Genomic DNA, 72,089 nt, shown 5'->3' on the forward strand with positions numbered 1-72,089 from the left:
CAAATTATCCATTATGATCAAGTAGGCTTCATTCCAGAGATTCAGGGCTGGTTCAACATACGAAAATCAGGTGTTCGAAGATGTGTGGATTGATATCCGGGTCTTCTATTTCGTTCCATTGGTCCTTCTGGTCTGTTCTCATGCCAGTACCAGGCTGTTTTCAGTACTGTAGCCCTGTAGCAGAGTTTGAAGTCAGGGATTGTGATGCCTCCAGAAGTTCTTTTATTGTACAGGATTGTTTTGGCTATCCTGGGTTTTTTTGCTTTTCCATATGAAGTTGAGTATGGTTCTTTCGAGGTCTGTTAAGTATTTTGCTGGGAATTATGTTGAATCTGTAGATAGCTTTTGGTAAAATTGCAATTTTTACTATGTTAATTCTGCCTACACAAGATCATGGGAGATATTTCCACTTTCTGGTGTCTTCTTCAATTTCTTTCTTCTAAGATTTAAAGTTCTTGTCATACAAGTGTTCCACTTGTTTAGTTAGAGTTACTCCGACATATTTTATGCTATTTGTAGCTATTGTGAAGGATGTTGATTCTCTGATTTCTTCCCCATCCCTTTTATCATATGTGTACAGGAGGGCTTCTGATTTTTTTTTGAGTTAATCTTGTATCCTGTTACATTACTGAAAGTGTTTATGAGTTGTAGAAGATCCTTGGTAAAATTTTTGGGATCGCTTATCTAAAATATCATATCATCGGCAAACAGTGAGAAATTGACTTCTTCTTTTCCAATCTGTATCCCCTTGGTCTCCCTTTGTTGTCTTATTGCTCTAGCTAAGACCTCAAGAACTATATTGAACAGATATGGAGAGAGTGGACAACCTTATCTTGTTTCTGATTTCAGTGGAATAGTTGGGAGTTTCTCTCCATTTAGTTTGATGTTAGCTGTTGGCTTGCTGTATACTGACTTTATTATGTTTAGGTATGTTCCTTGTATTCCTGCTCTCTCCAAGACCTTTATCATAAAGGGATGTTGTATTTTGTCAAAAGCTTTTTCGGCATCTAATGAGATGATCATGTGGCTTTTATTTTTCAGTTTGTTTATATGGTGGATTATATTGACAGATTTTTGTATGGTGAACTATCCCTGCATCTCTGGGATGAAGCCAACTTGATCATGGTGGATGATGGTTCTGATGTGTTCTTGGATTCAATTTTTCAGTGAGGCATTCTCATCTTGCTTCCTCTGCATCTGATTGATGACTGTTTCTCTGCCTTTTCTCTTTCCAGAATTCTCTTAGTCTGGTTGCCCCGCCCATACTTCCTGCCTGGCTTCTGGCCAATCAGCATTTTACTAAAGCAAAATGAGTGACAAATCCTTATAGTGTCCAAAAGCATTATCCCACAGCACTTACTGACTGAACCATGGTTGCAGGTAACTTTGGTTCTCCTCATCATTGATTTGCCCTATAGTGACCTAACAAGCCCTTATTATATAGTTGGCTGTGTCTCTGTCTTGAAGGGTGTCTGCAATCATAGTGAAGGAAATGACTGAGAAAGAGTGCTATCCCATAAATAGGTGCAGAAATTCGTGAGAGGGTCCTGATGAAATGATGAGACTCACTTAGGACACTAAACTCTCAGATTATGATGGATCTATTCTGCCTGAGGAACTGCCTTTTCACTGTTAGTGGCAGATGCATTCCCAGCCTGACTGGAGTCCTACTGTGCCCTCTACCCCTGTGTTAAAGCATTAGACAACCATCGTTTGCAGAAGTAGCAACAGTAAATGTTCCTGAAGGAGATCCAAGGAAGACAATGCCGATTATCCATAGGTCCACCCTCAAAACCTGGCTTTGTTCATAGGTTTATAACCAGACTCGTGAGTGTGTCTGTGCATGGACCTGGTGGTTATTTCCCCAATTGCTATGCACAACTAGAATAAACAGACTGAGGAGTCCGTAGAATCTCCACATTGATTCCTTGACCCATGGAGTGAGGTATACTGTAGTTATAAGTCCTGTAGAAGCTATTATATGTGTGTCTCCTCGGGAAAATCATGAGTTGATGTCAGTAATCATATCCTTGGAATAGTTACAGAGAGAGCACACCGCTAATGTGAAAGATGTAAGGTGATGGTTTTAACCACATGTTTGCCTTTCCTGTTTGACCTGTGCAGAGGACGGACAGGCCTTAGAGGATGACAGTTAGTATCATTCCATGGTGGGTGGGTCAAATTGCTGCTGCTGCTGCAGTACAATGTAATTTCTTTTGTGTTTTTCAGATTATTTATCTCCTGGTAGTGCATGTAGCAACTGATGAGGTAAGTGCTTTTTTCTCCATACCTGTGAGGTCCATCGGAACCAATTTGTTTTCTGATGGCAAACCCAGCAGTATAACTTCACTGTTCAGTCTCTAAAGCATATTAACTGTTCCAGAACCTATTTCTCTTTGCACTTTGTGTTTTCTTAGATATGGCCACTTCTGCCCTTTTGACACTAGGTGTCAGTCTATATTAAGGTTTGCATTAATTTTACTGCATTCTTAGCGTCATCTAAAATAACAGCTTAGTAAGTGAGGTGTTGGAGACTTCCAGTGAATGCACCCCTCATACATTCAAGTACTTGTCAAGCTTGACTTGTTCAGTCATTTTCTAGGGACCTTGGTACAATTCCAAATGGGGTCCATGTGTGTGTGCGCATGTACACACACACACACACACACACACACACCACACCACACCACACCGCATCACATCTGTCCTCAGAACTCATTTAACACCCATAGTATCCTGGGGACACACCCTGTCCTGTGGTGGAGTACATTTTAGAACATATACAGGTCTGGGTAAACACATACACACACATGCACGAGTGCAAACACACACACACACTATAAAATGTAGTTAAACACTTTAGTTATATATGTTCTCTCCTCCAAAAATAGAAAAATATTCTACACATTTCTAAGAGACATTAAAAAAAGAGAAAAAGAAAGAAGTTACTGTTTTTTCTTGTACTGGAGGGATTTTTATATGTTATTTTTCTCAGAATTTTAGTATTGCATTCATTTGTATACTTGAGTTGAAGTCACATAGTTTTGAAAGAAAACTACAGATAATGAGTAGATATTTCATAGATATATGTAGCTAGATATCAGGTATTAACTAATGTGTAAACTCTAAATACATAAGTTAGAACACAGGGATGGACAATATGACAGCAGGATAAAATTTAATTTTACAGAAAAGGCATAGCACAATACTTGACGGAAAATGTTTAAATTTTAATTTGTACAAAAATTTTTACAGCTTGGCTTAAACCTGAGACTATTTATAAATGAGAAAATTTAGTTAAACCCAACACTAAAGAGATTATTGGCAGTCCTGAGTTCCATGCTCGTGCTCTCTCTCCTTCTGCTCCTGATTTGGACCTTGAGATTTCAGTCCTGTGCTCCAATGTGGGTCTCTGTCTCTGTCTCCTTTCATCGCTTGCTGAAGGTTAATATTCAGGAGGATGCCTATAAGTTTTTCTTTGGGTTCTCCTTATTTAGCTTCTCTAGGATCACTAATTATAAGCTCAATGTCCTTGGTTTATGGCTAGAAACCAAATATGAGTGAGTACATCCCATGTTCCTCTTTTTGGGTCTGGCTTACCTCACTCAGGATAGTGTTTTCTATTTCCATCCATTTGTATGCAAAATTCATGAAGTCCTTGTTTTTTATTGCTGAGTAATACTCTAATATGTATAAATTCCATACTTTCTTCATCCATTCTTCCCACACATTGAGACAATGGGGATGTTCTATTGGGAACTCACCAAGGCCAGCTGGCCTGGGACTGGAAAAGCCTGGGATAAAACCAGACTCTCTGAACATAGCGGACAATGAGGACTACTGAGAACTCAAGAACAATGGCAATGGGTTTCTGATCCTACTGCACGCACTGGCTTTGTGGGAGCCTAGGCAGTTTGGATGCTCAACTTACTAGACCTGGATGGAGGTGGGGGTTCCTTGGACTTCCCACAGGACAGGGAACCCTGATTGCTTTTCGGGCTGGGGGGAGACTTAATTGGGGGAGGGGGAGGAAAATGGGAGGTGGTGGCGGGGAAGAGACAGAAATCTTTAATAAATAAATAAATTAAAAATAAATAAATAAAAAAATTAATAATAAAAAAAAAGCTGAGAGCGAAAAAAAAAAAGAGATTATTGGCAGCGCTATAAAAGAAGTACTAATTCAAAAACATAGACTGTGATGCTCAAAGCCTACTGATGCCACAGGAATGCGGCCAATGCCAGTATAAGCTGGCTGTAAGAAGGCAGAGAGGAGGTCCCGCATGGTGAGATCTGTGCCCAGGTTGTGATTGTCACTGTGACAAGAGCGGGACCACAGAATGGATGTAAGCACTAGAAGTGAATTCTTCCATATCTATCATTTCACCTAATGTTTCTGCCTTTGATATCAGAATACTAAAGCCACAGAAAAATATGGAAATGCCATATACTCTCTTTAAAAAATTCATTTGCAAATGATTGGTTTGTTTATCCTTAAATATCGAAATTAATTCACCTGTGAAGCACTCTGGGCCTGAGATTTTCTTGTGACTATTGCTCTCATCCTTCACTTCTTATATGAGCATTTATATTTTAAATTCTTTTATGGTAATTATTCTTGGGTTGCTTTCATTATTTTTATCTTACTACTATTCTCATTTCATTTATTTGTATAAACTGTTTGCACAACTGTGTTCACTATGTGACCTTAAGTCCTTTTAGTTTCTGCAGAGTTGGTAATGAGTTTTCCTTGTTCAGAAGAGGTTTGGAAATTCTGATGCTAACAGTGACAACTGAGCTATGTAACGATGCAATGATGAAAACACCAACTTTGACTTCTAGGTGGTCATCCTTCCTTCCTTTCCTGAAACAAGATGAGTCACATGACTGGCAGGAGGCAAGGATTGGGGGACATGCCTCAAAGAAAAACTATCTTCTTCTACAAATGCTTTTAGGCAGAAAACAAGAATAAGAATCCTTAGTGTGGACTCAAATAGACCCTAATGGCTTATACAATATGATCCTTATTTTATTCTCATTCTCCACTTTCCATATTTTATTACAAATTTCTTTTTTAATAAGTTTTTATGTTGCATGCGTATTTTACATGGATGTATGTTTGTGTACCACATGCGTGTCTAGTGCCCACAAATGTCAGGAGAGGATGTCAAATAACCTGAAACTTAAGCTACATATGTTTCTGAGCTGACATGTGGGCGTTGGGAATGGTGTCAGGTTTTCTACAGGACTAACCAATACACTTAACTTCTCAGACATCTGTCAAGCCTCCTATAAGAAGTGAAGAAATGTCTCTGATTTGCCTTGGTTATCCTAGAAATAAGTATGTTATCTGTCACCTCAAAAATAAATCACTCAACTTTGAATGTTCATTCACATTCAGTAAAATACACACACACACACACACACACACACACACACACACACACACACACACACACCAGAGATTTATTTCTAGTTGCCTTTCCCATGACTTTTTTGATTGATAGATAACAAAGAAATATCAAAATAATTTGTTTATGTATCACAGGGGTCTTGATCTGTGCTTAAAGACAAAACAACAAAAACCCTTACAAATAGATCATAAAATCAGAAAAAGTAGTTTATTTTGAAAGAAATAACATGTACAGTTCTTAAGACTTCATTGCAGGTCGCTTGTTTTTATGTACCAATGAATAAAATTTTTTATGATGAAAGACCCACGCCACCACTGGGATTCTGAACACAAGGATCATATAGTAGCTACTGTTGTTAATTGAAGGAGGCAAGAAAAATTGGCCCCTTTGCTCCACCAGATCTCCTGAAACAGTCTGCTAGTTTCCAAGAAATAGCTGGGGCTCTGTGGCCACTATTTGCAGGTCTGAGCTTTGGCTGAAGCCAAAGCCATGAAAATCAAGAGGGTGCCACTGAACACACCTTTTCAACACATTACTGATATTCAACTTTTAATCAGCTATATTTTAGGAACCTTAAACATTGCTGCCCTGTGATGGTTTGATTGTCTGCATTATCTTGAAAATCGACTCTCTGCTATATATTTCCAAATTTGTTTTTATTCTTAAGAAACTAATTATTGCTCATATGGAGGGTTACAAAGTGACTTTGATTCCATGCTGGATTCATTATTTGAGTTACGAGACAGGAATATCACATTCTAGAATAAAGAGAACATTCAGTTTCAGACTACAAATGAATATATATGTATACATATATACTTCCTGAGTCAACTCCATGAGGAATGAGTTGACTGATGGCTAGGTGAATCTTTACATATCTCAAAGGCTTCTTCCTTATAGTCCATCTTTCTTCTCCCAGTGACTTCAGTATTCCCTTGGAATAAGTTACAAGTAGGTATAGCTGAATTCTTAGCCAAAACAAATAACTACTGAGACTTTCAGGATTCAAATATTCTAATTCTTGGTTCAACCTGCTTACTCAAGCCCAACAAAAGCATTACCTTTACAGAGATATAGATGAAAGATGATTCTCATGTGAACATCTTGTCTGGGCTTTTTCATGCATTTGAAGTGGTGAGATTATATCGTATACACACAACAAATACAACTTCTTAAAAACAAGGACATTAACTTTACTACTGAAGAGTAAAATTTAAAAGTTTCTGTGTTAGATTTTTCATTGTTATGACAAAATACCTCACATAAACAACTTAAGCAAAAAATATATTTGGCTCACATTTTCAGAGTCTCGGCCCACCAGAGTGGGCTGGTGTGGCAGAGCAGAGCAGCTCACAGCACGGTGGTCCTGGAAGCAGAATGAGAGGACATCCGTGCTAAGCACATTTCAACTTCTCCTGTCTATTCCATCTGAGTCTTTATCCTAAGGGATGACCCTATCACATTTTGGAAATAGAACAACCTCAGAGGTATGCTTTGTAATCTTCTAGGTTCTTCCCTATCAGGTCAGGTGGATGATCAAGATTAATCATTGTAGCCTGTTGCCTACTCAATAGGATAAGAACACAGTTTTACATGACATTCTTTGGCAGTGGTCTCGGGCATAAGGCACATCATGATTCTGGTCACTGTGATAGGAAGAATGTGCTCTATAAGGGATATAGAGAACCCAGAATCAGCTCACAAATAGATCAGTAATCACTGCAGAGCTTAGTTTGTAACTTCAGTGTGAAAAGCTGGGCCTGATGGATGCTCTCTGGGTTTCATCCTCATCAGGTCAGGGTTATGGCTCTTGTACTCACCAAAAACTTCGTTGACTTTGTCTCCCTGATAACTGACAGAATTCCAGAGATGATAAACTGCTCAGACAAGAGGAAAATGCTGGCAGGTCAATTTCTATGTACAAAGTGACCACAGTATCACTCTCTGGGGTTTATGTCAAACTTCCATGGGAAGAGCCTCAAGGAACAAATGACCAATGTTACACTTATGCTCTCAGAGGAGTCTCTCTGCCCATGTACTGTTTAGAAAACAAAAGAAAGGTAGGTAAGTGCAGAAATATATCCCATTAAAAAGTAAATAAAGATTTTAAGAGGAAGTAAAAACGTATTTTGTGGATTGGAAAGGGACATTTTGGAATAAGATAATTTTTAGATCCGGAAGCATTGGTGTACAGGTAGAGAGACTGGAAAGTAGCTATGTGGTTTGTCCCCTCTTTCATTAATAGAGCTATGCCAGTCTGGTTTGCATACATAAACCATGGGAACTTCTGTCAGTGACTCTCACTTGAACATGTTGCAGTATCTTTTTAACGTGCAATTTTCAATCTGCCAGAATTTTAGTGAGGAGTTTTGAAGCTGCCATTGTTAGGATGTTGGCCCATGCTTTCCATTTCTTGTCACACTTGTGGCTGACATTATACCATTATCCTGGTGTCACGATGATGCTGGTGTCCTAAATGAATTTGGAAGAGTAGCCCCTAGCTACTCAAGAAATTTCCCAGCATATCCTGGCTGGTGCTAGTTGTGAGTCCTTAGTTAGAAGGTCTCCTGCTCCTTCTTGTGGGAAGAAGAGTAATCTGCAAGCCCTTCCACTCTGAGCACATTCTAATGGAAACCTCTGGGTGCCACATCACCCAGCACCCACAGAACACCACACTGAGCCAGGCTCTCTGCCCAGCTGCACAGCCTCTTCAGTCCAGGTTTCCATTCTAGGGATCCCTAGCCTCTGTAGAAGGACACTTTTGTCTTCCTGACCCCCTTCACCTCACAGACTCACAGTTCTTGGAGTTTGGTCAAGCAATTTTTAATTTTTTTGTTACATGTACTTCAAAGGAATCCAGATGATGGTACGTCCAAGGCAAGGCCAGCAGTTTCTTTAAGTTCTAAAACTGGGTAACTCAGAGGCCCATGCGGATGGTGCTAGTACAATCAACACTGATAAGACAGCCTTATCTTACCTCACAGCACAAAATACGTTCTTTCTCATACCCCCCCCCTTTACCCCCAAATGTTCCCTTAGTAAATCTGGGATGAGCACATAGAGAAAAACCAGTAGTCTTTTTGTGCTGTCTCTTCTCCATAAAGAGGAGAAAGGTATTTTATACTCAGTAAGCACCAAGAATGTACCTACAATATTTTCAGAAATAAAATACTAGCACGTGCTCTCTAAAAATGAAAAAAATAATTAAACAACAAAATCTCAATAACTCCTATTTGCAATAAGGGGAAATACTTGTTAATTTGTGGAAAGTCTTAGAGATATAAACAGCTTGCCAAGGGTTTTCTACTGGTCTACAGACTACTCTGTGATCACTTTGTCAAAGCTGAAGGCTGTCCATACCCCCGATCTATTTTTAGTCCTAAAACACAATATTTCCTTCTGTGCCCTCTATCCACTCCAGAGCGTTCTGAGTTTGATTTATCACAATCACTTTCATCTCTGCCTTTAGATATTTCTTCAGGTTGTCTTGCAGCTGGTGGGTAGGCTGGGGTTTGTCTGTTTGGAAAAAGTAAACTCCATTTGGTGAAATCACTGTGACAATCTCATTGGTCACTACTTGTGGGATCATGGTGGAGCTTCCAGAGCTGGAAGAGAAGATGCACTCTGCTGTTATTAAGAACTGTGCTTATTGTACTATTTTGTTGTTGTTTGGTTGGTTAGTTTTGGTTTTTGTTGTTTGTTTCTATTTGCCTATTTGCTTGAGAGAGGGAGATAGATAGATAGTATAAATACAATAAAATTTAAGCATAAAATGAACTATGCTCCCAGGCTCTGCTGCAACCTCCCAGACTGTGCACCTTCCTGTATTCTTGATCTATCTTTTTGCAGAAGAAACTGGTGGAACAAAGAAATCAAAAATCAGAACACTTTGGATTCCTGAGGTCTTTGCCCACAATGTTAGGTACATAGAGCCAACTGGTTTTAGATAATAAACACATCATACGAAGAGACAGCATGAAGCCTCAGAGGTTCCCGAGTCCACACCTAAATATTCACACAACATTTGTAAAATGTAGCTCCAGCTCTTTCCTCAGTTCTGCCTAGTTGAAGTGCATTTTCTGTATTTGATGACTTTCATCCTCAGGTTACTCTGCTAGTCATGAGATATTAAAATTCAGCCTCCATAGCCTTTCAATTCATGCTACATACCATTCAAAATACTTAATCCTATTTGTCGGTTTTGTGAGTCTAACAGTTCCACTTTTAGAATTAGTGCTTTATATTTTGTCATATTTTAGTAGAAGTTATCTTGTAGTGTTTTAATCCTTGAAAACATCCTTTCTGCTAATTAATAAAATCATAATCAGAAAGAAAATCCAGAGTCAAAAGTTAGATGTGCGTGTGGAAGTAATTCACACTTTGCTCAGAGCATAAAATCAATGTTAAATAATGTTTCAATTTATTAATCAGTCGCCTATACACAGTTGGGTGCTGTACCCCAGCTATCTCTGGCTCTCCTTATTTTCCCCTCTGCCAATGGCAGCCTGTGTCTGAGTCTCTTCAGCATGGAGAAGCAGCTGAGTACAGTGGTGTAAGAAGTCCTGTAGTCATACCCTGAGGTTAAAGGTCAGACCCATGTCCTTGTTAGTTTGAAGGACCAAGTTGTCTGTGGTTTTTGAGCTCAGTTTGATGTTGTGCAATATTTTGATTGCACTCTGACACTCCCAATTCTGCCCAATAAAGTTATACCTTGAATTTGGGAGCAGAGTCAGTGACTAGTTGACTGGAATTGGCCATAGAGAAGCCAGCAACTTGGATAGAGAAGACACACAGGAAAGAAAGGGTGTGGACTGGAGTTTGAGCTTCCTCTTGGTTCTGAAAGGAGGAAAGGGACTGGTCTCTTGCAGTGTTTCTGGCCAAAAAGCAAGGTCAGCTAGTTGCTACTCAGTCTGTGTGCTAGCAGGTTTTCACCCCAGTCTTTGACTTCTGAATCTCATTGGCTAACAGAATGATAGAGACACTTAATTCAAACCTATGTGGAAGTGGCAGAGCTGGGTTGTGAACCGGGAAGCCCTGCCAGGTCATGGCCCGAGTGGTCAGCAGGGTGCTGACTGAGGGTTTGTGGGGTGGCAGATGATAATTAAAATATCAGTAGAGAAGCAGCTAAGCTAAGAGAAAACCTGAGCTTGGCTCTCTTTGTATGGCTCTCAGCCCTTAGGCTACCCAGTTAGTGAATGGCCTGAGAGCCTTTGCAGGTACAAGAGTTCTGCTCCCAATAGTCACATGGCCGTAGGTTGGTGACCACCAAGATCAAGTAGCTAGAAAGCGCAGGGACAGAGGTAAGCCAGCTGCCTCTTCCCTTCTCCCATTTATTTCTGAAGCACCCCAGGGTCTCCAGCGCTTCCATGAGTATTGGCAGTTCCCCCATCGAAGTCCCAGAAAGAGAGTACTGCACAGGCAGAAGCCTCTTCAGGATTGCTTACCTGTTCCTGTGTGACTCCCAGTCTCCCCAAGCTGGGCACTGGGTTCTTTCAGTCTGACCCTTGGTTCCTGTTGGTGAAGTTCTGACTGTCCCCAGTCCTTCTTTTACTTTCAGTGTTCACTACCATGCAGGATGAAATGCTTATCCACTATGATCATATGAATGCAGCCATACTTCCTATTACAGTAACTTCCAGAAACTCAGAAATATCACAAATAGAACCAGTGCTGGGAGCCTGTGGGATGTGATACCAGAAAAAACTAGATATTTTAAATGGTGTTTTTTGATAGCTACTCTTCTGTCTCCCAAGACTGCTGTTGCTGCTTGTCACAGTCTCATAACATCTTGTGTGACTTTTCCCCAACCGATTCTCTAACATCTGTGTCCTTTGTTGTGTGTAGACACTGATTTGCCCAGATGCAGTTAATAATTAGGCAAAGGTTTCTTTAAATTCCTGGGAACAAGAACAAGAACAAAATCTTCCAGTCTTTGCTGAGTGACTCTGGGTACCCGTGGGCTATGCCTGCAACACTGAGCCAAACAGCTGAGAACTATGTCTCAGGCCTCTCCTCCTTGGGAAGAGCCTCCAATATCCTCCAGCAGCAGTACCGCAGGGCAAGCTCATACTCTTCTGAGTGTGTTTCTAGTCCTCTCAGGCACACAGCTTTAAATGGTGCACAGTCTTCTAGACTCCAGGAATAAATACGTCAGGGCTGTCCAAAACCATGTAGTTTGGGAATCTAGGTGTCAGGTTCAAAGGAAACTCCATTTTCCCAAATTTCCAAAAGACAGAATGGACAAAGGGCCACCTGTGGTGCCTAGTAGCATATTAAAACCCTTGCTGGCCTCCAGGCTCCCTCAATATCACAAGAACCTGTTACACATTTCAAAGTCAATGCTAGCATCCCAGCCCTCCTCACCCTCCCCTACCCTGAACTCCCCAGCCTACAGACTTCCCTCCCCACAGCTACTCATTGTCCTTATGACCCTGCTGTTCTGTCTATGCTCACTCTCTTTGTCTGCCTCTCTCTATCTTCCTCGTTTCCCTCCCTTCTTTCTCCCATGTTCTCCCTCTCTTCCTGGTTCTGTTCCTCTTTCAGTTCTGCTCTTCTGCTTCTCTCCTGCCCAGCTCCAGTCTGTTGGCCATGTTCGGTTGACTTTTTCTCCCCCTGCTCTGGATTCTTCCAGATGTTTCTGGCTGTTGTTTCTCTTACCTACAATAAAGCCTTCTCCTTAATCATAGCACACAGTGGCCATATCTTTAGTTTATACACTAGGAATAATTGTCACTCAGCTTTTCCTTTAGTTTTTTTTTTTGTCAACCAGCTAGAATCATCTGAGAAGAGGGAATGTCAGTGGAGAAAATGCCTCATCACATCGGCCTGTAGGCAAGTCTGTAGGGGCATATTCTCGGTTAATGATTGATGTGGGAAGACCCATCCCACTGTGGACTGTAGCACCAATGGACAAGTGGTCTTGGGTTTTATAAAAGAGGAAGCTGAATGAACCATGGGAAACAAGTCAGGAAGAAGTGTTCTTTCATGGCCTCTGCTTCAGTTCCTGCCTTGAGTTCCTTCTGTGGCTTCCGTTGATGGGTTCTAATCTATAAACTAAGGAAATGCTTTTCTCTCTCAAGTTCCCTTTAATCAATGTTTTATCACAGCAACAGAAAGCAAACTAGCACAGTAGCCAGGGTGTTTGTTGTTGTCAGGATTAGAGCACCAGGCATAAATTCCGTCTTGTGCAAGAGATCTCAACTCCAATCAGAAAGCAGATGGTTACCTCCCTCCCTCCCCATCACGGTCATGCCACTATTGCTCCAGCAGACACGTCTTGCCTGTCAGGTTAGTATTGTAGTATGCAGAGGTCATTGATCTCTTTCCTACCCCATAGACCTACAAAACACATTCTTGAACTTGCAACCTAAGCAACAGGGGAAAAGTTTCCCTGTCAGTTTTAACTTGGTTTCTCTATGTCCTAGAATCAAAGCATGTGGCATCTTTAGCTGTAGAGTTTTGCCATCCAGTTATGGTGGCCAACCAAGAATGTGTCTATTTGACTAAATGTTCCAAGTATGGCATTGAGATTTTTCACTTAGTAAGCAGGGTTATCTACCTATGCTGAATACAATTAGACTCCTTTCCCCCCAAGTTTTATATATTTAATATTTTAGATCTATTTATTCATATGTTAATGTTTTATCTGCATGTGTTTATGTGCATCATGTACCTCCATGATGCCCATGAAGGTTAGATGAGGACTTAGGTTCCCCAAGGACTGGAGTTATAGGTCATTGTGAGCTTCCATGTAGGGTCTGGGAGTAGAACTCAGTTGCTTTGCAAAAGCTAAAGCAAGAAGCGATCCTTACTGCTGAACCAGTTAGCCCCATTTAAAATTATATATTTAAATTAGCTAAGTAGTGGTTTTCCATAAGGCTTTTTCATGCAGCTTTAGTTTTCTTTTTTTTTCTTTTTTAATAAAGTTACTTTGATTAACTGGGAAATAAAAAGACAACGTAGCTAATTTAAGGAAGTCATTCAAACACTTTCTTGGCGCCAATCTCTATATAGCTCAGTTGGCTTCTTCTTTTCTATTTTCTTCTTCTTTTGATTTTTAAAGTAGGACTTTTAAAATACATTCTTTTCTCATTTTACATAGCTATTCCCATCCCCATTCCCTGCTCTCCTCCTGCTTTACCTCCCCCTCCTCCGTCTACTTCTCTGAAATTGTAAGACGTCCAAAGGAGAGTTAACAGCGTCTGACACTTCATTGGAGGCAAGACCAAGGCCCTCCCCCCTATATCTAGACTGAGCAATGTATCCCTTCAAAGAGAATGTACTTCAAGATGTCAGTTCAAGCACTAGGAATAAATCTTGATCCCACTACCAGTGGCCCCACAGACTACCCAAGCCTCACAACTGCCCCCCATATTCAGTGGGTCCAGTTCATTCCTATACTGGATCCCTCACTATCAGTTCAGAGTCAGTGAGGTCTCACTAGCTCAGGTCAGCTATTTTTATGGGTATCACTACCATGGTCTTGACCCCTTTGCCCATATTATCACTCCTCCCTCAAAAGAAAATAATTTCATATTGTAAAACAAAAACCCCATAATAGGCAAAACAATCCTCTACACTAAAGGAACTTCTGGAGGCATCACCATCCCTGACATCAAGCTCTATTATAGAGTTACAGTAATGAAAAGACCTTGTTATTGGCATAAAAACAAACAGGTGGACCAATAGAATCAAATCAAAGACCCTGATATTAATCCACACACCTATGACCACCTGATTTTTTTTTACAAAGAAGCTAAAATCATATAGTGGAAAAAAGAAAGCATCTTCAACAAATGGTGCTGGCATAACTGGATGTCAACATGTAGAAGAACACAAATAGGTCCATATCTATTCCTATACACAAAATTTAGGTCCAAATGTGTTGGCAGAGGCCGCTTGGACTTGAAATAATCACACAGAAACTATATTATTGAAGTCACTGCATGGCCAATCTCTTAAGTGTATTTTTAGGTGGCTCTTATTCCTAATAATTCCTCTTTCTACCCTAACCCATTTCTATCAGTCTGTGTATCACCATGTGGCTGTGGCTTACCGGATAAAGTTCTGAATCTGGCAGATCTACATGGCTTCTCTCTAACTCTGCCTACTCTCTCTCTATATATCTCTTCCATCCTGGCTATATTTTGTTAAGCCATTGCCCAAAAGTACCTTCTACATTAATCAATAAAAGCATGGAAAATACATATACAGAAGGACTTCCCACACCACAAATGGATCAAAGACCTCAACATAAATCCAGCCACATTGAAACTCATTGAATAGAAAGTGGGAAGTATCCTTGAACACATGGGCACAGGAGACCACTTACTAACACAGCACAGACAGTGAGAGAAACAATAAGATGAAGTTTCTGTAAGGCAAAGGATACAGTCACTAAGACAAAATGGCAAGCCACAGATGGGAAAAGATCTTCACTAACCCCACATCAGACAGAGGACTGATCTCCAAAATATATAACATCAAATGATCAAATAATCCAATTAAAAATGGGTTACAGATCTAAACAGAGTTCTCAACAGAAGAATCGCAAATGGATGAAGGACAGTTAAGGAATAGCTCAACATCCTTAGTTGTCAGGGAAATGCAAATCAAAATAATTCTGAGATACCATCTTACACCAGTCAGAAAGGTTAAGATCAAAAACACCAATGATAGCATATGCTGGAGAGGATGTGGAGTAAGGGGAACACTCCTCCATTGCTGGTGGGAGTGCAAATTTGTACAGCCACTTTGGAAATGAGTGTGGTGGTTTCTCAGAACATTGGGAGTCAATGTATCTCAAGACCCAGCAATACCACTTTGGGACATATACCCAAAGGATGTACACTCATACCACAAAGACATTTGCTCAACTGTGTTCATAGCAGCGCTAATCATAATAGCCAGAACTTGGAAACAACCTCGGTGCCCCTCAACCGAAGAATGGATAAAGAAAATGTGTAACATTTGCACAATAGAGTACTACTCAGCCGTAAAAATCAATGACACCTTGAAAGTTGCATGACATCCTGCTGTTGTCTGAGTCATGGCGATTTTGCAGTTATTATCTGTAGGACCAGCCGATTTGTGCACACCAGTAGGTCAAAGATGGGCCATCTGTGAGTGTGGGCTAACTCAACATCAGGATGTAGTTCAAAATGGTAGTTGAGCTGGTGGATCTGGGTCATTGGGACCACTCCCCTCAGTTGAGGAGCATATCCAACTTTCCTAAGCCCATGCCACTGTGGCCAGCTCTCCCATGCCTATGGTGCAGGGTGGGGCCATGCATCATGAGTGCTGAGGTCAGCCCTTCCATTGGGGCAGGGGTAGGGGCAAGGGCAGGGAAAACACCAGCTCCCCTGTTATAGTGTCCAAAGAGAGATAAGGACAGCTATCCTGGGGCCAGTGATGGACAGGGCTGATTCAACACAGCCCTTGGATTTCAACATGCTTGGTTCCTATGACCCCTTTTGACATCATGAGTCATGGACTTCAGACCCTGGCTAGAGCTGGACCACCGACTCAGACACGGCCCATTGCAGCAGCTTGGGTTCAGGCCCCTGTGACTGTGCAGTTCACACGTATTAGCCCGGCATCCATGGTAGCAAAGCCCTTGGATACCAACATGGCCACAGGTGGCAGCCCAGACCCCAAGCATCAGCATTGCCATCAGTGGTGTCAGGAACCATGGACATCAACAGAGATCGTGGCTGTTGTAGGGCCGCAGACCCAGACATGGCCTTCAGCAGCATCCCTAGTTCAGATGACACCAAGGCCTCACTGACAGCACAGCGTTAGGATACCAATATGGCCACAAGATGTGGCCTAGATCCCGGGCATCTGTGTGGCCTTTGGTGGCACCATGGGTCATGGATATCACAGAACCCTACCTATTGTGGTAGGACCATGAACCCAGACATGGTCCTAGGCAGCAGCCAGGCTTGGATGTCACTATGACCCCAGGTGGCAGGGCAGACCATTCATATCAGCATGGTCCCCATGGCAGTGTGGTCTTTGGACACCAACATGGCCCCAGGTAGTGGCCCAGACCCTGGCATCAGCATTACCTTCAATGTTATCAGGAGCAACAAACATCAATTCAGACCCTGGCTGCAGTATGGCCACAAACCTGGACATGGATCCTCAATGCAGCCCAGAATCAGATGTCAATATGGCCACAAGTGCCAGCACAGGCCATCCAGATTATCACGGCCCCAATGGAAGCATGGCCCTTGGAGACCAACATGGACTCAGGTATTTGATCAGATCCCAGTCATCTACATGACCTTCAGTGTTCACCAAAGCCCTGGCCATAAACACAGACCCTGGTTGCTGCAGGGCAACGGACCCAGACATGGTCCCTGGCACCAACCCAGGCCTGATGTCATTTATGTTCCCTGGGTGGCAGCACAGTCCATCTAGACCAACATAGGCCTGGTGGTGGCACAGCCTATGGACACCACAATGGCCACAGGTAACACCCCACACCTTGGGCATCCCTGTGCCCTTGGTGGCAACATGGGTCATAGACATCAACATAGATCCTGGCTGTTGAAGACCCATATATGGCTATAGGCAGCAGCCCAGACACAGATGTTACCCTGGTCCTGGGTGACAAGAAGACCACCACCATCAGCCCATTCCTCTCAGCCTTCGCTTCTTCAGAACTGCCTCTTATCACATCACACAAACCATTCCACTTCTCTTTCTCTCTGAATTGACCACCATATACCAGCTCATCATATCAACACCCACAAGGTGCCTGACAGACGTGGATATTTCAGGTGACTAGAACCGTGAGCAACTGTATTTTGTCTTTAACTCCATCAAAGACCCCAAAAGGATGTAATATTACCTAACAGAGACATATGGCTGCCTGGACAGTCACCTAAAGTTTCTCTGCAACACTGGCGCATCCATCTTTGGTCTACAGGCCTGGAATATTTGGCAGATATTTTTTGGTGAAAATTGAAGGACTGTCCTGTCTTTTATTGGCAAACTCTGTCAGTTGCTTTCCCTTGTGTCCAGAAGAACATCTGGCAGAGTCTTCTGTGAAGCCGGAATGTTGAGGGACTGTTCTGCCTTGTCTTGAAAGTTTAGCAGTCGTTTTCCCATGTCCCACTTGTCCAGTCTGCACCGCACACTGTCAACAGTCAAGGCAAGAGCTGCTCTTGTCCAAATGGTTAGCATTGCCACATTGAAATCAAACTCCTTATGGAGTTTCTTTGATGGCCATTATCATTTTATGAAGTAGATTGGCGCTGCCAGGAGAAGACATGTCTCACTGTCATGGAAAGCCCCATATTAAGAAAACATTTTAAGTGCCATCTTCTAAGGGTCTTTGAAGTGTCTGAAACTATCCACCTCACTAAAATATACCCGTCTAACCTTGAAAACATACCTACCTAATGTTACTACAAGTTTGATTATTAGAGATTAACTACTAACCTCATTTCTTAATTATACATTGCATTTTGAAATGGGCAGCATAAGCACAATAGCCCAAATAAGAGTAGAAAGACAAATACAGTATAACAAAATAAACTTACATGTATATCAATATGCCAAATTTCTTGTCAATGCAAAATATCTGAGATTAATAGTTGTCTTTTTCTTTTTTTAAAAAATATTTATTTATTATGTATACAATATTCTGTCAGTGTATATGCCCGCAGGCCAGAAGAGGGCACAGATCTCATTACAGATGGTTGTGAGCCACCATGTGGTTTCTGGGAATTGAACTCAGGACCTTTGGAAGAGCAGGCAATGCTCCTAACCTCTGAGCCATCTCTCCAGCCCCTAGTTGTCTTTTTCTTATTAGACTTTTTTTTTTTAAAAAAATACCAATCCAAATTCTCACTCCCTCTCCTCCTTCCATTCCCTCCACATACCCTCCCACCCCACCTACCTCTACTCCTAAGAGAAGGAAAGGCACTTAGCTTTGTGGAGGTCCAAGGCCTTCCCTACTACATCTAGGCAGATCAAGGATCCAAAGAGAATAGAATCCAGGTGCCACAAAAGGCCTCGCCTTAAGGCACATGTTCAAAGGAGCCAGTGCAGAAGTCGGAGGCTGCTCAGGCGCGCAGCAAACCTGACGCGAACCGCTGGAGTTCGGGGGCCTTCTGGAGGCAGCCGTCCCTAGCCTATGAGTCCCGCATTCCTAGGCTTGTGCTCTCGGGACGACGCATAGCCACTTCCGCCAAGGCATTCGAAGCGAGCTGCTCACGCTCAACCGCTGGTCCCGGAGCTCTCGCGAGACCCCTGCGCCATGCGAGCACGATGGGCGGCTCCGGAGTGGACTGTGTGGTAGTCGCGCACGATGGACGAGGACCTGGTGGTAGCACTGCGGCTGCAGCAGGAGTGGGACTCGTGGTGCGGGGCAGCATGGGAGCTGGTGAACCCCACCCCGGACCTGCAGACGCTCTTCTTGCAGTTTAAGGACCGCTTCTTGTGGAGGCACCTAGAGGCCGTGGAAGTGAAGTGTGCGCAGGACACTGTGTGCTGGGATTTGCACCTATGAAGGAAGAGGAGGAATGTGCTTCATCTGTCTCAGTGAACCCCTTCTAAAACTGAGACCCAGAAAGGGCCTTGTAGAGACTCTTTTCTACAAAATGATACATGCCTACTTATTTGTCACTAATAATAATAAAGACGGGGAAAGGACATGACCCGGAGTTCTGTAAACATATGCATCGCATCAACCACGTGACAGGCGCCAACATAACGGTCTACCACACTTTCCATGACGAGGTGGGTGAGCATCGTGGTCACTGGTGGCGCTGCAATGGGCCCTGCTGCACAAACAGCCCTACTATGGCTATGTGAAGCATGTTACCAACAGAGCACCCTCTGCCCATGACTCCTGGGGGGCTGACCACCAGAAAACTTGTGGAGGCGCTTACAGAAAAATCAAGGAGCCAGAGAACAGTTCAAAGAAAGGCAGAGGAAAGACAGAAGCAGGCAAGCAGCCAGCATCAGCAGTGGAGAACAAAGACAAGCCGTGCAGAGGGGAGGCCCAGGCGCTCATCCCACTCAGTGGCAAAGGGTCTGTTCTTGGAGAGACAAGCACTTGCCCGTCACCTGGAAAGTTGAGTACTTCATACGTGGTTCATGAAGCCAAAGGTCTCTCAAGTCAAGACCATTCAGCAAGTGGCCTGAGATTCGATTCCAACGGTGAGGTGAACGGTGAGCAGAATGATTTCCTGAGTAAAAACCCTCTGCTGGTCTCCCCTGTCCCCATTGCCAGTCACCAGAGTGTCCCGAGCAGCTACTCCCTCCGAGTCTCTGTTGCCAACCAAAGGGCTTTCAGAAATGTGAAGAGATCCCCAGTTAAGAGTGGGACCACTGGGGACTGCACCAAGCCTTCAGCCTCATCCCGTTCTCAGAGAAAGGTTCCGCCTTCCAGGGCATCCCTGAGAAAGGCCTCCAAAGCCTTGGCCTCAGCATCAGCAACTGTGGCGTCTGCGGCTGGGAAGTCAGCAACCATACCCCAAGAAGAGAGTGGGTCTGAAGACCAGTTTCCAAACAAGTGGGCCGGGTTGGAGGACAGGACTGCTTTGGGTCATCAAGGAGCAGACGCAGAGTGGTGGTGGTGATCCTCAGAATAGCCCACGGCCCACAGCCGCCAGCACAGTTGGGAATTCAGGCAGCTCATGCCCTCAGCGAGGGCTTGTCTACTGCCCCGTCTGTTAGAGTGTAGTTTTGCAGCCACAGATTAATGAGCACTTAGACCGCTGCCTGGAAGGCAACAAAACCAAACTCCGACCTCCAAGAGTCTGAAATGGAGTGGGTCCCACGCCATCTGTTGGCTTATGGTGGTGAAGGACCTGTGGGTGACAGTTTGACTTATTACACCAGCAGTGTTCTAGTTTACGCACACATAGTGAGTGACTGTAGTCTGCATCTCCATCCAGGTATGTCTGCTGCTATGTCCCTGTAGGAAGCTGAGACAGGAGCATCACTTAAGCCCTTGACCCTGGGTAATGGAGGGAGCCACTGTCTCAGGATGCGTCAGAGTGCTGTGTTCATCCATGCCTTACCTGGACTTTGGCTCAGTTTGTCCAGTATCAACGTATGATTTTAGGTACTTTTGTTTTCTCTTGAATGTTTTAGAGAATTATTTTTATTTGTATAGTCTCAAGACAGGAGTCCCAACAGTTGAATACTTTTAATATCAAGGTCTATTCCTTGAACTGATGTTAATCTTTATGACGTCAGATTCTCTGTCCGGACAGGAGGACATATTTTTTTTCAAAGTCATAGCAGTTGGATATTTTAAGAGAGTTTACTTTCTGCATACAGGTGGTAGTGAATTTTAAAGACTTCTGTATTTTCAGTAATTTATATTTTAAATTACTGTTTCTTTTTTATTGATTTTTATTAAGCTATTCATTTTTTTCTGATCCCCTCCCTGCCTCTCGCTTCTCCCCTTCAAACCTCCCACCAAGGTCCCCATGCTCCCAATTTACTCAGGTGATCTAGTATTTTTCTAATTTCTATTTCCCATGTAGATTAGATCTATGTAAGTCTCTCTCAGTGTCCGCATTGTTGTCTAAGTTCTCGGGGATTGTGGTTTGTAGGCTGGTTTTTTTTTTTTTGCTTTATGTTTAAAAACCACCCATAAATGAGAGTACATGTGATAATTGGCTTTGTGTGTCTGGGTTACCTCACTCAAAATAATGTTTTCTAACTCCATCCATTTTCCTGCAAAATTCAAGCTGCCATTATTTTTTCTGCTATGTAGTACTCCATTGTGTAAATGTACCACATTTTCCTCATCCATTCGTCGGTCGAGGGACATTTTGATTGTTTCCAGGTTCTGGATATGACAAACAAAGCTGCTATGAACATAGTTGAGCATATGTCCTTGTGGCACAATTGAGCATCCTTTGGATATATACCAAAATGTGGTATTATTGGGTCTTTAGGAAGGTTGTTTCCCAATTTTCTGAGAAATCACCATACTGACATCCAAAGGGTTGTACCAGCTTGCACTCCCACCAGCAATGCAGAAGTGTTCCCTTTTCCCAACAACCTCTCCAGCATAAGTTGTCATCAGTGTTTTTGATCTTGGCCATTCTTACAGGTGTAAGATAGAATCTCAGAGTTGTTTTGATCTGCATTTCTCTGATGACTAAGAATGTTGAACATTTCCTTAAGTGTCTTTCAGCCATTTTAGATTCCTCTGTTGAGACTTCTCTGTTTAGGTCCGTACTCCATTTTTTTATTGGATCATATGTTCTTTTGGTGACCAATTTCTCCCTTTATTTCTTCCTTGACCCATTGATGATTCAGGTAAGCACTGTTTAATTTCCATGGGTTTGTGGGTTTTCTGGAATTAGTATTGCTGTTGAGTTCTAGTTTTAAAGCATGGTGATCTGATAAGGTATATTGGGTTATTCCATTTTTTTGTATTTGTTGAGGTTTGTTTTGTTTCCGAGTATGTGGTCAATTTTTGAGAAGGTTCCATGAGGTGCTGAGAAGAAGGTATTCTGTCTCTGTTTCCATCTGTTGTTGGACAAAGTTTCTCTGGTGATATTTAAGATAATCATCAGTCTAACTACAGGGCAAGGCCAGTTTGGGCACCCTCTCCTCCATTGCTTAGGGTCTTAGCTGGGGTCATCCTGGTGGATTACTGGGATTTTTTCTAGAGACAGGTTTCTTGCTAACCCCATAATGGCTCCCTCAATCAAGATATCATTTTTCCTGACTCTCATCTCTCTCCTTCCTCCATCTTGACTACTCCATTCCTTCAAGTTCTTTTTAATCCTCCCCTTCTCCCCTCCTCTTCCCCTTCTTCTCTTCTTTCTATACCCCTGCTCTGCCCCAGTGCTCCCAAATTTGTCAGGTGATCTTGTCTGTTTCCAATTTCCAGGTGGGTCTATATATTTTCCTTTGGGTTCACCTTATTACTCAGTTTCTCTAGGATCATGAACTATAGGCTCAATATCCTTTGCTTATAACTAGTATCCACCTATGAGTGAGGCATACCAAATTCATTTTTGGGGTTTCTGGGTTACCTCACTCAGGATAGGGAAGGGCCCGTGGTTTTTATCACACTGGCGAGGCCCTAGAGAGTACGGTGTCCAGCCGAGTGTCTGTTCACTCACCTCTTAAGTCCCCTCAGTATTGGAGCAAGATGTGTTTCAGAGTTCCAGAGAGTTGCAGGAGAATAGGCAGCTTTGGGGCAGCATCTGTTTTTGCTATTCTTAGCATGAAGCAGCTACCACAGGCTTTGTTCACAAGAATTTGCCCCCATGAACACTGTTTTCTTCCTGCTGATCTTTGTTCTTACCACAGTTCTGCTCGTTCTCTTTACACATCAAATATGGGGAGGGGTAGAGGCTTCTCATAGCTCTACTGGTTCAGGAAGGCAGTGAGTTTGCCTTCTTTGCATTGGACTGAAGGTCAGCCAATTCCTGCTTCTGCCATGTAGAGCCCTGGTTCTCCAAGGATGGTGGCTGGAACAGCAGCATCAGAGTCACTAGAGAATTTGTTTCCTGTGCAGATTTTCAGTCTCTACCCATATTATTTTAGGGAGTAAAGACCCCAACATGGTCCAGCATGTGACTTTGATGAGCCCTCTTGGTGATTCTGGCAGCTACAGAGTGAGAACCATTAACATTGTATAAGAATAGGGGCCCAAGAGCCACGAGGCTGATATTCCCTCCCCTTCCTTCATCTATTATGTGGTGGCCCTGGTCCCGAGAGTGGTTTCTCTGAACTTCTTTATCTACTGAATTGGGTTGCACCTGCTACAGAGAGTTGCTGAGAAATCACTAGGGTAGATCTTAAGAAGTTCCAAGACTTTGTAGTACATGGAGTCTAGGATCTTAGCATGGCATAGTGAGGGCATCACAAAATGGAGAAATGTATGCTGTTTTTAAATAAAATTTCAAAATTAGTCAGGTGATCTCACTGTATATGATGCAGTCTTGGACTGGGTTTGGAAGCTTCTGTGATAGCTGTAACGTAGATGAGAGTTTGGGACTAGAGTTTAAGATTTTGAGGTCTAGAACTAGACTAGCTGAGTACCAAACTTGATAATTCTGTGCTCTAGTTGACTGACATAAGCAAGCTCCTTGAGTCTGGACCTGTAGCACTGGCCTCACAGAACCTGTGTGACTCAGAATTTGGCATGCCACTCTTCATTGATGACCAGCAGCCATAACTATAATCATCATTAACATCAACATGGGGACCCCTTCATTTTCTGGAGGCATCTGAGTTACCTCATCTCCCCCAACATGGTTAGAGGCAGCACCCCCTTGAGAAACTAAAGCATCCACTTACTGAATGTGGGAGAAGATGATTAAGATGCTCTGGTTTTCAGGTCTCTCTATGGTTCAAATGCAGTTCTCATCAGCATTGAGCTGTAGGATGAAGGCTTTGTGGGTATCTTTAAGATTGGACCCTGCCAGGCTGGCTGTGCATGTTAATCTGCCTGATAGATACCATATTTAGCACTGAGGAAAGGAGCAGTCCCTGTCCCCTCAGCAGACACAAGGATTCAACCTCCCACAAGGAATACAATAGACCAAGACACAATCAATGGCTTTGCCCTTCGTGTCCTGGGGGAGAAATTACAATTATTCTACATGTAGTCCATAAAAAATATATTAGGGCCTGAAGGAAGACCTATCTAGAATAGATAAACAATTCTTACAATGCAGCAGTTAAAAGACAAGGCCATTCATCCAGTTTCTTGGTTTTAGGGATTCTTGAGTGTGTGAAAGAGTGGGTCTCTGACTCTTGTGCCTTTTCTTAGGCTCTTTTCCTTCTGTTGGCTTGTCTTGTCCAACTTCAGTGTGAGAGGTTTTGTTGTAGCTCATTATTTTTTATTTTGTTTTTTTTTTTTATAAATGGAGGAATGAGTGAGAGAATGAATGAAAATCTAGCTCCAAGTGTAAAGGTTAACAACAGAACTGTCATTTGTACCTGCTGGAACAGGAAAAATTAGTTTTCTCCAATGGAGTGACATTGTCTATATCAGTCATTCAAGGGCAGACCTTATGTTCAGTAGTTGACCAACATATAATGGACTCGACACTTTTTGTGTGTATGTGCATTTATTTGTTTTTGTTGTTGTTTCTTCTTTGGGTCTTGATGTGCTTTGTTTTCTAGATTTTGTTTTTGAATTGGGTCTTTGGTTTGTTTTTGAGAAAGAACTTAAAGTTGGGTGGGTAGAGAGAAGGACAATATCGGAAAGGACTTGGGGAAGAAGAATAATATGAACAAAATGTTTAAAGTTAAAGTTGTTTTATATAATAAAATTATTGAAAAAAGAAAGATGAGGCCAGTGAGATGGCTCAGTGGGTAAAGGCACTTGTTGACAAGACTGACAACCGGAATCCAGTCCCGAGAACACACATGGTAGAAGGAGAAAACCAACAGCCAGAAGTTGTGCACTATAACATGTGAGGACGCATTTGCTTGAGCACACATGTTTAAAAATATAGAAAGAAACATTAAAGACAAAGAACCCAGTGGAAAATGGGTAAAACAAGGATAAGCAGCATATATTTGTAACGGCAGCATTAGGAAGTCTGAGGAAGGAGTCTCCCATGCAAGAGGCCACCTGGGATTTGTTGTAAGTCCCAGCCTCATAAATACACACACACACTCACACACACACACTCCAGCAAAGACAAAATAGATACATTTTCCAAATAAGACTGATGATCAAAACCCCTATGTATTTAGAAACAAATCTTCATGTGTTCTATTTCACCTGTGACTGATGAATGAAACTTCAGTGTTCCCCTAACCATAATTAGTTTTGCATTTGTCAGGGAAGAGAAAGCAAAGATAATTGAGAAGGGTAGCTCAGCTCTGCCCACCCAGGATCAGCATCTTCACTGAAACCTGCTGTGAATTTATCAGTGCTTCCCTCTCCTCCTCTCTTTTTGATTTTAGAAATGTTCCATGTGTAGTTCTGGTCACAAGTGCTATCATATTGGAAAACTTTAGACGCTTTCCCTTTTAAGAGAGACCCTTTCTTGTATATAGTATCTGTTAGAACTGCCAGAGTATGGCTCTGTATGAATTTACCCTCAAAAGTTCAGCAACTGAAATTCACACTCTCTTAAAAATTATGCCAATATCTATTCCCTTTGGTGTACAGCCTTAAGACCTGATGCTAAAATGAAGTTACACAGAGAAATCGTGTGTGCCTTTTCTATTTCAGGGAACACAGCTTGGGCAATAAGGACCTGACCACTAAAGCACCCCTCTTCCAGAGAGCACCAAGGGGAGTTATTCTCTGTACGGAGGGCAGCATATAGGAAAGCTTTCTAGGCTTTGGAAGAGGCCCACTGGTAAAAGCAGGTCTTCCATGTTTGAGCTGAAGAATCTGGTTCCATTTCTTAGCTTCAGCCACCGTGGATGTCAGCTGTGCACCACAGGAGGCAAGTAAAGCGGCCCAAATGAACAGCCTTCCAGTGACCTCCATCTTTGCAGCATGCCTCAGGGCTCGCAGGCTTTTATATTTCTGAGTTTCATAAGCTTTCTGGCACCTCGGGAAACGTGTCAGTTTGGCCACGCCAGCGGTGGTGCTGGTGAGAACGCCACAGCTGTGGGGCTGCATCCTGGCCAGCAGTCTCCCATATTGCACTCGTTCTTCCGGGTCACTCCTCAAAGGGCTGTGCGCCAGCAGCCCAATTCTACACAGGGCTCAGCAGCTCCATCACAGCTTCCCCGGCCTTGATCTGTACTTGGACCTTGGCCCCATCTGTGCAGATCATGAGTGAGGTGGTACCACTGGCTTGAGGGCTGGGGAGGAGGAGCAGAGGATGGGGAGGGTAGCACAGTGCAGGTCAGGCCTCCCTGCAAGGATTTCTGGCCTTGTCCCTCTGAAGCAGATAAAGTGGGTGGATGAGAGTCCCTCAGGTACTGAGCTTGTAACTCAGAGTCAGAAGTCCTGGTGTCCAACAGGAGACTAGGAAGAAGGGTGTGTATGTGAAAAGGTTGCCCATTCCTTCACCCATTTGCTTTCCACTCAGTCACTGAGAACACGTTCATGGCTCACTGTTCTAGGAATTGGGAATGCAGAACTGAGAAGAAGACACATAGATTTTACTCTAGTGGAACTGCATTCTAAGTGTGGAAAATAGATAGCAAATGAAAAATCTATATAGGGGCAAGTGGGTTGCCGGTGCTAAAACAGGGTGATTAGATAGAATTTGGAAATATCGGGAGGGAAAAGATGCAGATTAGGACAAAGTCAAGTATCTTGAGAAAATAAAACAGAAGAAAACACAAAATAATAAAAACGGTCATTTATGATCTACCTTGAGAGATTTAAGATAAAAGTGCATGTGTAAAGGCCCTGGGGCAGGAACTTCTCTCATCCATGTGTGAAAGAGAGGGGAAGGGAGATGGAGGAAAGGCCAGGCAATAGTTGATGGAGACAGACATGTAGGGCAGGGAAAACCTCAATCATGTTTAACTTCCCATGGACATTTTCAGTGAATGGCCAGTTCTAGGAATGGTGGTTTAAATGAGAGCGTCCCCACAAGGCTAATGTATTTGAATTCTTGGACCCCAGTTGGTAGAATTGTTTAGAAGGATGAGACGATGTGGCGGCCTTATTGAAGGAGGTATGCCAGTGGGAATGGGATTTGAGGTGTGAAAATCCCACCCACACCATTCCCAGTTAGCTTGTTCTGCCTCATGCTTGTGGATCAGATGCAAGCTCCCAGTTACTGCTTCATTGCCATGTCTGCCTGCCTGCCTGCAGCCATGCTACCTACCATAATAGTCATCCACTCACCCTCTGGAACCATAAACCCAAACAAATCCTTCTTCTCTAAGTTGTCTTGGTCATGGTATCATATCACAGCAACAGAAAAGTCAAAAGATACTAAGAATCATCCAGAAGCCCGTTGAGGGTCAAATGAAGCATGGTTACCTAGAGTGAAACCTTCCTATACCCCTCCACTCTTCTGTGTTTCTCCAGATTCCCTGATTTTCAGTCCTTATTTGGTTCTGAACTGTGATTTTGGGAAGGGAAAGTCCTCAACTGTGCCCCAGCAAGGTGAGCCTCGCTAAGGAGTGACCCTTGCATTGAGGAGTAGTGTTTACAAGGAGTTTGGGAACTCCCAGATCCCTACACAGCTCTGTGGATTCCTATCCACACAAGCACTCACCTAAGAGTCAGTGACGTAGTGTTTATGTGGGGCAGTGGGTGGGATACCTGCACTGGCATCCTTCTCATTACTAAGAACTGTCCACAGTTGGCTATATCTGTGCACAGTCACCCCGTACGGGGTGTGGCCTAAATCACTCATTCTTCTCATGACTGGAATCTCCTCTCTCCCCTGTCCCTAGGCATCAGTGTGTGAGAAGTCTTTGTAGCCACCTGGGAGGGGAGGAACACCTCGGGTCCAGGTAGGTAGAAACCTGCTTTGTGTCATGGCCATGAGTCAGGGTTTCTATGGGCCAGGAAGACCTCCTCTCACAGATGGTCCCTACACAAGTCCCACTCTAAAGTAAAGTAAGGGGTGGCTGGGGGAGGTCATGGAGCTCCCTGAGTGAAGGCCAAGTTGAGTTTCAAGATGAATCCGTTAGTTGTAAAAGCCCTATGTGTGTTCTGACCTGCTGCTTAAGATGAAAGTTCCACAATTGCCTTGTCCCACCTGCCTCATGTCCCTTCTAATACCAAAACTAGACGTCGGGTAAGGACAAGCTGCAACAGGTCTCCCCATATCAGGTACTCAGCTCCCCACTGGCTGAGGTTAGAAGGTGCTCAAGTGTTTTCTGTCCATGAGGAACTTGCTGTTAGAACAAAGAATCAAAGCCAAGTAAGGGATGAAGGCAATGTTCTGGAAACTCATGAGAGACAGATTGGTTCCCCTAGAGAATCGTGGGGCAGTGCCCTGGAGCACCTAGTACAGAGGTGGGGCTGGAGTGGGGCAGGCATGCAAGCATGGTATCTGAAGAGCACCTGCATCCCTTACTGCATCCCCCACATGTTGTCCATCCATAGGAGGCAGCTGCTCTTGCCATTTCCTGTTCCGTTCCTTCTTCTTAATTCCCCTCAGTAGGTGGCAGCCCATCACTAGTTAATAGCTCTGTCTGTGAACTCTTTCTGTGGTGCCCAAAGGCCTAGCTAAGGAGAGGAAATTCATGGTGATTGCAGGTGAGGCATCTGTTCTAGGAAGGGGCTGCAGGGGCCTCATAGACAGAACAGAAGTGCTGAAGGTGCACCCTCTTACCTGTGCCGTGATGAAGGGCACCTGGGCTTCTGGCTTGGGTTACAGGTTTATGGTGTAGTTGATTTTATCAGCAGAATCAGCACTGGCCAGTGGGAAAAGGATCTAAAGAGGACACCTGGTTCTGAACAGATGTGAAATCTGGGTGGTCAGTGGTGGGGGACAGTCACAGGTTTGCCTGCTCCTTTTAGCACACACGCTCGCTGTCTTTTCTGAAGAAGGGGCTACTCTAACTCAGATCAGCTCAAACTCAGGGTAGTTGATGGTGACCTTGAACACCCAATTGATGTGGGATTCCCCTCTGTGTGCTGTGAATACCATTGTTTAATAAAGAAGCTGTTTGGGGCCCGTGTTAGGGTAGAAAAGAGCTAAGTTGGTAATACTAAATTGAATGCTGGGATAAAGGAGGCAGATTCAGGAGAAGCCACGGAGCTGCTGCCAGAGACAGACACATTGAAATCTTGCTGGTAGGCCATGAGCCTCGTGAGAAAATATAAAACAATGGAGATGGGTTATTTTTGCATGTAAGAGCTAGCTAGCAATACACTTAAGTAATTGGCCAAGCAATGATTTCATTAGGATTCCCCTGCTTCCACCTCCCAGGTGGAATTATAGGGCATAATTAGGCTACACATTCCTTTTCTTTAGAAGCCACTAAGATGGCCCCATCATTAAATCCCAGCCCATGTAAATCGAGATATGTTCCATCAGGATGTACCCACTATCTCCCAGTGAGTGATACCACGTTGGGAAATTGACAAGCTGGACTGAAGAGGAATAACCTCCCATACTTTATTGCGACTAAAATTAGACATGCCCCTAAATCAACCTACCCGTTCCTTCTGGGGCTGAAAAAGTACAGGACACTTATATTTTCTATTCATTTTCCTGTTTTTTTTCTAAAATGTATTATATGCCCTCCTGCCCAAATCTCATAATGAGTATTGATATTAGAAGTATAACTAAGAAACATAATTGAGACAATCATTGTTTTCAATATTGTACATTTATACAAAAGTACATAAATATAATTTTAGGTGATACACGACAACAGAAACACTATAGAAAGTGGATTGATTAAGAAAATATTCCACTAGGGAATTGAAATATTGATCATGAAGATTTCTTTTCATTCACCACTGCAACGTCAGGGTCCTTCTTTTACGCTACGAATGCAAGGGGGGAGGGCACCAAGGTCTATAAAGACACTGCAGTCATCACAGCACTGGTGGGTACGACAAGACTCCATATGGATGGGTTTGGCCGGGAAGATGTTCTTATGGCTGACCTTGCACGGATAAACACAGCTCACAGGACCGTCTGTTTCTTCTACAATTCTTAAAAGAAACAGACAAAATGAGCTTAGAATTGTCGTTTTCAGTGAGCTTCTAAAATCATGAGGGTTCTATGTGAAGTCAAGGGCTGAAGCCCATCACACCTGTGACACCAGCCTTGGGGTGAAGCTCTCTGCTCCTTCCCTATCTTTTCCTCTCCTACAGTTGCTATGCATGTGAACCCAGGTTGCCAGTTCAAGCAAGCGAGAGGGACTTGCATCCCAGTATCTGCTACAGGTCCCTGAGATGTGGGAATGGTGAAGAAGGTGCTAGAGTTGGCTGGGCTCAGCTCTGGTCTCCACCATATACGTCCCGAGAAAGGGACACCATTACTGCCTGCCTCTCATACTCAAGGCTTCTCTCCCAATCTTCAAACATCTCTCATCTGACTTCCACCCCTGTCAGCTGTCCTCCATGGAGTCTCTATTCTCTTGACCCACTTCACTTTTCCCACAGCCATTGACAGTGAATGAGGGGACATGTGAGCTCCCAAGTGAGTGGGAAGAGGTCATTATGGCCACACAGGTCCTCCCCAAGGCATCCACTGTGGATTCCCCAGCCTACAGCTCCAGAGAGGGAAAGGGTGCTCAGCCAGGGCCCTGTAAAATAATGTAGGCACACCCGTTGAGGCCAAGTGACAAAAAGCAATGTTCGTACACGCACACACGCAAACACAAACACACCTACACACACACACATACAGAGAGAGTCCAGGCCGAGAGCAGTGAATTTGTAAGCTCTCAGCTCCAAGCTAGAAGGAAAACCTCCAAGCTTCTGTGCCCATCTGCCACCATCCTCCTAAATGGCCCTGACTTTCCCCTACTAGTGGCCACTGTAGTAAGAAATGACTCTGCTCCAGCTGAGGGCCCAGTGTCCCATTAGAAGGGGTATTCCGCATTCTTACCTAGCTGCATCCAGTGCCTTGACTACTTTGAAGTAAAGATGGAGGACAACTCCTATCAATACAACCAAGGCTGCCAGTATCAGAGCACAAATGATGATCAGGATTATTGTTTGGTAGTCAAAACGTTTCCACATACCTGGGCAGAGAAAAGAGCAGACAAGCAGTGAGTGAGGCCTCCCTCCCACACAGCCATTAGCAGGCCCCACACACTTCCTTCAGTGAAGGGGAAATGGGCCTCAAACACAGATTACATGGAATCCAGAGGGACTCTTTCCAGAGAGGCTTTAGCTGGTCCAAGGTGGACAGGAGGGAAATTGTTCAAGGATTCAACTGTAAAACCCTGGATTAAAAAGGAAAAGAACAAACTAAGCATAGAAACACGGGCAGAGGAAAAGGCAGACAAGCAGAAATAAATAGATTCTCAATAAATTAAAGGCCCACCCTGGAGCTGGCAGTTGCCTCCTTCCCATGTGCCCGGGCCTGCTGAATTCAGTTTGTATCAGAGTCACAGCCAACCCTAGCCTGAGTGTGAGCTTTGGAGCTCTTGTACAGGAAAGAAAACTTCTAAGCCAGAACTCCAACAGTCAGAGAGCCTGAAAATCCATTTTGTAAATAGTGGGAATTATGGGAGGCAGGAATGGGGTGGGATGGATGAGTCAAGTATCGAATGTTGCCGCTGTCCTTCTAAGACCTGAGCATTCAACATTTCTCATTTGGAATAATGAAGTTCTTTACACTTAACTCTGACACTCTCAGGTGAAAAGTGAACCAGGGAAACAGACTTTTCAGCCACCCAGAGCCTACCTGCCGCTTTCTGATTCTTCTTCTCATTGCTCAAAGCCAACATTTGTAAAAATACCATTAGATAACCAAAATAAACCTTTGGAAACAATGCTGACCATAGGTTAACTTCCTAAGAGTTACTGGTTAGGGAGGATCCAGAAACACCCAAGAAATAACAAGGTATTGTCAATGTTCTTTGTTCCCTGCCATAACTAGATGGTTAGACCTTATTGATGAAGACTCCTTACACTTTGTTGCCAGGACAAAGAAATCGATCTCAAACTGACCAGAAAACTCTCCTAATGACTCATTTTCAAAGAGCCAGAAGGTGATGTGCAGGCTGCTAGGGGAAAATGACCCGAGGTCTTACTCAATGCTGGTTTCTGTTCCTACGACTCTAACCTGCCAGGCAGTGCATGCTCTGGTATATATGTAAGAGGCAGCAGAGCCATGAGTGTTTGGTGCATGGGATGGGGGGGGGGTGAGTAACAAATTACTTTCTGATTGATTTGAGGCCTGCTCCACAGGAGAAAATTCATGTCTAGTAATGTAATCCTAGTCAAAAACCTTGGCTGGGGAGGTCATGGGATTTAGATGGGAACCCACTACTCATATTTTCCTACATGGTCATGTGGTCAAGCTGCCTTTTAATATTTATGTTTAAGCCGATAGGTCAATGCTGGTCTCAGCTTTGGTCAGAGAAGCTCCATTTTTGGAATGGGCAATAGTTAATGCTCACCATAACTGGTCAAAGCGCTAAGAATATGTGACTGTGGGTACTGAGGCATAGAGGACGCATGTGTTATCAATCAACCTCTAACACTAGGGCCCAGGAAACACTGCAGAAGAGGGGGAGCCAAAGAGTGTGTGGTGAGGAGTGCTATGTCCTCCTGTCCTGTGGCTATGGCTTTATAGCAGCTGTGATTGCCTACAAAAGATCAAGTCAATTAAAATGTCAGCATATTAAAGAAATGGCCTCTTGAAGCCCTATGCAGCCTACTGGGGGCTGTTGGGACAGCCGGGCATCATTTGCTTTGGGATATGGCCACTATGAACTTGTCCATCCATGGTGGACGGCACCTCACTCATGTGTACATTGTCAGAACCTATTAGATTTGGTAGGTTATAGAAATTAAAATTTAAAAAGATGATAAGAGCAGGAAAGAGGTGTCAGGAAGCTTTCTGGACACTTAGAGGGAGGTGTGTAGGATCGAGGTATGCTGTACACATATGTGACATGTGAAATTTTCAAAGAATAAAACTCTTACTTAAAACAGGAAACTGTAATTCCTGCAGTCTACGTTTGAAGAACTTACTTTCAGAAGTGTGGCCTGCTTGAATGGACGGCCACTGTCAGCTCTTCCATCTCTCCAGTCTGGGAATCTGTGTGATATCAGCTCTCTAGATACAGCTTTCTTTCACAGAGTTCTGAATTCCATTCCATGCTCAAGTAAACCTCAGCACCAATTTCCCAAATACATCTGAGCATTTGTAACTCTTAATTTTTCTATTTTAATACTACCTATCCAAGAACATAGGAGATTTTTCCATTTTCTGATACCTTCTTGAGTTTCTTTCTTCAAAGACTTTAAGTTCGTGTCATACAGGTCTTTCACTTCTTTGCTTTGTGTTTACCCCAAGATATTTTATGTTATTTGTGGCTATTGTAAACGCTGATGTTTCTCTGTGGGGGGAAGAGGAAGGAGGAGGAGAACATGAGGGAAGGGGATGCTTAAGAAGGGGGAAGGACAGAGAGGGAGAGAAAGAGTATAGATATCTTGATTGAGGGAGCCATTAAAGGGTTAGTGAGAGACATGTCACTAGGAAAATTCCAAGGAATCCAGCTAAGACTCTAACAAATAGTAGAGAGGATGTCTAAACTGACCTACCCCTGAAATCAGATTGATAACTACCTTAATTAATCAAAGAACCATCATACAGTAACTGATTGACGCAGGTACAGAGATCTACAGCAAAGCACTGGGCCAAGGTAGAAGAGACCAGTTCCAGAGAGGGAGGAGCGATAGGATAATATGAGCAAAGGGGTCAAGACCATGATGGTGATACCCATAAAAACAGCTGACCGGAGCTAGTGAGAGTTCACTGACTCTAGACTGGTAGCGAGGGAAACAGTATAGGAACAAACTGGGCCCACTGAGTGTCAGGAACACTTGTAAAGCTTGGGTAGTCTGTGGGGCCACTGGCAGCGGGACCAAGATTTATCCCTAGTGCTTGAAATGGCATCTTGAGTACATTCTATTTGAAGGGATACCTTCCTCAGTCTAGATATAGGTGGAGGGCCTTGCCTCCAGTGAAGTGTCTGACTTTGTTGACTCCCCCTGAGTGGCCCTACTGATTCTGAGGAGTGGAGGGCAGAGGATAAAACTGGAGCAGGGGAGGGAGTGGGAATTGGATTACCTATGTAAAATGAAAAAAGAGTGTAGTAAAAAATAATAATAAAGAAATCAAAAAACAAGAAGGAAGAAGAAGAAGAAGAAGAAGAAGAAGAAGAAGAAGAAGAAGAAGAAGAAGAAGAAGAACTGAGTTATATAGAGACTGAGGCCTAGAAAGTATTTGAATGATTTCCTTTAATTAGCTACGTGATGTTTTTATTTCCCAGTTAATTAAAGTGACTTCATTTGAAAAGAAAAACAAAGAAAACTAAAGATCCTGAAAAGGCCTTATTGAAACCTGCTACTTAGCTAATTAAAAAAATATAATTTTAAAGGGGCTAATTGGTTTAGCAATTAGGATCGCATGATGCTTTTGCTTTTGCAGAGGACCTGAGTTCTACCCCCAGACCCTATATGGCAGCTCACAAGCATCTACAACTACAGTCCCAGGGGATCCTAAGTCCTCAGCTAACCTCCATGGGCATCAATGAGTTACACGGTGCACATAAACACATACAGACAAAAACATTAACAGATAAATAAATAAATCCAAAATATTAAATATATAAAACTTAGGGGGAAAGGGACGTCTAAAAGTATTCAGCATAGGCAGATAATCCAGCTCGTAGAAAACATAACTTACTCAATGAAAAACCTCAGTGCCATGCATGGAACATTTAGTCAAACACACATTCTTAGTGGGCCAAAATAACTGGATGGAAAACTCTACGTCTAAAGAGAACATGCTTTAGTTGTAGGACATAGAGAAACCAAGTTAAAACTGACTTCCCACGGGACGGGGAACCCTGAGTGCTTTTCGGGCTGAGGAGGGGGGGAACTTAATTGAGGGAGGGGGAGGGAAATGGGAGGCGGTGGCGGGGAAGAGACAGAAATCTTTAATAAATAAATAAAATAAAAAAATTAAAAAAAAACTGACAGGGAAACTTTTCTCCTGTTGGTTAGGTTGCAAGTGCCAGAAAGTGATTTGTAGGCCTGTGGGGTAGGAAAGACATCAATGACCTCTGCATACTACAATACTAACCTGACAGGCAAGACGTGTCTGCTGGAGCAATAGTGGCATGACCGTGATGGGGAGGGAGGGAGGTAATCATCTGCTTTCTGACTGGAGTTGAGATCTCTTGCACAAGAGGGAATTCATGCCTGGTGCTCTAAACCTGACAACAACAAACACCCTGGCTACTGTGCTAGTTTGCTTTCTGTTGCTGTGATAAAAACATTGATTAAAGGGAACTTGAGAGAGAAAAGCATTTCCTTAGTTTATAGATTAGAACTCATCAAGGGAAGCCACGGAAGGAACTCAAGGCAGGAACTGAAGCAGAGGCCATGGAAGAACACTTCTTCCTGACTTGTTTCCCATGGTTCATTCAGCTTCCTCTTTTATAAAACCCAAGACCACTTGTCCATTGGTGCTACAGTCCACAGTGGGATGGGTCTTCCCACATCAATCATTAACCGAGAATATACCACTACAGACTTGCCTACAGGCCGATGTGATGAGGCATTTTCTCCACTGACATTCCCTCTTCTCAGATGATTCTAGCTGGTTGACAAAACAAAACTAAAGGAAAAGCTGAGTGACAATTATTCCTAGTGTATAAACTAAAGATATGGCCACTGTGTGCTATGATTAAGGAGAAGGCTTTATTGTAGGTAAGAGAAACAACAGCCAGAAACATCTGGAAGAATCCAGAGCAGGGGGAGAAAAAGTCAACCGAACATGGCCAACAGACTGGAGCTGGGAAGGAGAGAAGCAGAAGAGCAGAACTGAAAGAGGAACAGGAACAGGAAGAGAGGGAGAACATGGGAGAAAGAAGGGAGGGAAACGAGGAAGATAGAGAGAGGCAGACAAAGAGAGTGAGCATAGACAGAACAGCAGGGTCATAAGGACAATGAGTAGCTGTGGGGAGGGAAGTCTGTGGGCTGGGGAGTTCAGGGTAGGGGAGGGTGAGGAGGGCTGGGATGCTAGCATTGACTTTGAAATGTGTAACAGGTTCTTGTGATACTGAGGGAGCCTGGAGGCCAGCAAGGGTTTTAATATGCTACTAGGCACCACAGGTGGCCCTTTGTCCATTCTGTCTTTTGGAAATTTGGGAAAATGGAGTTTCCTTTGACCTGATACCTAGAGTCCCAAACTATATGGTTTTGGAAAGCCCTGATGTATTTATTCCTGGAGTCTAGAAGACTGTGCACCATTTAAAGCTGTGTGCCTGAGAGGACTAGAAACACACTCAGAAGAGTATGAGCTTGCCCTGCGGTACTGCTGCTGGAGGATATTGGAGGCTCTTCCCAAGGAGGAGAGGCCTGAGACATAGTTCTCAGCTGTTTGGCTCAGTGTTGCAGGCATAGCCCACAGGTACCCAGAGTCACTCAGCAAAGACTGGAAGATTTTGTTCTTGTTCTTGTTCCCAGGAATTTAAAGAAACCTTTGCCTAATTATTAACTGCATCTGGGCAAATCAGTGTCTACACACAACAAAGGACACAGATGTTAGAGAATCGGTTGGGGAAAAGTCACTCAGGAAGCTACAATACAGTGACAAGCAGCAACAGCACACTTGGGAGACCGAAGACTAGCTTTCAAAAACACCATTTAAAATGTCTAGTTTTCAAAATGACAATATAGCATGATAAAGTAGAACACACAGAAGACAGAGCAATCAACCAAAATGCCAATTGAAAAGACCCAGATTTTAGCCCTATTTAAACAAAGATTTAATTCAGTCATTTTAAAATATGTTCAAAGAAAGCCATGTCTAAGGAACTAAGAGAAAATATAGTGTTATCCTAAAGAATTTTAATAAAGAGAAAGCTACTGTGAAGATGGGGGTAGATATTACAGATTTGGAACCTACAATAAACAAAATGAAAACGTCACCAGCCAGCTCCAATTTGAATGTGAACAGGCAGAAAAAAGAATCCACAGACCAGCCGATGGGCCTACTGAAGTTATCCCGAAAAGGGGAAGGGTGGGAAGAAATGCATCCAGGGCTTCAGTGTTTCCTCCACATGTGTGAAGAATGTAAGCCATTCCCATGCTCACAACAAGAAGCTGAACAAACTGAAAATCAGCAACTCTACAGAGGTCAGCTAGAGAGCTGAAGTCAGGACAGAGAGCCAGCCCACCCACACAGACAGTTTAATAGAGAACCACAGCTCACCAGCCACAGTGAGACCCTAAAATGGTCATTACCATATGTCCTGGAGATAGGGGCGGGCTAGCTGCAGAGTTGTGACCTCCTGGATGCCCAGTCTGAAAGTGAGAAAGATGTATACTCTTTTTTCCATTGTATGTTGAAAGTGTTAATAAATGTTTAATTTTACAGGGTTGAAAATTAAAAGGTTTCCTTGAGTCTCAGACATGGTCTTAGATTTTTTAGCATAATTTTAAAATTATTTTTAAACTACATATAGTTTTAACTTCCAGTCAAGATGCATACTTGGATATCTATGATCCTAGGTGACAGGTGTAACGTTAGGCTCAAAAGGAAGGGACTCAGGTAACTTGATTCAGCTGAAAACTGAACTTGCTCATCAGAGAAATACTTTTGGTCCTGGTGAGAATTCTGGCTTCTGAACAAAGTCTCAAACAAGAGTAATCTCAGTAGGAGAGATAGATCTTTCTCCTAAGTTTCTTTATATTTTAAACTATAAAAAGATGGAGCCTGAAAAACAACTTACAAGAAAAAAAATCAAACAATAGAAGCCTGACTCAAATAGGTATTCTCTTTAACTTCCTTGTTTTGCAGTTATTTAACCATGAGGTGTGAGACACTGCCGGTGTCGCTGAGTGTGTGCTTGAATCCTAGTGAACAGCTTCACCTCATTTCACTGTACAACTGAACACAGCCAAACACCTGTAGCTTATAATGTCAAGGGTGTTTAAAACCTCATCTATCATTCTGTTTAAGTAATTGATACAGTTGACCAGGTTCTGATTAGCAGACTCCCAACTGTTAGACTTTAAATGGTACAAAATAGTCTCTATTTCTTGAAGCTAAAATATGCCTAGAGGTGGGATAGGACTTGGCATTGTGATGAAGGGGGCTGTAAGCTGATGTCACAGAGGTTGGCTTGGAGCTGGTGGTAATTTCTAGCAGCCCTGGCAGACCTTATCTCTCCCTCGGTGGAGTACATTGGTCTGTCTCTGAACTGCTCTAAGAGAGTTGTTTAGATCCTCTGCTCAAATCACGGGTTTGAGAAACTGCAGGTTTCTGAAGCATACTATTTCAGAAACTGTTTTCTTGTATTTTGAGGCGTGTGTGCACGCACGTGTTTTAAATAATTGTCGTTAATTCAGTGCTAGACGGCTTGATTCGGTAAGTATACTTTGTAGTCAGACTCTTTTCTGTTGTCTCTGGGTTTGCTGCTCTCGGTTTCAGATACTAGACTAAGTCCAGGAAATGGGACTTGATGGTAAGGTTAAGTGGTTAGCAGGGAGACATAGTCTGCTGGAATGAGGCACAAGAAACTCCTGAGAAAGCTGGCTCATGGTCTGAGCAAGCCTGTTTCAGCCTCAGCAAGGGGTTGGCTCTATACCTTCAGAATCTTTTTAACCCTGAGAAAGCATAACCTACTTTGCTTCTTTGTGGGGGTCTCCCAACCCCTCAAAAAAAAAACACTGTCTTCAAAATACTTTTTTTTCTCAGCAGATTTGGGCAATAACAAATTTGTGTCATTCCCTCAGTCCTTAAAACCGGTCTCCCTAATGTATTGGTGGAGTGATTTCTGATTCAGTAAGCATGGTTTAGAAGGTGTGGGAAGCTCCAGTGCAGGCTTCTCATTCGCTGTGGGTCCCTCACTCCCTGTGCAAAGCAATTACTTTCTCTGTCATCCTCATTTCCTGATACTGGATTTTACAATCAAGTCTTTTTGTTGTTGTTGTTGTTTTGTTTTGTTTTTTGTTTTTTTGAGACAGGGTTTCTCTGTGTAGCTTCGAGCCTGTCCTGGAACTTGCTCTGTAGACAAGGCTGGCCTTAATTTCAGAGATCTGCCTGCCTCTGCCTCTTGGATGCTGGGATTAAAGTCATGTGCCACTACTGCCTGGCTCAAATCCCTTTTTTTCTTTTTTTATTCTTTCTTTTTTATTTATTATGTATACAGAAGAAGGTACCAGACTCCATTCCAGATGGTTGTGAGCTACCATGTATTTGCTGGGAATTGAACTCAGGACCTTTGGAAGAGCAGGCAATGCTCTTAACCTCTGAGCCATCTTTCCAGCCCCTCAAATCCCTTTTCAACCACAAATAAACTCTCTTACCCACCTGAGGTCAGCGTGGACCTCCCTGGACAGAGTTCCTTCTACTTACACACATGAGGATTCATGTTTGGTTTCTTTCTTCTTCACTTGGGGATGGGACATGGGGCAGCAGTGGCCAAGTGGCTGCTGAATTTGGGAGTGAAGCCACCTTTGCTGCCTGATCTTCTCTTCCAGGTGTGAAAGATGTTAGACGTGAATACGAAGATTCTCATTGCCGTTTTTTGCGGTATGGTGACTGGTACAATTATGCTGTTAATCATTGCCTATTTTATTTTCTTGAAGGCAGTCAAGGAAGTCAAGTAAGTCATGCTAGTAGGAATGAAGAACACTTCTGTAATGGGACACTGGGCCCTCTACAGTGGCTTCTTGTAGGGAAAGTCAAGGACCACTGTTAGGTCTGAGAGAATGGGGACAGATGGGGACAGAAACTTGAGGGTTTTCCTTCAAGCTTGGAGTTGAGAGCTTATGAGTCCACTGTTCTCAGCTGGACTGTGTGTGTGTGTGCGTGCGTGCGTGTGTGTGTGCAGGCATTCCTTTCTGTCACCAGGGAGTGTGCCTTCAGTATTTAGCAGAGCCCTGGCTGAGCACCCTTTCCCTCTCTCTGGCACTGTAGACTGGGGAGTCCACAGTGGATGCCTTGGGCACGAGCTGTCTCCTAATCACACAGAGTGTGGCCATAATGACCTCTTCCTACTCACTGGGGAGCTCACATGTCCCCTCATTCATTGTCAATGGCTGTGGGAAAAGTGAAGTGGGTCAAGAGAATAGAGACTCCATGGAGGACAGCTGACAGGGGTGGAAGTCAGATGAGAGATGTTTGAAGATTGGGAGAGAAGCCTTGAGTATGAGAGGCAGGCTGTCAGCAGTAATGGTGTCCCTTTCTCGGGACATATATGGTGGAGACCAGAGCTGAGCCCAGCCAACTCTAGCACCTTCTTCACCATTCCCACATCTCAGGGACCTGTAGCAGATACTGGGATGCAAGTCCCTCTCGCTTGCTTGAACTGGCAACCTGGGTTCACATGCATAGCAACTGTAGGAGAGGAAAAGATAGGGAAGGAGCAGAGAGCTTCACCCCAAGGCTGGTGTCACAGGTGTGATGGGCTTCAGGCCTGGACTTCACATACAGCCCTCATGATTGTAGAAGCTCACTGAAAACGACAATTCTAAGCTCATTTTGTGTGTGTGTCTTTTCTTAAGATTCGCAAATTGGGGAGACGACGAAAGCTGTATTAATTCTCCTAAGTTCACTCAAGAAAAGATCATCCGGGTCAAACCCATGACTGCGGAGTCTTCTTGTATTCTCCAGGGCTATGATGAAGATAGCATCTATACAGATTCTGGCACCCTGCCAACTTATTTTTGTGGCACCTACAAAGAACTCTGACATGGCTGGGGAGGAGCCCCAAAGTTTCACAATCAGTATTTCTTTTTTAGTAGAATAGTTTATTTTCAAATTAATTTCTGTTATGTTTATACTCTTATTTACTCCGTAAATGGTTTTTATGTTCTTTGTATAATGCACAATAATAAAAATAATCTTTTACCTTCACATGGTGGTGTTGATCGTTATGAAGGTCCTTTTTTTCTAACGTGTTAAGTCATTTTGAGGCTTGAGCCTATATACTATGTTGCGATGTAAGCAGGAGAATTAGTAGACCATAAAAAGGGGCATGTATGCAATTTTGAAGATGGGATATCATTTTGCGAAATGCCTAAATTTTTAAAAGTACTTTGAAATTACGTTGAAGACTTCCTAAGCCCAAAGGGAAAAGTGATTCTTCTGAGATGACATTTTCAGGGGTAAATTCTGATTGAATTTTGTTACATGAGATTCTTTTTATTTTTTCTTACATTTTTTTAAACTGTGGTGTAGCTAAAACTTTACTTTTCAATTTGAAAATAGATTTTTCCATATAATCTATTCTGATTATGCTTCAAATTGCCCAGCTCCTCCAGATCCTCTCCAAATTCCCACCCTCTGAAGTCCATACTCTTTCTTGCTCTCCTTCATTAGAAAACAAACAGGAATCTAAAGAAAAAAATAAAATAAGTACAAAGAAAATCAAATGGAACAAAACAAACAAGTAAACAAAATGAATAGCCAGGGAAAATGTACAAGAAACACATTCAGACATAGAGAAATACACACTGGCACTCACAGAAATTTCTAAAAAATACAGAAAATTGGGAACCAAAATGTGTAAGAGCCATAGGGTAAGAAAAACAAGAAAAGATTCGCAGGTAAGGGATTATGAGTCAAAAACCCTAAAATACCAATGTGTTTGTTTTGTGTTGATCATCTACTATTGGACACGGGGTCAGGCCTTAAGAGTGGTTTGTATGCACAGTGAGACTCCGTTAGAGTAAACTAATTTTTCATTTGCAAGTTTTTATCAGTTGGAGACAGCTTCTGGGTTAGAGATACGGGCCTGTTTCCACTTCCACTCCTAGCACTGAGACCCCAAACCTGTGCATCCCTGTGCAGGGTGCCAGTCTCTATGAGTTCATAAGTGTGTCGATTTCTATGGTGTTTAGAAGACCTTGCTCCCTTGGTGTTCACCATCTCCTCTGGCTCTTACAATATTTCTGCCCCTCTTCTGCAGGTTTCCCTGGGCCACATGTGAAGGGAGGGAATTCATAGAGACATCCCATTTAGGGCCAAGTGTTCCAAGTTCTCTCTGTACACTGTCTAGCTCTGGCTCTCTGTAGCTCTTTCTTTTTTGAACTTTCTTTTATTTATGGTATACATATGTGCCTGATTGTCTATATGTACCCCATCTCTATGAAGTGCCCAGAGAGGCCAGAAGAAGGTAGCAGATTTCCTAAAGCAGGAGTTACAGTTGTGAGCTACTTGGCATGGGTTCTGAGAACCAAACTTAAGTCATCCGGAAGAATAGCAAGCACGCTTAACTATGAGCCGTGTTTCAATCCCCAACAAATATTAACAGTAACCTAAGAATTCTACATGGATGTGTCATAATTTACTTAACCCAAACTTTACTATTGAGAACATATTATTTCTAAATTCCATCTATTAAATGTTAAAAAAGTACCATAAAAATCTTATCACTAAGTATTACTAACAGAAAATAAAACACTTTGGGGTTGATTAAGCCTGAATTCTGAGTATCATGCTGGCAAGGCTGTCTCAAAGTTGCCAAATTCATATGCACACTGGTTACTTTTCTCCGTGTGAGACCAAATTCCTGATACTGAAAAGGGAAGCGAGGGTTTTTCTGCCTTCACAGTCTCAGGGCACAGTCCCCTGGGATGAGATGGTGGCAGGAGCATGTGTCACACAGAAGAAGGCCACAATGTCAGCAGTCAGGAAGCAGAGGGAGATGACAGCTGTGCTCAGTCTGGGCCCCCTGCCACCCACAAGTAAACGCAGGTTCTAATGCCAGTGAAGGAATGGACTTGCCAGAAACAGCGGGGAGCAGGGGTGGGGGTGAAGAGCAAAGGGAAAAATTCCTTCCTTCGTGCCCTTTTATGGCTACCATTAGATGGTGGGGCCCAGATGAAAAGTGAGTCTTCCTACTTCAGATGATTTAAGAAAAAAATCCCTCACACCTTCTTAAATTTGAATTAATTCCAGATGTAGTCAAGTTGACTACCAAGAATAGTCATCACAGGTCTAACCCCTTCTCAATGGTATCTCCTCACGTCATCCTTAATTCCCAAATGAACACAATAGCCAGGTCATTATTACACCCAACTTGATATAACTACCCCACGTACAAGTACAAACACATTCTATATTTAACCATGTCATAATTACATGAAATGTGATATAACCGTTCCTCATACAACTGCAAATGCACGATACATTTTGAATAAGAGGCAATACCACTTGAAGGACATTCTTTTAGTATCTCAAACTTAAACATAATAACCACTGGTATTCTCTTAATTGATGTTACAGTACCTGATAAGAAATTAAGGAAGGAAAACACAAATACTTGTATAGACACATTCTTAACACTATTACAGAAACACTCATGTCAATTATAATCCATATTTTCATTCCTGATGGGTTTGTGTCCCCGGTTTCCCTGCCTGGATTAGGCTGTAGCTTCCCATTGACTTTAATTGCAGGGCATAGTAGCACCAAGAGATACCCTAAAGGATTTCTTACATTTCAGACATAATTTTTCTTACCTCCATTGTGGAGAAGCAATCCAATTTCTCCACAGTAATCTTCATCAGTCACTATTCCTAACACTGTTATGCCTTTGGTTCAAGGGCATCGGAAGCCCAAAGTGGCCAGGGGGAAGCCCTGAGTTTCAGTCTAAGGGAATGTTTGTTGTCATCTCCTGGTTGGAGTGCTCCCCCACCTGGAACCAAAACTTCTAGGCCATAAGAAATTAAGGTCATGGGAACTGGAAGCAAAAAGGTTCCTAGTGGGCCACTAGGGGCAACAGTAAGTGGAACCATTCCTTTTTCTACCCTTCGATCCCTGCACCCATGAATATATGACCATGTGTACTGCCCAAAGTTGTGCCTGCTGTGAAGATTTTCCTTTGCTGGTGCCTTTCAGGGTTGTCACAAAAAGGAGTTGACTTCTGGGTGGTGCCTGCGTAACATGTTGAAGCATTAGTGAAGCCAGGTGGTGGTGTATGCCTTTAATCACAGCACTCAGGAGGCAGAGGCAGGCAGATCTCTGTGAGTTTGAGTCCAACTGGGTCAACAAGAGCTACTTTCAGGACAGGCTCCAAAGCTACAGAGAAACCCTGTCTCAAAAAAAAAAACCAAAAAAAAATGCTGAATATGGTAATAAGTATTTGTAACCCACTGTTGTGGAGGTAGAGACAGGCTGATCTCGAAAAACCAAAAACAAACAACAACAACAAAAAAAAAACCCAAAAAACAGGTGGCAAATTAAAAATTTTTAATGACCTAAATTCAGTGCTGAAATAAGATTAATTGGACTGCAAGTGCCATCTTAGGGTAACCCAAATCTGTCATTGGAACCATGAAAGTTTTGTTGGTGTGTGACTTTGACGATACAATCATAGATGTCAATAGTGACACCTGGATTGTACAGTGTGCTCCAGACCAAAAAAAAAATCCTATGGAAATGCAAGATTCTTACCAGAAGGGGTTCTGGACAGAATTTATGGGCAGAGTCTTTAAGTATTTGGGAGAGAAAGGGGTGAAAGAAGACGAAATGAGAAGAGTTGACATCAATGCCTTTCACTTCGGGGACGGTAGAGCTTTTCAGCTTTCTAAAAGGAATAAGGATACATTTGATTGCATCATTATTTCAGATTCAAACTCAGTCTTCATAGGTTGGGTTTTAGAAGCTGCTGATTTTTATGATGTCTTTGATAACGTGTTTGCTAATCCAGCAGCTTTTGAGAACAGTGGTCGTCTCAACAGTTAAAAATTGCCACACTCGTTCTTGCAAATAGCTGTCTGAAGAACCTTTGTAAAAATGCAGTTTTGCTAGAATTTATAGATAAACAGAGATGGGGTGAGATTCAGGATTGTTTATATAGGAGATTGTGGAAATGATGTCTCTCAGTTACCTTTTTAAGGAAAATGATGTTGCCATGTCACGGAAAGAATATACTCTACATAGAATTCTTGCAAGAATGTCTCAAAATCTTGAGCGTATTGAATCTTCTGCTATAATTTGGTCTTCAGGTGTTAAATAATTTCTCACTTACAATTTCTAATGAAGGAGTAATGTGCCAACAAAAAATTTAACAGGCATTAACAGCTCTTCAATACTCATAAAGAAATACAATTTTAGGGATCAGGTCACAGGGTCACTCCTAGTGTCTAACATGGAGAACATGTTTTTCAACCTGCAGATGACTCTAGCATATGAGGACAATGGCACAGCTCAGAAGCACCTATTTTTCCATTCCTAGGTCTGGCCTTGAGACTGGTGAATGGTAGCCACAGGTGTGAGGGCCGAGATCTCTTACAATGGCACCTGGGGCACAGTGTGTGATGACAGCTGGGACCTGACAGATGCCAAGGTGGTGTGCCAGCAGCTTGGCTGTGGTGTGGCCATGTCAGCCCCAGCTGAGAGCTACTTTGAGAGAGGCATGGGCCATATCATGCTGGATGATGTGCAGTGCATGGGGGATGAAGCCAAGGTGTGGCAATGCACACATCACGGATGATCCTCCCACAACTGTGGGCACCATGAGGATGCCAGCGTGGTTTGCTCAGGTGAGTGGCAAGGCTTGCATCACATCTCAGAGACAGAGCTTTGCCAACCCCAGCCATTGGGAAGGGAGCTGTCAATACCAGCAGGCAAGCTGTCAGCAATGAGCTCTGGGATTTGACCTGATTTTAAAGTCAATTTACTTAAGAGTTAGTTTGTGAGCATAGATTCCAGCATCTGTAAATTGTTCAAAATCTCACCTGGAAAATAGCCTACCCCCCCCACCCCCTGCTAGTCAAGGTACAATTTTAATTATCATTTCCTTTAATCTGAATCTTTACTATGCGAGTTTCTTTTACAAGGAAGCTTCAAACTTCATCAGCTTAAACAGAAAGCCAGGGCCACATCCTGCAAATAGACCACACTTAAACACAGATACAGTATCTTAGTTACTGTTCTATTGTTATGATAAAACACCCCTGACGAAAATAACGTATAAAAGAAAGCAATTTATTTGAGGCTCATAGTTCCAGGGGCTAGAGTCCATGACCAGTATGGTGAGGAGCATGGCAGCAGGCAGGTAGGCATGGAGCTGGTGCAGTAGCTGAGAGTTCACATCTTGATCCACACAGAAGCAGATGGAGTTAATTAGGGTTTTCTTGGGCTTTTTTTTCCTCTTTTTTTCTTTTTTGTCTTTTTTTTTTTTTTTTTTTTTTGGTTTTCCAAGACGGTTTTTTCTGTAGCTCTGGAGCCTGTCCTGGAACTAGCTCTTGTAGACCAGGCTGGCTTTGAACTCACAGAGATCCTCCTGCGTCTGCCTCCCAAGTTCTGGGATTAAAGGCGTGTGCCACCACTGCCTGGCCTTTCTTAGGCTTTTCGAACTTCAAATTCTGCCCCCAGGGACACACCTCCTTCAACAAAGCAGTCCAACCGGCAGGGAACAAATCTTTCAAACATATGAGTCCATGAGAACCATTTTCACCACAAACAGTGACAATGAAATCATTGTCAGAACCAGAAATTTGTTTTTGAAAATTTCATAGTACCTGGATATAGCTAGGTGTTTAACACTAGCTGCTCTCTCGAGGATAAGGTTCAGTTCCCAGTAACCACACAACAGTTACACTATCTGGGATACATGGAATCTTCTCTGTAATTGGTCAGCTGATTAAGACATTAAAAATAAGAATTACAAAATCTAACCAACTAACAAGACAGACACATCATATAGGTGACTCTCCCTGTGGTCATAGTGTATAAAAAGAAAAGAAACCTGGATTCTAGACTCCATTATCCAGACAGTGGACCTAGATATTCAGAATCTCAGGTGGTGACTTGGAGTCACTCTTAGATGTGCAGGTGGAATACATCTGGTTTTGGTTTCTCGCCAAAGAAATAATTCAAATTAGCAGGTTTCCCTGTGGGGTCGGAAAGGACGAAAAGACGTTGTTTGGTGATTCCTCACTCTGCTTGTGTCTTTTGTAGCCTCTCTGTCTGGCCCAGTACCGTCATTTCCTGTTAGTGATATGATTTCAGGTAATGTTTATTGACTGGCTCTCATGTGCATTGGTGAAGTTACACTGGGACGTAGGGTAGTGGTTTAGGGGCCTAACACCCTGTCTTCATCATCACTAAATTAGCAAATGTCTGAAATATTTCAACTCTGCATTTCCTCCTCTGGATGATGTGGGTGCATCCTCAGGATATATTGGGATTGGATGACTTTCCTAGTACAGAGGTAGAGTTGGCACTGTGCCTGGCATGTGACAGAACATACTGCGTAGATATCAGCCATTATCTTCTGACTCCCAAGGCCAGAGCTTTGTAAGCATTTCCCTCTGCACACTGCTTTCTATCTGGCAGAACAAAGAACAAAGTAGCTAAAAGCATGAACTTTTTCATTAGCTCCTGGCTTTTTGTGACCCAGTAGTTGCCACATTTCAAATTCAGTCACTGGCTCTTCAGGGCAGGTCATTAAGAGCAGAGTTCAACACTCAGAGAAAAATCGGGAGAAAGGAAGTCTGTTCCCTTCAAAACAAAACAATTGAATGGACCCCTTTGAAGGTTGCTCTCAAAGCCAAGTCATTCAGGGTTCTGCTAAAAGAGTTTAAAGAAAATGAACAGTGGCTCCCAGAAAACACTTTATTTTATTTTTATATGAGATTGCTGGCAGTATTTGGAAATGAATTAATATATTTCCAGAAGAACAGAAAGAGGTCCACCCACCTATCAGCACCCAAATAGTAACAGATATTTTTAAAAACAATCTTTGTTGCCCACAGGAGAAAGAGAGACAACCATGCTTTTTCTAATGTTTCATACATTTGAAGACAATGATCAAGGTCTTGAGAGTGAAGAATAACAGAATCAGCATTCTTTATTTTCCTTTATTGCCTACAACAGACAAACTGCCTTAGAAGTTAGTGCTCAGGATTGGTAAGTGACAAACCCCAGAGAAGAAATCCCTTGGCTTCTCCTGCCCATCTGAATGCATAGAGTAGACAGTGCTGCCAATGTCTGGCTTTTGGGTGACCAAACATTGCTTCCTGGTAAGAAACAGACCTTGCTTCCAGTTTCCCAACACACTCTTGTAACAGCGGGAGAGATCACACCAGGGCCTTGCTCTGATGACCTGCTCTGTGGATCTTTAGTGGCCCCACTGTTTGGAAGTACTCAGTTGGTTCTTCTCTGGCCTCTGCAGAGCCTGTGCCTCTCCTCCCCCGCCTTGTACAGCCTTGTGAGCATCGGGAAGAGTGGTCTCCGATTCGGCAGACAGCAACCTTACACTGCAGGTAGACCACATCGTAGCTTTTGAGGAAGCTGAAGGCGTTGAACTTGAACTGGGCCACGTTCTTCCCAGAGGTATGCATGTCAGAGTAGGATTTGTCTTTGATGCACCTGATGGGGAGGAAAACCCAAACCAAAAAGGTTAACTAACACATGGCATAAATTTCCTTCAACCCACATAACCAGGCTGGCTTCTAAAGTTCTGAATGCCAAAAGGAGATCTTCCCACTCCCCTCCCTCTTGTGAAGCAACAACTACTACTATACTACTATGTTACTACTACTACCACCACCTATGATTTTAACACCATTGTTCATGGAAACCATATACCTGGTCATAAACAGAAGGGAACCATTAAATACAGGAAAAACAAGTCAAGGTTTTAGCTGTAACCTATTTTGCCTAGAGGGAAGATTATAAGGTGGATGATATATTTAAAAATGCACTTAGATTATTTAAAAAGTTTATCATAGGCCTGGCAATGCAGGGCAGTGGATGAGGGCTTGGTTACCTATCACCCACAATGTTCTGATTTCAATTCCCAGCACTACCCAAAGAACGTAGATTGTAAACTGTAGGGTGACATAAGTGGTATATTAAGAGGAGATAAAGTGTTGTTATGTAAATGTATAGTTCAAAAGAATCAGAGAAGTTAGAGAAGGTAGGCACAGGGTAGGGAAAGAACATAAGACAAATATAACAAATGGTGGTAGAGTCTGATCCAACTGCTTGCATGAGAATGTTAAATAGGAACGGTTCATATTTACACCAATGTGAAGACAGAGATAGATTACAGGAAAATCCACACAACCTCCATCCACGTGCTCTTTACAAGACAGCGCTGTCGGTACACAGACACCGACACTGAGATGGAGGGAGAGAAGCATGGCAGCCGCTCCTTTGTTCAGAACAAACTTCAGAGCACGCAGAACTGTCAGGGCCAAGATGGGTGCTTTGTAACAACCAAAGAAAGGGTCAACCCTCTACGAGCAGATCCTTACCCAAGATAATCGAGGTAAGGAACAAATCTTTATCCCAACATAATAATCGTCAAAATAATGCATCTGCAAACAGAGCATTAAATATGGGAAGCAAGGGAACCAAAGTGAGATGCCGACAAACCCACTGTAGTAACTGGATGCTTCACTCTCCCTCTCTCAACCATAGATCCAGTGGGGAGGAATGCAGTAAGGGCAGAAGGGACCTGAGGAACACTCTTAATCTACTAGATCTTGTTGACATTCATTAAACAGGGCGGCTGTCCTTTGTGTTATCTGGAGAAAATAGACACGTGTGTAATGTCCCCAGAGAAAGATTTGCAGTAACACCTGATAAGATATGTAGGAGCCACAGAGGCAAACAACTTGCCAAGGTTCTCACTTGGCAAGTCACTGCTGAACCAATGAGCTCGAAGACATCTGGCTGGTTTAACTAAGAGCTTAGCTCGGGAAAACACATGGACTCATCAGTGTGAGCCAAAGTTCTGAAGATTTGTCCTGGGAGGGGAATCTAGGAAGGAAGGGAGGATTAGGCTAGAAAAGATGGGGTGGGCTAGCAAAGTACTGAATGAGGTCTTGCAGGAGTCAAAGGAGATCTAGGCTGCTGTACTCTCCATCTTGATCAGTGTCTGGTAGAGACATGCAGGATGTCTGATAGAGACAGGTAGGGTGTCTGGTAGAGCTATCCTACACCCTTCTGAGTTAGTACTCCAGGTCAGACACTACAGGTTCCCCAGAGAAACACTATGATCATTTAACACCAACTAGGGAGAGTTTCCATGATCCTTACCCTTCCTGAATCAGTTCACACTTGACAGTTGTGAAATCACTGGGGTCAGGAGAAGCCACACAGGTATCCACCACGAGCCTCAGATTGGGATTGTGGCTGTGGAGGGTGGCCTGCAGGAAGACCTCTTCCCTCTGATGGGTATAAGGAGGAGCTCCAACCCCCATATTCTGGGATGCAGGCGACTGGAGGAATGAAATCGACACATCGTAGCTGACATGGTCCTTCTGAGTGTCACTCGCATGCACAATTTCCACTGCAGACTGGCCATCCACTTTGCAGGTGAACTTCACCTGGGGCACCTTGTGCCTCACGATGACTCGGCCAGGGTGGCCTTGAGTTCTGCTTCTGATGGAGTTGGAGTAGCTGAGAGAGCCTTGATGATCCTGAGAGGATGAGAGAATCATAGGTAATGTACCTGGAGCCTTGATGCTACTCTTTAGTGGAGTCCTTTCCTTCCCATAAGAGCCAGGTACCAGCTTCATGACCTTCTTGAGGGCTGCAGCAAGGGTCAGGCAAAGCTACTGCAAACCCATACCTCCTCCCACAGTTCGGAAGAGCGCCTGGCTCTACCGATGTGGGTAAATGTACCTGTATACTTCTAAATATATACTTTTAATTTTGTATTGAAGAAAAATATTTTCACACAAGTTGTTCTGGTCACATTCTCCACTCCCACCCCGAGTTCCTCTCCACTCACCACAGGTCACAGCCTGTCCACACCACAGGACAAGTATGCAAAAGCAAACAAGAGGGAACCCATTAGAAAACTGAACACAATCTCAAATATACCCCAGTTGCAAACTCTGCAAAGTTCATATAAGAGATACAAAGGAGACCTACATAAGTTTCAGCCTCTTTAGAGAAGACAAACTGTGGCCACATGAGCTTTAAAGCCATTAGCCAAGAAACACAGACGCTGTAGAATGGCTGGGGGAGATTATACCCTAGGATTTCTAGAGAAAGCCTAGTCTCTACTCCACCCCAACAGACAACAGATCTCTGTTCTAAGCCAAGATGGTGGTACAGTGCTGGGTGGTAACAATGGAATTTACAGACAGAAAAGCAAATGTGTTCTGCTCACCACTCTTGCACCCATGCGGTTCCCAAGATTGCTGCATGAAGATCTGGTATAGAAGCTGAATGAACACTATCCAAATTTGGGGGGGGGGGTACTTCCAACACTGACTGGCAACTTTGTTCTGACTCTTAAAAACCTCAAATACCTCAGCCAACTAGAAGAGGGACACTGAGAATAGGCAATGTATAGAATTTGCTTGAGCTAATGTGTCTTCATACTGCTGGTGCTACAGGCCAGAGGAACTAGCTGCACACTCCCCAGCACTAGTCCACTCTCAATGCTAGATCCCAACCCATGCAGAACACACCCTCCTTGCTTCCCCACAGTGAATATATGAAACCATGCTGTGCTGGACACCCTACATATATCCCCAAACATCTAGGTGTCAGACCCTAATGGACATCCGCAGCCCCAAAACCACATTTCCATTTAGATATCAGCCCTTACCTGACACTGTTTCTTACCCCCAAACACTCATATATTGTCCTCCATATACATTACAAGTAACAGTTCACTTTCACCACCTACTCACCAGTAGGAGGCAAGATACTACAGATGCGTCCCCTCCCAGCTGCTGTGCTAAGCAGCCTTGTTAGTAATTGACACTGCTTGTCACTGCCTCCCCTGACACCATCTCAAATGCATTTGGTGGTATTAGAAGAAGCTGGATAACAGCACCCAATAGAACTGATAAGAAATGGTGAATGTGGGTGGAATCAATGTTGTGCGTATCAGGGATTCATATCTGCAAGTTTAAAAGTGGAATAGAGAATTTTGTGAAGTATATCCTAAAGATTATTTTATATTTTGGAATAAATGGTAGTTGGACCATGTCTTGGAAAGATTGAGAGCTTACATAATATGTGGACTGAATTTGGCCAATCCAGACTGACATGTGTAGTATCTTTAGGTGTATATCTTATAGGCTCGGGGATGTGGGAGTGTATGTACACAGTAGTGTTACAGGAAGATATATTCAAGTAGGGCCGGATATGTAGAATTTTGAGAGTGGAAGTGGTGTGGATTGGTATGGGATGTCCTTCTGTCTATATGTTGCTGTTATTGTTAATGAATAAAGAAACTGGTTTGGTCTGATAGGGTAAAAAATAGATAAGTGGGAAAAACTAAACTGAATGCTGGAAGAAAGCAGGCAAAGTAGTAAGAAGCCATGGAACCATTGTCAGAGATAAACATGCCAAAACTTGCTGGCAAGCCACAGCCATGTGGTGATACAGAGATAATAGAAATGGATTAAATTAATATGTAAGAGTTAGTCAGTAAGAAGCCAGAACTAATGGGTCAAGCAGTAATTGAATTAATACAATTTCTCTGTGGTTAGTTTGGGGCTGAGCAGCTGAGAACAAACAAGTGGCCTTCTTACTACAAATTGGCACCAATGTGGTCAACTAAAATCCACTAATAACCCGAGAGAGTTTGGGAAGGATTTCTAGGCACACATGCACACACACACACACACACACACACACACACACACACCAGAGTTATGCACTGCTTAACACCATGGATCCTATAAGAAAGGTTTTCCTGATTCAGCAGTAGAACAAAAAAACATGGTTTTGTAATGGCAACTTCCTGGGATGTGTTGCCAGTACAAACTCTGACAAGGTCTGGCAATGGAGCATTTAAATAAGGTTTATAAGCAGAATGCTACAACTTGCTTAATGGCAACATAGACACACTGTGTGCCCAAAAATGGGGATGTGAGCATGGCTCACAATAAACAGACCTCCACCCCACCGTGTTGGACTGGGCAGAGCCACAAGACAAAGCAGCCTTAGTGGCTGCTTAGCATTTTAGGAAGTGCTTCTGGCTTAAATAAATAAATTACAGATATAAAATAAAGACATATTCAGATATAAAAGACTTGTAAATGGGTCACCGTTTTTGGATAAATGTGCATGGGCTTGGGATAAAGAAATAAAGGAGTATAAGTAAATGGTTTTTAAAAAATAAAATAAAGTCTTTAAAGAGACAGAGTAAACTTGTAGAACAAGTAATAGGAATAAAGAAAAATAAGCCATGTAGAGATGGACTATATACAGAGAGTCTGGATTGTGAATATTATTGTGTTTTCTTTGAATTTTTTGACTGTGAAGGAGCTAAGCAACCAACATATATATCTTATATATTTCTTGACTTCAAAATATGGGTCTAAGGATATATTACTTTGGAAAAGACGCTCATCTTTTGTTTCCATAGAGGATGAGAACCTGTGGATTCCTTCTAGACTAATGTGGTTTGATAGACCCCGTGAAATGTCACCGTGAACACTCCCAAAAAAACTTTACCCAACAAAAAGCAGGAAGTGGTTTGGAGAGAACCATGCCCAAATTCCCAAATATTGTTTAAAATGTTTGTTTACATTTAAATGGAGATATGATATAGATAATTTCATAGGTAAGGATCTTGGTTTATTGATACAAATTTAAGGTGAATTTTGTTATACTGTGTATATGCATTTCTGATCTTGATTAAGGTATTGTGTTTGTCTAGCTCATTTAAAAATATAGTATATATTTAAGAAATATAAGTTAATACATAGTCATCCATAATAGTCAAGCTTGTAGTCATGTTAGTTAGATTTTCTAGATATACAGAGATATATTTCAGTTAAATAGGCATTCTTCAAATCTTTCAAAGACCTACAGAATATGTCATTTAAAGTGTCTTTAGATCTTAGGACTTTTCATGACAATGAGACACAGCTGCTCCTGGCAGTACCAATCTACTTCACGAAGAAGATGGGCATTGAAGAGGCTCCTTATGGAGTTTGCTAGCCATTTACATAAGAAACTGCTCTTGTCTGGACTTATTGATGCTATGCTGTATGAACTGGACATGCAGGACCCCAGAGAAATGACTGTTGAACTTGTGTAAAGGTGAAATGACCCTTCAGGATTCCTGCTTTATGAGTCTGCCAGACATTCTGCAGGACACAAAAGAAAGAGACTGAGAAACTGCCAATAGAGGCAGAACTGTCTTTAAATTTTCCTGCTTTGTGGAAAGGTCTGATGGATACTATAGGACTTTAGTCTGAAGATGTATGATACAGAAGAACATTGGCTGACTGTCCAGTTAGTGAAATGTCTCTGTCAATTCCAGAATTTTGGAAGTTGCTTATAATGCACTTTCTGATTACTTAGGTAATATTATTTCCTTCTGGAGTCATTGATGGAGTTGAAGAATGTGTAGTTATAGTTATAGTTTTCCTTAGTTATGATAAAATATAAAGTAGATAGAAATATTGTAACTGTAATTTTTGCTTGATACCTATTTGTTATACGTAATTTTACTATGTTAAAGTTAAACCAGTCTTTTTATTTAAACAGAAAAGGAGAAGGGATGTGGAATTCCCCTCTGTATGCTGTGAATACCATTAGTTAAGAAAGAAACTGCTTTGAGACTATGGCAGAGCAAGGCAGAACAGAGCTAGGCAGAGAAAACAAAGCTGAATGTTGGGAGAGAGAAGGTAGAGTCAGAAAGAAGCCATGTAGCCCTACCAGAGATAGATGCCAGAACTTTACGTGGTAAGCAACAGCCACATGGTGATACATAGATTAGTAGAAATGGGTTAAATTAAAATATAAGAGATAGTCAGAAATATGCTTAAGATATTAGCCGAACAGTATTGAAAATAATATGGTCTCTGTGTGATTACTTTGCGGCTGAGCAGCTGGGAACAAACAAGTGGCCTCCCATACAACATGGGGACAACAGCATGGGACAGATAGTTTTCTGGGTCTGAAACTTTAATTTTATCTAGTGTCAGGGAGAATATGGGGTTTATCTTGGCATGGTGAACAGCAACATATTTGTGTGGGGATGGAGAGATGGAGGTGTGATGTATGGTGTGGTGAGGGCTCTCACATTGTGTGGGATGGAAATGAGCTATTCACCCAGATGTGATAATAGCACTCTATTGGATTGTACAATCAGGTGGGGAAAGCTGCAGAACCTGATACCTAGATACTTAATATGCTGTGCACGCTCCTCCTCAATAACACCTTATATACATTGCCAGTTTAAAGACACCAAGGATACCCCTCATCGAAAATCATCACAACCTGGTATCAGTCCTTGTTGAACAAAATTGTTCTAGATATTGGGCCTAGCTAGTCAATTCCCTTTCTGCTATTCCACATACAATGATGGGTTCTAAGGCTTTCTACACATTGATCCAATCACAATGTCAATTGAGATATGACATAAGGTATCAGACCCTGTTGCACATTCTACCACCTATCAAGGACACACATGTACTGTTTGATTCAAACACTCCTGGAATCCTCCTGCAATGACATCCAATACTGGGCATAATCCAGCATGGGACAGTACAGCCACGCCACCTCACTTGTTCTGCCAGCTGTCTGACTTTGCTGGACAATTCCCACAGCACCACCCACACAGACTCAAATACACTTCTAAGTACTGAGCCATTCAAGGCTTCTCATCAAACCACACACTGGCTGCCTGGTATCAGTCCTTGCTGAATAGACCCTCACACGTTCCTCACATGTGTTCTTAGGTCTGGATACTGAATGTCACCCACAGAGTCCCACATTAAGTGCTGCTTATCAGGGCATATAGGACACTCTCTTGTCATTTACCAAAATACACTGGTAGTTATAGGCTCTTCTTGACAAACTCACAACCTTGAAGCACACATGACTTGACAGCTGCCCCAAATGCACTTCTAGGTACCAGGCTCTGCTGTCATTCTAAATGGCTCACACACACTAACAAGGCAGGCTCTCCTGGACATCACATCCCTCACTGCCAACCTATTGCCACATGCCATTATCACACCTTGATTGATTGATACCAGTTCACCCAAAATCTAACATATACTTAGTATGTATTGTGCTCGGCTTGACATCCCATTCTTCCACTCTCTCTTCTGACAGTGTTATTCATCAAACTCTTTGAACATACCCTCAGTCTTCTGACCACCCATACACTTCATGGTATTGGTTTCTCTTTGACCTCCTATCCCACATTAATAGACAGCTTTGAGACCATGCTGGGAACTTTTATTCCAGTTAAACCATGCACAGTTGCTAGGAATTATCATTGGCTGGACCTCCTTCTTCTGCAGAAGACACACCTACACGGCTTGGCTTAAAGTTATGCTGGACACCTTCCTATGCTACCTAGTGTTCTGGGTGTCAGGATCCACTGCTATAACTGGGCCATGCTGGACATTAACCCCCTCCTAAAAGACAGCATATAAAATGTAGTACATCAGATTCACTTGAACACCAGCCTCCATCCTACATGACACGCCAGGGAAGAGACCAAGTTTGACACACACCCTTATCTCTAATATACACTACTGGGAAAACAAGCACTGCTATTGTTAAGGTTCCAGTAGACACAGTTGTCACAGACATCAGCAAGTTTCTTCCTATCAGACACATATTACTACCTTGTGCAGATTTCAGTCATGTAAATTGTGTGTATAGAAATTCATAGGCATCAAGCCATACACAAAATAGCTCCATTCTGCTGAAACATGCACTACTAGACAGTGGCAGGGGTGTTAGCATGACTCAGAATTTGCAATGTTTTAGGACAGCAGTACGGGTGTAGAAAGAGAAACTTATTAAACATGGCCTGATTTCAAACAAAATATTCAGGTCAGGACTGGGAATCTTGAGGATGTGATACACAATAATGCATTCAAGCTTCAGGTCAGTGTCCAGCAAGTTCTGAAACCAAGCAATGTGTTTCAGGCTACAGTGGCTGGGAAAGGAGTACAGGAGTGCATGAGTGGGTTTGGCAGCCAGATTGTGGGGGATGGCATCTAGAAGGCCGGAAGTGGGGGCAGCCCTGTTACTAAGATTCTCTGTTGGAGCAGCAGGGGACATGTTCTTCAGTGTCTCATGAACACAGCAGTTTATGCTGTTTATGGCAGCAGTTGTGAGCTGTCTATTTCAAGTAGGACCTGCCTGCTAGCATCTATTTAGGGCACATGGGATTGTCCAGCAGAACCTGATCAATAGTATTATATGCGGGGCAGTGGTTGTGATGATGCTGTTATAAGGAACAGTCTGTGTGTTCTTGTAATGACTGGTCAGACAATTGACTGCATAGTTTTTAAGTAGTATGAATGTGATGACTTGCAATGCATTTTGGATTGCAGTATAGTTTAGTTTGCAGCAATTAATGTGAGATTAATGGCTAGGTATTCTTCCAGGACAGACATCAAAGAGTACATCTAAGACTCAAGATACAGTGAAAGGGAATATAGAAAGACTTGATATATAGAAGTGATTGTGAGATATGGACCAACAAGGCCTGATACCTAGAAGTTCATGTGTATTCCATTCTTTCTCTCAAAAACCCACATGCAATTCTCGGTTTGTCTCAGCTGTACACATCTGCTAACTGCGAAACCACATGAACTAAATTGTAAATCCCTGCTTCTCAACACACACTGCTCAATATGAGCCAGAAAGAAAGCAGGCTGAGCTCTATCTCTCCTTTTTGGGGTACTCCTTTGTTTCTACTTCCTATCTCTCCTCCTAGATGTCCCACAACTGAAGAATGGATAAAGAAAACGTGGTAAATTTACACAATGGAGTACTACTAAGCAATAAAAAAAATGACATCTTGAAATTTGTAACCAAATGGATGGATCTAGATAACATTATATTGAATGAGGTAACCGAGACCCAGAAAGAAAAATATAATATGTACTCACTCGTAAGTGGTGTTTAGATGTAAAGCAAATAAAAAAAAGCCTACATTCAACAACCCCAGAGAACCTAGATAACAAAGAGGACTGTAGGAGAGACATACATGTATCTACATAGGAAGAAGAAAAAGAGAAGATCTCCTGAGTAAATTGGGATTGTGAGGGTCATGGGATAGGGAAGAAGGGAAGAGGGGAGGAAAGGAGAGGGGTAATCAGACAAAGATGTATATCCCAATAAAAACATTAAAAAAGTGGGAACTAAAGAAAACAAGAGAATAATTGCATAGGAACTTTTTTCTCCATCATTTATTACAACTACAGTGAAATTTATAATTATTTTGAAATAAGAAAATTGATAAAGGAAATGTGTACATATATTTATTAAGTATTTTTATCAGTGTTGCAGATGAATTTGTTTTAATTTATCTGTGTCACCTTTTAATAAACTCATTGGTAATCGAAAACAGAGAGAGAATGTAGGAATAGGAACTCATGTGTACTACCTCCTCTCAGAGCTATAATTCCTTCTGGATTAAATCAATACAGGTCCTGTGATTGCTGCCACAGTACTTTGAGTTCTTATGTAACTGTTTTTATTTTTTATTTTGGAAGGGCAGTATTTCCTTGTGAACAATATTTCTTCTTCTTCTTCTTCTTCTTCTTCTTCTTCTTCTTCTTCTTCTTCTTCTTCTTCTTCTTCTTCTTCTTCTTCTTCTTCTTCTTCTTCTTCTTCTTTTCCTTCTCCCTCTCCCTCTCCCTCTCCCTCTCCCTCTCTCTCTCCCCCTTCTCCTCCTCCTCCTTCTCTTCCTCCTCCTCCTCCTGTTCCTACCCCTGCTGCTCCTGCTCCTTCTCCTCCTCCTTTGTCTGCCTGTGAGCCCTTAGGAAAGAAGTATTATAAAAACATCTCATGTAGGATGGGTGGTCCACAAAATCTCAGTCTTTGCACATTGTTCAAATGTTGGTACTTGTATTAATTCCCATCTCCTACAAGAGGAAATTTCTCAAGTGATAGCTTAGTGAGGCACTGACCTATAGGTATAGAAGAATATAGGAATAGAAAGAGTCATTTTATTGTTGTAATGTTCCTTTAACAAAAGAAGAATTTTGAGTTTTGGCCCTAGGCCAATGGTTTTTAGCCATCTTTAGTGGTGGTGTCAGGCAGAAGTTCCACCTCATTGAATGAGCCTTAAGTCAAATCAGAGGTTAGTTACTTACACCGTAAGGTTGTGCTACTGTGCACCAGCATTTCTTGTACACAGGACTCCATGGTAGTTACAAACATTTGTAACTGGCTGGATGAATATCATTTTCATTTGGTTGTATACAGAGTACCTTCTAGAAGGATGACTCAGTGAGCAAATGTGAATTCTCTAGTTGTGGACCAGCTCAACATCTCCATGATGAAAGAGATATGTAAATGTCGCCTTTAAGAAATGACTGTACTGTAAGTTTATGAAGAGCAACCAAAACTTAGATAATAGCCTAAGTAAGATGTTGTGGCTTTCCATGAGACCACTTTCTCAAAAATAAATAAGTGAATGAATGAATGAATAAATAAATAAAACAACTTGATATAACCTATTCCTCTCACTAGAGGTTTCAATTGGTTTCATAGAATTTATGTTTAGTTTTGAATGTTTTTATAATCTAGATATAAACCCTCTGTAGATTATTCACATAAGTAACATTTGCAAATTTTTGTTTGTTTTTTTTCTAATTTTCATGAGATACTGTTCAGAAAAAAACTTTTCTGTATCTGTAACCTTAAGCATACTCCTTTCTTTCTCCAATATCAGGATTATTTGAGCTAGCCTAGATATTTTGATTTTTCATGTTTAACTTCAGTCTATTTATTTAATTTCTGTGAAGAATTATGGTGGTATTTTGATAAAGTTTGCATTGAATCTGTAAACTACTTTTGGTAGAATGACCATTTTTACAGTATTGTTCCAAACACTCTTTGTGCATGAGAGAACTCCTCTAGTATGCTCTTCAGTTGCCTTATGCAATGTCTTAAAGCTTTTGTTGCGTAAGCTTTATTATTGCTTTGGTTAGATTTATTATGAGATATTTCTAGGATGTTGTGAATGTAATTGTTTTTCTTATTTTTCTTGGTATATTTTTCCCATTGTGTTTAGAATAGCTATATATTTTCGTTCTACCTTTTAATAATGCTATTTTGCTAAATATGTTGAATTTTGTGATGATGGTCTAAGGGCAATTTACATATAGAATTATATTTCCATCACTGTGACAAAAATACTCATTCATTTGTATCTGTATATTTTTTCTCAGATGATGAACTCTAATGTCACTTGTCATTTACTGTCTTGAGATGGAACTTTTTGGTGATTCAGTCTTACTTTTTGACAAGGATCCCATGGTACAGCAATGATACTCACTTCAAGGTGTCCGAGAAGCCAAGAGGGTGATTACCCAGTGATCCATTATAGAAGCACTCAACTGCCTAACAACCTACCAGCATGGCGCATCTCTTAGAAGATCACATGACCCTCATGCTCTCAGTTTTGTCTGGCGATCATGTCTGCTTCAAAATTTCAGGTGGGTCTATATATGTTTTTCTTAGGGTTTGCCTTATTACTTCACTTCTCTACGATCATGAACAAGGCTCAGTATTCTTTGTTTATAGCTAGTATCCACCTATGAGGGTGAAAGTAATGAAAATACAAGGAAAGAAGTCAAGACCATAATGGGTTCACTCACTGAAACAGTTGTCTGCGACATTAATCCAACACCTTTGGAGGTTAAATCAGATGGATCATAAGTTCCAGGCCGCCCTCAGACAGAAAGCAAAACTGAAACAAACCTCAGTTTCATAATAAACTGGCTCAAAAAAATTGAAAAATAAAAATTAACAAAATGTAAGCTAAATAAACAAAAAAAAGAAATGATAACTTTTTGCTTCCGGAACTTCTATTTTGAAATTTCAAAAAAATATTTAGCCTTGTTAAGATGGTTCAATGGAGAAGGCATTAAACACAAATCATGATGACTTGAGCTCAGAGCAAGTACCCACACAGTGCAGGAGAGAATCAACTTATGCAAACTGTCCTTTGATCTCCATATATACATATATGTGTGTTTATGTGTGTGTGTGTGTGTGTGTATGGTATGTATGTATACAAACTATCATACTCTATCTATATCATCTATCTATCTATCTATCTATCTATATCATCTATATATCTATAATTTATCTACAAACACTCATATACATAAAGTTTAAAAGACTCCAGCCAGCAGGAAATAAATTTCAGGATATGATGCCCACATTCCCAAAAGTGGGATGAATGATTTTGTTCATTCAGTGATTTGTGGATATTTGTCATTCTTTGTTTGTTTGTTTGTTTTAAGTTGTTATTAGTTATGGTCAGGAAGAAAGATAAACAAAAGAGATTAGATTAAGAGTTCTTGTGAAAATAAAAAACAGGAGATATAGCTATGATAGTATATAAGGATATATTATTGAATCTACTCTGAATATAAATAAGGGGAATATAGAAATAGGATTAATAGGTAGATTATTGTATCTACTTTTAAAACAAAAAAGCAACTACAAGTCTTGAAATATTTTGCATTAACTTGTATTTTTGTATATTGATACAAAGTTGAGATTATTTTTGTTAGAACTAACTGTATATACATTTCTAATCACATGCAAGGCATGGTACATATGCAAGACATTTAACAATGTAATGCAAATTTCTAGCCTTTGCAAGTTATTATTACTAACTACTTAGTTATGATAATAAGGAGATGTAGGTTAGCAATTAGTCACCTGTTACAATCGAACTTGTAATCCTATATGGTATCTTTTCAAGGTCAAACAGATGGATTTTAGATAGATATGTTGTCAACAAGTCCTTCAGGGATCTACAGAATATGACTTTTAATATGTTTTATTAATATAGGTTATTTTCTTTTTGACAGTGAGACACATCTGCTCCTAGAAGTTCTAATCTTTTTGATAGAAGATGATAGGAATCAAAAATATTCCACTTTCTTTGTGACAAAAAAACCACTGGATTAGACAGTGTCTTGCCTCAACAGCTGAAAGTAAGCTGTACAAATAGAACACACAGGACACAAAAGAAAGTACCGCTGAACTCTGCCAAGACAAGGTAGGACAGCTCTTAGAATATTCTGATTCACAGAAAAAGTCTATTAGATATTCTGGGCCTATAGGGCTAGATGTGTGCAACAACACTGAAGAAGAATCTTTGGTGACTGTCCAGGCAGCCAGAAGTTTCTGTCATTTCTTACGTTTTTTGGAAATTGCCTGTTTGCACTTCCTGCTTATTCATGTAATATTATTTCCTTCTGGATCTCTGATGGAGTTGAAAACTTTATAGTTATAGTTTTCTTTGTTACCAGATTCAGAAAAAAAATTCACTTAAAAAATGTAAAGTGCATATAATGTTGAGAGAAATAAAAGGATAGTTTTGGTAACGTAAGTTAGATTAGAAAGGGAATTAGGGACAACTTTTGGACTCACTAAGGTAGGACAGATAGGGAGTACTTTCTCTGAATTTGTCACTTGTTAAGTGACTAGACATTGTTGATGTCAGGGCTGTGTTTGTGAACAGATGTCATTTAAATTTGACTTTGTTATAAAATATCTTACTCTTTCCATCTATGGTGATTGAAAGTTTTGCTGGTGTAGTCTGGGGTGGCATCTGTGGGTTATTTTTAGAGTTTGCAGCACATCTGTGAGGACCTTCTGGATGTTAGAGTCTCTGTTGAAAAGTCAGGTGTAAATCTAATAGGTCTGTCTTCGTATGTTACCTGACCTTTTTCCCATGCAGCATTTTTTTTTCTGGTTATAAAAGGTTATTTACTTTAAAAAAATTATTGCTTTATAAATAATACCACTCAAAATTTCCACTTTCTCCCCTCCTCCCATTTCCCTGCCGTTCCGCACTCCCCCTCTTCCCTCTCCCTCCAGTCCTAGGAGAGGACAGGGTACCCCGCGCTATGGGAAGTCCAAAGCCCTCCCCACTCCTTCCAAGGACTGACAAGGAGCAAGGAAGTGGTGGGCAAGGAGAAGAATCCCAGGGAACAGTAACCATGGAGGGGAATAGTTCTGCTGGTATGAGGGTCACTCCTCAATTCTGGCTGGTGTCCAAATTTGTCTTTTTTAATATGAATTTTTCTCTTTTTTTCATTTTATTTGTTCCTTGATTATTTTGCTCAATATTTTTATCAAATCTACCCCTTCCCAGATATTCCCAGTTACACTTCCCAATCCTTCCAGCTTTTCCTTATTTCTTTTTAAGAAATATCAAGTCCAATTTGTACTGTTTATATATTTCTGAATGCTTGGCCTTTATGACAAGTAGTTTAACCAATTAGGATTGAAGTCTTAAAATAAAATGACTCTTGCTATTCCAGAAGTTGTCAATTGCAAATATTCCTTTAGCTAGGATTGATATGCCATACCCACCTCCTATCCATGCTGTAAATTAGTATAGCTTGAACTTGCACTGTTTCTCTGTTTTTTAGCTACTATGTGCTCATACGTAAACTGACCTTTTGGGTTGAGACAACAATGTCTCCTTGTAGTTGTCCACAATCTGTGCCTCCTACAGTTTTCTGTCCACCATCTTCCCCAATAGAAGCTTTGGCACAAGGGGTGTGATACATATATCTAATTTAGGTCTGAATATTTCATAGCCTATAAATCTTTGAACTTTGACACGTCACTGATTGCCATCTACTGCAAAAGGAGGTTTTTCTGATAAGAGCTGTATGATAAAGTAATCTATGAGTATAACTATAAATTATTACAAATTTGCTTAATAATAAATGTTCATTTAGCAAACAATAGCAATAGATACTTCCTTAGGACCCATTATCTACCTAGTCATAGATTCTTGGCAGCCAGCTTTCAATTTTCAAACAGAATGTGTTTGTTTACTCTCCTGGTATTCACAGTACTCTTGTACTAATGGTCATGTCTTTCCAAGCAACTGTTACAGCACGCAGAATTTACAACTGGATAAAGCTAATTATTACTTTTCTTTTCTAGAATTGTGCATAGCGTCTTTCAGTACTGTGGAAGATATCTGATAGAGACAAAGTCTCCATCTGAATACCAGAATAATTTTCTACATCCTCTCATTCAAATATATACTATATTGAGCAATAGGGACTTTCTGTCAACTGCTAGGGGGTGGAGAGTAACCAATACAGGTAATAAGCCTGCAATGATTGCACATCTATAGAATCTCACTTGTCAGCAACTTCTAAAGAGATATTCCCTTTCTGGCATGGGGCTTTTGGTTTCTTACACCTTAGTAACTATCAGGGGCATTGTTGCTGCCCTGTTATTTAGAATGTTTTTCTGTATGTATGTGTACATATTTGGGGAAGTTTCTGTGGTATAGATTTCTATATTGGTATTTGTCTTCTTTGGTGTTTGTTATACCTTCCCAAGTTTCCTCCTTGCCGTACACTCAAATTTTCTGCCCCATTTATCCCTGAATACTCCATTACTTCCCTTTAACATTTCATCCTACCTTATTCTTTCTCTTCTATCTTAAAACCAGTTTTCTATGGCTTCTTACTAATTCCCTGACCTCTATGGGCATTCTAAATGGATCACACATATCAGGAGATTTGAAGCTAACATGCTCAAATAAGGGAAAACATGTAGCATTTGTGTTTCTATCTCTGTGTTACCTCACTCAGAATGCTTGTTTCCAGATCCATCCATTTACTTGTGAAGGCAGAAATGATGGGACGCTTAACAGAAAAGGAATCTCACACTAGCTCAGAGCTAAGAAAACAGGTGTTTATTAAGATGTAGACTTAAAAGGTCAGGATGTTCTGCTTGAACGATGGACGAAGATCTGATCCAAAGCAAACCGAACAACCAAAATGGGGCCCAGAGGCAAGCAGAGAGGGGAAGGTAGGGGCCAGACATGCTTCCTCATCAGGGTAAATAGTCCATAAGGCCACGCCCCAATAGGCGGGTAGGTATTAGCTTCCCACAGCATACCTGTAAAATCCAAAGGCTTTTTTCCCTGAAAAACTAAATACAATTCCATTGTGTAAATATAAAACCTCTTCCATTATCAGTCTGGCTGTTTATAAATAGCTAAGTGATTTCTATTTTCTAGGTATTGTGAATCCAGCAATGCATGATCATGTATGGGCATGCATCTATATAGCAGAATATGGGGTCCTTTGAGTATATGGTTTTAGCTCTATTTCTTAGTCCTGATGAAACTCCAAACTAATTTCCATAGTGGTTAAATCACTTTGTGTTCCATCCAGCAGTGAATAGGGCTTTTCTTTTCCCTATATCCATGCCAGTTTTTAACATCTTTTTTTTTGTGCATCATACCTACTATAATCAAGTTAAGATAAAATAGCAAAGGAGTATTAACTTTTAGTTCTCAGATAAGAAAGGTAGATAATTATAAATGTTTCTCAAAAATTGTATTTTATCTTTTAATAACTCTCTGTCTGGCTCTAAGACAAATTTTTACTTGCTTTCATTGATCATTATTAGTCTTTCATTTCTTTTTTATTGGGATTCACAGTTTTGATCCATTATAATTCTAAGAATATATAAATTTTATAATTGTGATTAGTAGATTTTAATTAATATTTTCCTGCCACCTACCTCCTGGCTAGCTTTACACGAAATAATTACATGGAAACTATATTCATTTAAACACTCCCTGGCCCATTGTATCTAGCCTCTTCTTGGCTAATTCTCACATCTTGATTAATGGATTTCTAATAACCTGAATATCACCACATGACTGTGGCTCACCAGGATGAGTCTAACCTATGTCCGTCTCGGAGAAGAGAGCCATGGTGTCTGCCTCACTGCCTTCTTCCCCCTAGCATTCTGTTCTGTCTACTCTGTCCACCTAATTTTTCTGCCCTATTATAAGGCCAAGGCAGTCTCTTTATTTAACCAATGAGAGCAAAAGAAATACATAAGGAATTCCTACAATAACCCAAATAACGTCTCTGTTCCACACATTGATTTTTGTCATGATGTCTATCAGCAATAAAAAATATAGTAGGTCAGTATCCCAAGACTGTCCTCAATCTTAGGATCTAACTGCCTCCACCTCCTGAGTGCTAGGATAAAGGTATATACTACAACACTAACTAGATGAATAGAACTTTAAAGATGAGACAAATTTGTTGGAGAAAATAAATTAGTGTGTATGCAAATAAAATTCTAGTGTCAGAATATTATTAAGGAAGCTGATCAGAGAAAGTATCTTCAAGAAAAGAGACTTGAGAGATTTTGTAGAAAAAGGGTAAAAAACAAAGAAATATGACACTTGTAGAACACAGGTCTGGCAGAGTAATTTGACTTTATTTTTAGTTATGTTGAGGATCAAGTTTTCTACTTGCCCAAAAGACTAGGTTTCAATAGCTTCTGAAAGAGAGAGAGTCAGTCTCCCTCAGGGATAAGCTCCCACATAAGTTACTCAGTCCCCAGTGGTCTGTGCCAAACACATGAAAACATTAACAAAGCTAAATGGACTCATCAGGTGAGAAGTAAATGTGTATATGTAAGCAGGAGGTCACATGGGATAAAATGAGACACAAAGGGGAAGGGAGGTAGCGGGAGAGATTTAGAAGCAAACTTTCTGTGTGAAGTTCTCAAAAAGCACATGATATCCAAAAGATCTTAAAAGAACTAGTTGGTCAGGAATACTGAGACAATAAAATATAAACACTGTATCCAGGTTTGAGGACTAGTTCTCCAAGTGACTAACAGTGTTTTCCCAAAGTTCAAAAAAACACAGGAATGGAATAAATTTTGGAAATTGCTACTGTTGTGATAAAGAGAATTTTTTTTTTGGATTAAAATGATCCACCACAAAAGCAGTGCAAGGAATCAGGAAAGTCAGTAAGGAAAACAGTGCTGGTTTGATGTTGTAATTAGGAGCAGCTGGGCTGTGTCCTCGGCACCCTGCCGCCGGCACAGCTAGCTTTACCCGAAATAATTACACGGAAACTGTATTCTTTTAAACACCGCTTGGCCCATTTCTATCTAGCCTCTTCTAGGCTAGCTCTCGCACCTGGACTAGCCCATTTCTAATAATCTGCTGTAGCCCACGAGCTGGCTTACCAGGAATGATCTTAACCTGCATCTGCCTGGAATGGGAGAACCATGGCGACTCTCTGACTCAGCTTCTTTCTCCCAGCCTTCTGTTCTGTTTACTCCACCCACTTAAGGGTAGGCCTATCAAATGGGCCTAGCAGTTTCTTTATTGCTTAACCAATGAAATCAACAGATTGATATATGACACTCCCACATCACTCCAAATTTATAGGCAGACATTAGCCCGAGGCAACACGCCCCCTAAGGGGCAGGACTTATCCCTACAGTTTGATTATGTTTTGTACTGTTTTACTTTTAGGCTATCGATGACAAGTGTAGTTATAACAAGCCATAAATACTTGATGATGTAACATTCAAGTTCACAAAATAAAGGATTTACATAGACCTAAACAGTGTTATTAAGGTAGAGAGGGGGCTCTTGGGGTAAGGTCAGCACACATTCAAGGCAAGGATGCTGTTTTTTTAAGAAAGTGTGACTTTTCATTTCAAAGTATTAGTTCTTCAAAGAAACAAATTACTGGAGGTCAGTTCATGGTCAATTTATGGGTGATCACAAGTCAACAGTACACAGAATACCCTTTCACTCAGGACAGACTAGACACAGACCAAACACAAATCTGATCTTTAGAAACTAAGTCTATTTTTACAACTGAAAGGAGACCCTGGAAGGGAACAAGTGTGAGGTGATACAACTTACCTGGGCTGTTCCTGCACAAAAGACTCACATTAAGCAAAGCTTTCTGCTATAACCTTGCCCTCACAGTAGCCCACCAGATGATCACCAAAGCATTATAGAGCAGACACAAGTCACATGGCTTCAATCTGACCAATGAGAGCTTCCCAATTGGCTGCCAAATCTGATTGGCTCAGTCCTTTATATGTCACCAATCAGGCCACAGATCAGGATGCAAAATGTAAATTGGTTTGCTAAGAGACAGTTGGTGCCAGTCCTGGGAGGTTGAAGGCAGAGCTTTCACTTCAAAGACATCAGTGAAAGACACAGTGCTCACAGACAGTACCCGAAGCCTAGAATTTGGAGGAGTTTCTGATCTACTCAAACAATACCAGGTACACACAGAGTGGCTGCTGTCTTCCAAGACTGTTTTGCTTTCATGGGACCCAAAATATTCTCCTTGTTTGTAAAAACCACTTTTGAGTAGGGATTAGGATACAGGGTTCATGCTCCTACTGGCTGAGCAATCAGGAGACCAAACCTGGATTATGAGCTACCTAGGATTTGTATATCAATCTCTCATCTAGAGTCTGTGCTGGCATAGACACTGTGGACAGTTCCAGGGAAACTGCTGTCCTTCTCTGCCGTATCCTCAGTGTCCTGTCTTGTATTCCCTTGGAATTTACATTTTGAGACTGTCACATCACACATGACAAAGTCATCTTTTTTTGCAACTGTTTTCTGGGAAATGTGTATAGTTCACTATTGGAGCTATGGGCTTTATACCTTGTATCATCTTCATATGTTATATTTGTCAAATTTATATTAGAATTTATCTTTCTGTTCCTCAGTAATGAACTCAGCTTAATCATAGACATGACCTTCTTTATGTGTTGTTGAACTTGATGGAAAATTTGGATTACTTTAAAAAAAATGTCAAATCTTGGTACATAAAGTATTGGTTTATAATATCTGATATATTACATTTAGGGTTATTGTGTCCTATTTATCTCTTTTTCTGTGTAATTTATCTGTCCACAAAACCCATATAGAAGTCAGAGGAAACTTGTAGGTGGAAGTCAGTGCTGTTTTTTTATCATGTAGTGTCAAGAGGGAAAACTCATGTCACCGTGTCTGATAGTATGTGCCTGTATGCTATTTAGAACATGTTGGAAAGTGTTTTTTTCTTCTTCCTTATTGAAATTGGATATTAGTCTTAATTTTTTAAACATCATGTAGAATCCATACATGAATTTATTAATACTAGTGTTTTATTTTTTGACATTTCATAATTAAAAGTCTTTTATACAATGTACTTCAATCATTCTCCTCATTACTCAATTTCTCCAAGAACCTTCTAATCTCACATCCTGTATATCATTATGGCCTCCCTCTCTTTCTATAAAAACGAAAAATCAAAATATGTAATTAAGACCTGTAAAATACCCACAAAATTAGCCCAAAAGTCAGCCACATTTTTTAATTGAGTTAATTCTGTGATTGTCAATGATTTCAGGGCATGGATCCCACCAATAGGAGTCATTAAGATAACCAGTGAGAATCTATTAGAGGACACTGATTCTCCCTATGCCATCAGGAAACAATCATAGATGTGGTTCAGGATTTAACCCAGTTTCCACTTCCTCGTTCAAATGACAGAACCAAATCCCACTTGACCGTTTATATGCTTCTGTGTACTTCTACAGTCTCTGCAAGCTCATGTGTTCATGGGCCCTGTTGTACCTGGAATACACTACTTCTTATATAACCCCTCAGACACACATGCTAGACTCTGATGTCAGGTTCTGCTATATTTTCCATTTCCCTAAAACAAAACTTTACACATAAGTTTTACACACTGTCCTGCAGAGTCTCCCACCCTTACAGACACAGCCACCTAATGTATGGTTGGGTGTCAGGTACTTCTCAAAATCTCCTCTTCTATAGCCACTAACACAAATACACACATGGGTGGTGATAGATCACATGATGTGTTTTCTCCCTAATAATTAAAACACATAAAGACACACACACTAGAGTGCATGCATACATGCCTCACACACACATGCATGAATATCATAGTATGTATCAGATTCTATATGTTATCGCCTCACAGACAAAGCTTACATGAACATAAATTGTAATTATGTAAATTATGTAAGTCTTTCTATGTATCTCTTCCCCTATACTGAAAGTCACCTATGGCTAAGTAACAATTCCTCAAGAGTATCATTGAATAAAAAACCAAACCCATGGTATTTAGCCCTGAAAACATACACAGGGATAGGTGCCATGGCCTCTCTGTTTCTCCCTGTCCTACAAAGTCCTACATGCAAGAACTCAATATATCTCTTTTCCTGTGCATATTTGTTTGCATAATTTGTCTATTCAGATTTGGCAACTCAGCAGTCCCTGACACCTATTTGTGTACATGTGTGTATATTTATCTACAGGGCAAGATATGGCTAATTGACTGTCATTCCTTGAAGGCGTAAGTCATAAACAATCCCACACCAGTTTGGAATTATGATTAATATGGTGGTATTTATTTAAAAGGGAAAAAACTTACAGATCACCGTCCCAGACAACAGCCCTCTGCGCAATCAGGAAGAAGTCTAGTGGCCGGAACCAGAGCAGGAAGCAAAAAATAGCGAGAAGGGAAGTAGCCGCTTTTTTAAAGGGAGAGACCACGCCCCAATTGGCTGGTATCTCAGCGGCTATTGGCTGGAGGAGCGGAAGAACCTCCTGCAACAATTCCTATCCATGTATATGTCCATGTGACTTTGCCTATGTAGGGGAAAAAGTTAGGAACTGACAACATGTGCCCATACATCACTGTAGTTCACATACAATGGAATGTATTAAGACTCTCTTATGCTCAACAATCAGTGTTAGATAAAAGAACATTCTACACATACATAAATTCTACACATACATAAATACACACTTTGAGACACTCCTATATTCACACACAATTACAAAGTCACACAGGCATGCAGTCATAAACACATAAAAGTAGGTGCCAGATCCTGCTAAGTATCTATTCCTTTATATCAAAAGCTCCACACGTATGGCTAGGATTCTTGTCTGGCTCGGTACTAAGATTTCTATAGTAACAGCTGCACATTCACACTCACTCACACACACACATATACACACACATACACTACTAGGCATCATGTCCAAAGGACACATAGTACTTCAAAAAAACTGTCAGAAATCCAAGAAATAAATGCCTATTGTCAAAGGCGTCATACATGTCTATGTGTTGGTTCATCCTTAATAACACCTATGCTAAAGCAAAGGTACACAAACAAATGCATAGCTAGGGGTTACATTATACTGGGTATACCCTTTGCTACAGAAAATGCCATACTTATACCCAGGAATGGTGTTAGGTCATCTTAGGTGTCCACAATTTGTCAACAAACACCGATGAAGACGTACACATACACATACACACACTAGTATATGCTATATCAGTTCCTGACTTTTCCTTTCCAGAGCATACACAACATGCATACACATATTGCAAAGGGCAAATCGTTTGTTCCCAGATGCTAAGCTGCAAAATAACCACATAGTAACTGTATTGATTAAAACACTACTTCTCCCATTAGCTATAGCTTCTCATTGGCTAACACTTATATCTTAATTTAACCCATCTCCATTAATCTGTGCATCATCATGAGGCCATGGCCTACCAGCAAAACATCAGCACTCTATCTCCAGTGGTGGCTCCATGACTTCTTCTGACTCTGCCTTCTTCTTCCCAGAATTCAGTCCAGTTTTCTCAACCTACCAAAGTTCTGCCCTATCAACAGGCTAAGGCAAGTTCTTTATTCATTAATGGTAATCACAACACACACACACACACACACACACAAACACACACACAAACACACTAGTATATGCTATATCAGTTCCTGACATTTTCCTACTCAGAGGCAAAACCTGGAAAGAAATCAGATTCAGATAGTTATAGCCTACCCTACACAAACACACCCAGGAGAGAGAGAGAGAGAGAGAGAGAGAGAGAGAGAGAGAGAGAGAGAGAGAGAGAGAGAGAGAGAGAAGGTAGGGTAGAAACAAAAGAACATGAGACCAGAAGATAGGAAGATAGGTATCAGGTTCAATATGTATTCCTCCCCCATAGTCACACTATATGACTATGATACATTTCCCATTCCTTACAACCAAAGCCTTATAAAATCTAGGTGTCATTTTTATACGTCTCCCCACCCTTACAACAACAACCCACTATGCATGGTTTGGTGTGATATACTGCACTGGATCCTCTTCTATCGCCACACATGAGTAGTGATAGGTCATTTGAGGTATACCCTGCCTAACAAGTAAATCACTCATAAATACACACACACACACACAGAGCACAATTACAACCAAAACATAACAAATATTGGCACTGCATATCTGTGTGTCTGGCTCTTCATGTCAATTCCTCTCTGTAGGTAAAAATTCACAAAA

General features: G+C 41.7%; 3 protein-coding genes and 2 pseudogenes across 3 annotated transcripts; 3 read left to right on the forward strand and 2 right to left on the reverse strand.

Moving 5' to 3' along the window:
- Positions 1-18,732: 18,732 nt before the first annotated feature.
- Positions 18,733-20,192, forward strand: LOC142850799 (DNA-dependent metalloprotease SPRTN-like; annotated as a pseudogene).
- Positions 20,193-29,771: 9,579 nt separating this feature from the next.
- LOC142851275 (protein FAM24A-like) lies at positions 29,772-30,996 on the reverse strand. The gene is made up of 2 exons (XM_075975155.1): positions 30,863-30,996; positions 29,772-29,961 (listed from the first exon to the last, which is right to left on the reverse strand). Exons 1-2 carry the CDS (start codon positions 30,994-30,996, stop codon positions 29,772-29,774), a joined length of 324 nt encoding a protein of 107 aa, XP_075831270.1.
- An 8,502-nt stretch (positions 30,997-39,498) lies between these two features.
- On the forward strand, positions 39,499-40,702 carry LOC142851276 (protein FAM24A-like). Its single transcript, XM_075975156.1, has 2 exons — positions 39,499-39,614; positions 40,516-40,702. The coding sequence occupies exons 1-2, from the start codon at positions 39,499-39,501 to the stop codon at positions 40,700-40,702; spliced, it is 303 nt and encodes a 100-aa protein (XP_075831271.1).
- A 3,498-nt stretch (positions 40,703-44,200) lies between these two features.
- On the forward strand, positions 44,201-45,007 carry LOC142850800 (pyridoxal phosphate phosphatase PHOSPHO2-like; annotated as a pseudogene).
- A 2,568-nt stretch (positions 45,008-47,575) lies between these two features.
- On the reverse strand, positions 47,576-50,493 carry LOC142851277 (CUB and zona pellucida-like domain-containing protein 1). Its single transcript, XM_075975157.1, has 2 exons — positions 50,012-50,493; positions 47,576-48,334 (listed from the first exon to the last, which is right to left on the reverse strand). The coding sequence occupies exons 1-2, from the start codon at positions 50,491-50,493 to the stop codon at positions 48,043-48,045; spliced, it is 774 nt and encodes a 257-aa protein (XP_075831272.1). The 3' UTR covers positions 47,576-48,042.
- Between the last annotated feature and the right edge of the window lie 21,596 nt (positions 50,494-72,089).

The sequence above is a fragment of the Microtus pennsylvanicus genome, chromosome 5 (genome assembly GCF_037038515.1).
Source record: "Microtus pennsylvanicus isolate mMicPen1 chromosome 5, mMicPen1.hap1, whole genome shotgun sequence".
Lineage (NCBI taxonomy): Eukaryota > Metazoa > Chordata > Mammalia > Rodentia > Cricetidae > Microtus > Microtus pennsylvanicus.

What these genes read in the sequence shown, in the direction of transcription:
- LOC142851277 (XM_075975157.1), bottom strand. Translation starts at nt 50,493, where the DNA reads ATGAAGCTGGTACCTGGCTCTTATGGGAAGGAAAGGACTCCACTAAAG. An exon ending in TGTGAACTGATTCAGGAAGG is followed by an intron (nt 48,335 to 50,011) that starts GTAAGGATCATG and finishes CCTCCCCATCAG; the next exon opens with GTGCATCAAAGACAAATCCT.
- LOC142851275 (XM_075975155.1), bottom strand. Translation starts at nt 30,996, where the DNA reads ATGTGGAAACGTTTTGACTACCAAACAATAATCCTGATCATCATTTGT. An exon ending in AAGGCACTGGATGCAGCTAG is followed by an intron (nt 29,962 to 30,862) that starts GTAAGAATGCGG and finishes GTTTCTTTTAAG; the next exon opens with AATTGTAGAAGAAACAGACG.
- LOC142851276 (XM_075975156.1), top strand. Translation starts at nt 39,499, where the DNA reads ATGTTAGACGTGAATACGAAGATTCTCATTGCCGTTTTTTGCGGTATG. An exon ending in AAGGCAGTCAAGGAAGTCAA is followed by an intron (nt 39,615 to 40,515) that starts GTAAGTCATGCT and finishes TCTTTTCTTAAG; the next exon opens with ATTCGCAAATTGGGGAGACG.